Source organism: Nicotiana sylvestris, chromosome 11 (genome assembly GCF_000393655.2).
Source record: "Nicotiana sylvestris chromosome 11, ASM39365v2, whole genome shotgun sequence".
In the NCBI taxonomy this organism is placed as follows: domain Eukaryota; kingdom Viridiplantae; phylum Streptophyta; class Magnoliopsida; order Solanales; family Solanaceae; genus Nicotiana; species Nicotiana sylvestris.
This window is the reverse complement of record NC_091067.1, coordinates 157,743,784-157,815,872: the sequence shown is the minus strand read 5'-3', so window position 1 is coordinate 157,815,872 and position 72,089 is coordinate 157,743,784. Positions and strand designations below refer to the sequence as shown.

The 72,089-nt window shown below is 38.9% G+C and overlaps 2 protein-coding genes across 6 annotated transcripts; one reads left to right on the top strand and one right to left on the bottom strand.

Moving 5' to 3' along the window:
• Positions 1-35,987: 35,987 nt before the first annotated feature.
• Positions 35,988-60,875, top strand: LOC104228052 (transcription factor IIIB 60 kDa subunit-like). 5 transcript variants are annotated; one of them, XM_070162514.1, is made up of 20 exons: positions 35,988-36,142; positions 36,408-36,490; positions 36,576-36,657; positions 37,897-37,972; positions 42,342-42,427; positions 42,501-42,577; positions 43,616-43,672; positions 44,653-44,765; positions 45,490-45,569; positions 45,684-45,770; positions 46,280-46,360; positions 50,362-50,529; positions 50,611-50,733; positions 51,140-51,212; positions 51,300-51,421; positions 51,881-51,958; positions 52,330-52,467; positions 52,968-53,057; positions 59,915-59,968; positions 60,583-60,875. In XM_070162514.1, exons 1-20 carry the CDS (start codon positions 36,095-36,097, stop codon positions 60,649-60,651), a joined length of 1,785 nt encoding a protein of 594 aa, XP_070018615.1. In that variant the 5' UTR covers positions 35,988-36,094; the 3' UTR covers positions 60,652-60,875. The 5 variants fall into 5 exon arrangements, with proteins under 5 accessions (XP_070018615.1, XP_070018614.1, XP_070018613.1 ...); XM_070162513.1 differs by having other exon boundaries at positions 35,989-36,142; positions 36,417-36,490; positions 50,611-50,763; XM_070162512.1 differs by having other exon boundaries at positions 35,989-36,142; positions 50,611-50,763.
• Positions 60,876-62,196: 1,321 nt separating this feature from the next.
• Positions 62,197-64,161, bottom strand: LOC104232530 (UDP-glycosyltransferase 92A1-like). The gene has a single exon (XM_009785750.2). It carries the CDS (start codon positions 64,053-64,055, stop codon positions 62,568-62,570), a length of 1,488 nt encoding a protein of 495 aa, XP_009784052.1. The 5' UTR covers positions 64,056-64,161; the 3' UTR covers positions 62,197-62,567.
• Between the last annotated feature and the right edge of the window lie 7,928 nt (positions 64,162-72,089).

Here is a 72,089-nt window from a genome sequence, read left to right as displayed (position 1 = left end):
TACAATTATGGATGGAGGAACACCTTTGCCACCGTCCCGAATACTTGAATTGTGGTATGACTGACCTCGAGTGCATTGAAAAACATGAAAAGCGCGTAGAGGGTTATGAGTTCCCGGATGGTACGGAAGCATGGCATGCTCATTTGAGATCTTTGACTGCAAATAAGATCGAATGGACATTCGGGTGGCTCTCGGTCAGGGAAGTAATTTATATGTCAGCTGAGGTATGTTTTCTGTTGTTGAGGGGTCTTTGAAGTATCCAGCCTTATGCTCCGCGCCGAGTTCTACGTCAGTTAGGCCGATACCAGACTATCCCGCACGATGAGGATTTGAGTTGGCAGGTTATTGAGTTGGAACCAAAAGCCGCTTTTCTGGAAGAAAAAGTGCGTCGAATTTGGCACTAGTGCAGATTCTTAGAGTCTAGAACTCAAGTGCGAGATCTATCCAGAGGCGAGGTGGAGCCTAGTTACACTGCGTGGTATGGTACAAGATCCCGAGTTCATCAGGAGACCGAAAGGCCTAAAAAGAAACCCCATGTCCAACAATTTACCGACGGAGCATAGGTGCAATGGGACTGGTTGACCAAAGAAAATAAGTACCGAGCCACCATAAGCAGGCTGGAAAAGCAAGTCATGGACCTTCAGTTTGAGAATGGATTGTAAGCCGCCATAGATGAATGCGAGAAGAAGAAGTTAACTCAGGAAAATGAAGCCCTCAAAGCTCAAATCCGGAAGTTGAAAATAGCTACTAGAAACCCGGAAAGAAGCCGAGCGGATGAAAGGCTCATAAGCAGTCTGAAAAAGAAAGCCCTTGAGTGTCAGGATGACCTAGAAAAGTCTGAGGCCATTCTGGCGAAAGTCCGGGCTCAATTGGCGGAAAATGCGGAAGAGCAGGCACAGTTTGTGCAACAAATGAAAAGAAAGTATGAAGGGACAATCACTAGCCTGAAGGGAAAAATGACTATCCTCGAGAATGAGGTAGCCAAGCAGGCCAAGGACTTTAAAGCTGATAGGGAACACTATTATGATTTGATGGCTTGGATGGAGGAAGAAATGCAACAGTTGCAAAATCAGATAATGAGTGATTTGGAGTGGCTTTAAAGGGATCTTGCATATAGGCCCGTGGCGAGACCAAATGATGTCCCGTGGGCCTCAGGAGCATTTGAGGCATTAATGTATTCATGATTTTCATTGGAGTCTGTTAGTCTGTTTGCGAGTCTGTATTTTCTTTTGTTGGAGTATGTTAGTTGGTTTTCGAGTCTGTTATTTTCACCTTTCTGTCAGAGTCTGTTGGTCTTGTTTTGAGTCAAAGTCTGTTAATTTTCCTTTTCAAGTCTGTTAATTTTATAATTTGGTAGAATGAGTGGTTGTAATCAAAACTGTTTTATTTTATGGAAAAATTTGAAATCCCAAAAATGTTTTGTTATTTATTTTCTGCACTTATCTCCAAGAACTACGCTTGGTCTGATTCATGCGGGGTCATGATACGTAGGCAATATCCATAGGATTCGACCATAACCAAATGAAAAGAAAGGAAAAGAAGAAGAGAGGGAAAACAACAGGGAAAAAAAAAGAAAAGAGAGAGAAAATAAGGAACCGTGAGAAGGAGACAATGGAAAAATAAGAGAGAGAAATGAGAGAATAAAAAAAAGTGGCAAGAATAAAAAAGAGAGAAAAAGGGAAGTTGCAAATAAAAATAAGGAAAAGCCGGGATGATGCAAGCAGCCGATCAAATGCATAATAGAAACGGTTAACTGCTTAGGTGCATTCACTCCTCAAATGTGCGATTGCTTATCTGTTAAAGCCCTAATCGCTAACAAGCTTGTTATTGATGAAATTATAGTTCAGGCAGGTGGTTAGTTTAATTGGCATTCTGGCAACTCACTCCTACAACACCCGGTCCAAAAACAAGTTGAACATGGCCAACCAGGAACTTGAGGCAAGTATTGTCGATCCGTCAAAAAAGGTGGAAGAATCGGAGGTTAATCTAAAAGATGAGTTGTATAAGCTGAAGCAACAGATGGATGAAATGTACCAAGCATGGGCGAAAGTGCACCCACAGCCAGTTTACCCCGCCAACCCTGCTTTTATCTCGCCATTGGCTTAGCCCCAGGAACCTCCCACTGTGAACTCATCTCCGGCCTTTTCTCTCTACCAATAATACCACGGCACCACTTCTCATACATCACAAGCTCCACCACCCAAACAAATCTCGTACCCTCCTCCACCAGTCACTATTGTTTTTGTGGCACCCCCACCTACTGCATTACACTGATCCTCCAGTGAGCCTCTGTTCCAGACTCACGATAACTAGTATTACCCCCCCCGAAGCCCACTTTCAAGGTTCTAGAACCCTATTCCTACACTCCTCATTTTGACATCCCTACAGAAATCGAAAAACCATCTAAAAATCCCGAATAGGAGGAGATGTTCAGGAAAGTTAAAAGCCTGGAACAGTCATTCAGATACATGCGGGGGTTGGGAGGTCAAGTAAGTGTGGCTTACAAAGATCTATGTCTATTTCCAGATGTGCAATTGCCGGCAGGGTTTAAAATGACCAAGTTTGATTTGTATGATGGGCATGGTGATCCAGTGGCGTATTTGAGAGGTTTTTATAGCAAAATGAGGGAAGCTGGCGGGAAAGATGAGTTGCTAATGGCATATTTTAGTCAAAGTCTGAGTGGTTCGGCGCTAGAGTGGTACACTCGGCAGGATCACGGAAGATGGTACACATGGGATGATCTAGCCCAGGCATTTGCTTGCCACTTCCAGTACAATCTCAAGATTATTCCGGATCGTTTGTCCTTGACGAAACTTGAGGAAAAGCATAATGAGAGTTTTAGGGAGTATGGTTTTAGGTGGAGAGAACAGGCAGCAAGGGTTGACCCTCCAATGAAAGAAAGTGAAATGGTGGATTATTTTCTTCAGACCTTAGAACCTACTTATTACAGTCATCTGGTATCAGCTATAGGTAAGTCCTTCAATGAAGTGGTAAAAATGGGCGGTATGGTAGAAGAAGGGCTCAAGACAAACAAAATCATGAGTTATTCTACGATCAAGGCAACCACCCAGGCCATTCAAAGTGGAACTAGGGGAGCAATTGAAAAGAAGAAGAAAGAGGATGTCGCAACGATCGAGTCAGAAGATTGGTTCGGACCCAGGGGCCCATCACATTACTATAACCAGCCTCGAACCCACCACCAAACCTACCCTCATACCCCATATGGCCCACCACAACACTACTACCCACCACCAGATCCCTATTTTTCTATCCACCATGCCCAAACATACACTCAACCTCCTGCCCACGCGCAATGGCGTGCGCCAACCCCACAGAATACCTACCCAGCTCCATAAAATGCCTATCCACCCCCAAGATCCTACCGAAACCCTCCTGGATCAGGTTTCCAGCCCAACCAAGCATTTAAGAATAAGAGGTTGCAAAAGAAGAAAACTTTCACTCCATTAGGAAAATCCTATACCAGTTTGTTCTACAGATTGAGACAATTGGGTATGTTGAGTCTGATCGAGCCAAAACTGCCAAATCCTCCCCCGAGGAATCTTGATCACTCTGTGAGTTGCGAATATTGTTCCGGTGCTCCGGGGCACGATACAGAGAAATGCTCGCAATTGAAAATAGTTATGCAAGGGCTCATTAATACTAATCGGATTGAGGTCCAAGCTCCGGAGGTGCCCAATATCAACCAGAATCTGTTGTCGGCCCATCATGAGACAAATATGATCGAGAAAGTGCATAGGGGAGGGGGCCTAAGAAGCCTTCACAGACCGTCATGATGATTCGGTCCAGTGAAGTCAAGCCGGTTGAAGAGCCAACAAGTGAGAAATCAGTGATCAGGTTGAGTGGGGCAAACAGTGAACCATCTACAGTAGTCAAGAAGGGGACCCCAAGTGATGTGGTAGTAAAACAAGAAAGAGCAAAAGTGGTTGTGCCAGGAGTGGCGAACAAGCCTGTTGTAATTGTGGAGGGTGCCCGCACATATCCTATCATTATCAAGCCGGTAACTCAATTACCGATAGTCAACAGCAAGGCGGTCCAAAGGAATTATGAACGAGTGACAGTGACTTACAAGGGGAAAGAGGTTAAAGAAGAAGTTTGTGAGACCCACGGTTTGACTTGATCGGGGAGATGCATTGCCCCCGAAGAGTTGAGAAAAGCTAAGATCTCCAAAGATAACCCAGTGCTAGTGAAGAAAGCTGTGACCGAGGAAGAAGCAGAGGAATTCTTGAGAAAGATGAAAGTGCAGGACTATTCCATTGTAAAGCAGTTGAGGAAGACACCGACTCAGATTTCACTATTATCATTATTGATCCATTCAGACGAGCACCGTCGGGCTTTGATGAAGATCCTGAATGAGGCTCACGTTCCTGACAAAATCTCAGTAAACCACTTGGAAAATATAGCTAACAAGATATTTGAGGTAAACAGAGTCATTTTTTCTGATGATGAGTTGCCCGTGGAGGGTACTGAGCATAATAGAGCCCTCTATCTTACGGTAAAATGCAAAGATTTTGTGGTTACTCGGGTACTGGTCGACAATGGTTCTAGTGCGAACATTTGCCCTCTCTCTACTTTGGACAAGTTGAAGGTGGATGACGAAAGAATTCACAAGAACAGTATCTGCATTCGGGGATTCGACGGTGGAGGGAAAGATTCAGTCGGGGACATAGTGCTTGAGCTTATAATAGGGCTAGTGGAATTTATCACGGAGTTCCAGGTGCTTGATGTGGTTGTTTCTTACAATCTGCTATAGGGTCGACCCTGGATTTATGCTGCCAAAGCAGTCCCGTCTACTCTGCATCAAATGGTCAAGTTTGAATGGGATAGACAGGAAATTGTTGTGCACGGCGAAGATAATTTATGTGTTCCCAGCGATGCCATTGTTCCGTTCATAGAGTTTGAAGACGACAATGGGCCATGGGTTTATCAGGTTTTTGACACGGTATCGATAGAGAAAATTTCAGAAGGGAAGTGCGTTCCAACTCCGAGGGTAGCTGCTGCATCAGTCATGGTAGCCGTTGAAATGTTGAAAAATGGTTTTGTACCGGGCAAGGGTTTGGGTGCATCTCTGCAAGGTATCATACAGCCGGTGTCTCTCCCCAAAAACTTGGATACATTTGGTTTGGGGTTCAAGCCCACAGTTGCGAACGAGAAAAGAGCTAAAAAGTTGAAACAGAGGGCCTGGGTCCTCCCAAAGCCCATCCCACAGCTCTCCAAATCATTTGTCAGGCCTGGCACCAAAAAACGCCCAGTAACAACAGTTCCCAGTTCTGTGGTTGGTCCTGATAAAGAGTTGATTGAAAGGTTTGAGAAGTTATTCGATGATGTGAACATGGTGGAAGCTGGAGAGGGTTCTAGAAAGGCGAATGTGTAATTTGTTGGGCCCAGTGCAAAGATTAACAATTGGAAAGCTACTCCTCTCCCCACCAGGAAGGAGTTTTGGTAGTATTCTTTGATTTTCTTTCAGTTTATCTGGATTGATCCAGGGTTGTAATTCAGATTCTATGTTCCGTCTGTTTGGATGTATAAACCTTGTTATCTTTTAATTTCAATGAAATGCAATTTCCCTTTTTCCTCATTCCTGACAGTTTTATTTTTGTTTTCTTTTCTTTCTTATACAGTTCTTTTTATGCTGGTTTCAATAACAAGACATGCATGAGGAATCTTCGGCTCAGTCTTAAAAGCCAATCTAATTCTGAAATAGTAATTCAAGAAATAGAGTGTGATGATGAATCAGAATATGATGAGGATGAGGCCTTTGAAGAGATTAGTAAAGAATTAAGCCATTTTGAAGAAAAACCCAAGCCTAACCTGAGTGATACAGAAGCAATCAATTTAGGGGACCTAGATAATATCAGAGAAACTAAGATAAGTGTTCATCTTGAACCTCAACTCAGGGAGGAGATAATTAAAGCGTTACTTGAGTACAAAGACGTCTTGCATGGTCATATGACGACATGCCGGGTTTAAGCACTGACTTGGTGGTCCACAAATTGCCCACTGACCCGTCATTCCCTCCTGTCAAGCAGAAGTTGAGGAAGTTTAAAACAGACATGAGTGTAAAAATTAAAAAAGAGGTCACAAAGCAGTTTTAGGCAAAGGTCATTCGGGTCACTCGGTATCCCACTTGGTTAGCCAACATAGTACATGTGCCAAAGAAGGATGGCAAGACCAGGGTGTGTGTTGATTATCGTGATCTCAACAAGGCGAGTACCAATGACAACTTCCCACTAACAAATATCCACATTCTGATTGACAATTGCACCAAACATAAGCTTGGGTCTTTTGTGGACTGTTATGCGAGCTATCATCAGATCTTAATGGATGAGTAAGATGTGGAGAAGACGACATTCATCACACCATGGGGAACATACTACTGCAGGGTCATGCCTTTCAGTTTGAAAAATGCTGGGGCAACTTACATGAGGGCAATGACAACCATATTCCACGACATGATACACAAGGATATCGAGGTTTATGTGGATGATGTAATCATAAAGTCTAGAAAGCAGTCTGAACATGTCAGAGATTTGAGAAAATTCTTCCAAAGGCTTCACAGGTACAATTTTAAGCTCAATCCTGCAAAATGCGCATTTGGTGTGCCATCTGGAAAATTGTTGGGATTCATAGTCAGCCGTCGAGGTATTGAATTAGACCCGTCAAAGATCAAAACTATCCAAGAATTGCCACCCCCAAGGAACAAAACTGAGGTGATGAGTTTATTAGGGAGGTTGAATTACATCAACAGGTTCATTGCTCAGCTTAGGACAACTTGTGAGCCTATCTTCAAACTGTTGAAGGATACTGCTGTCAAATGGACAGATGAGTGTCAAGAAGCATTTGATAAGATAAATAGGTACTTGTCAAACCCACCTATGTTTGTGCCACCAGAACCGGGGATACCTTTGATTCTGTATTTGACGGTCCTGGACAATTCATTTGGTTGTGTGTTGGGTCAGTATGACATCACCGGCAGGAAGGAGCATGCCATTTATTATCTCAGCAAGAAGTTCACATCTTATAAGGTTAAGTACACTCACCTTGAGAGGACATGTTGCGCCCTAACTTGGGTAGCACAGAAGTTGAAGCACTATTTGTCATCTTACACTACTTACCTCATCTCTTGTTTGGATCCGTTAAAGTATATCTTTCAGAAGCCTATGCCTACAGGGAGGCTCGCAAAGTGGCAGATCTTGCTCACAGAATTTGACATCGTCTATGTGACCCGGACTGCGATGAAAGCCCAGGCATTGGCCGACCATTTGGCCGAGAATTCGGTGGATGAAGAATATGAGTCGTTGAAGACTTACTTTCCTGATGAAGAGGTAATGCACATTGATGAGATGGAACCAGTTGGAGAGTCAGGTTGGAAACTCTTCTTTGATGGAGCTGTCAACATGAAAGGCGTCGGGATAAGGGCTGTACTTATTTCTGAAACAGGGCATCACTACCCTGTTACGGCTCAGCTTCATTTCTATTGCACTAGCAACATGGCTGAGTACAAGGCATGTATTTTGGGTTTGAGGTTGGCTGCGGACATGGGTGTCCAGGAAGTCTTGGTCTTGGGAGACTCGGACCTTCTGGTGCACCAGATCCAAGGGGAATGGGAAACAAGGGATTTAAAACTTATACCGTACCAGCAATGTTTACATGATCTTTGTCAACGGTTTCAGGTAGTAGAGTTAAGGCATATTCCATGGATCCATAATGAGGTTGCTGATGCTTTAGCTACCTTGGCATCAATGTTACACTATCCAGATAAGGCCTATGTTGACCCGTTGCGTATTTAGGTCCACGATCAACATGCTTATTGCAATGTGGTAGAAGAAGAACTTGATGGTGAGCCTTAGTTTCACGATATTAAGGAATGTATCAGAATGGGGTATATCCGGTACAAGCCGTAGGTGATCAAAAGAGAACAATTCAGTATTTGGCAAGCGGATTTTTCTTCAGTGGAGGGGTTTTGTCAAAAGGACTCCGAAATCTTGGATTGTTGAGATGCATAGATGCTAGACAGGCCACAGCTATCATGACCGAGGTACATTCTAGAGTCTGTGGATCACATATGAGTGGATACGTACTGGTAAAGAAGATTCTCTGAGCAGGTTATTATTGGCTCACTATGGAACGAGATTGTATCAGTTTCGTGCGCAAGTGTCATCAGTGCTAGGTGCATGAAGATTTGATTCATTCTCCACCATCGGAATTGCACACAATGTCTGCACCGTGGCCTTTTGTCACATGGGGCATGGATTTCATTGAGCCAATTGAGCTGGCAACATCAAATGGGCACAGGTTCATTCTAGTGGCCATCGACTATTTCACCAAGTGGGTGAAGGCTAAAACGTTCAAGTCTGTAACTAAGAAAACGGTGGTTGATTTTCTGCACTCAAATATCATTTGTCGGTTTGGGATACCAAAGGTGATTATTACAGACAATGGGGCTAATCTCAATAGTCATTTGATGAAAGAGGTAGGTCAGCAGTTCAAGATTATACATCTCAATTCCACCCCTTACCGCCCCAAGGCAAACGGAGCAGTCGAGGCAGCCAACAAGAACATAAAGAAGATACTTCGGAAAATGGTGGAAGGGTCCAGGCAATGGCACGAAAAGCTGCCTTTTGCATTGTTGGGTTATCGCACTACTGTTTGTACTTCAGTAGGGGCGACTCCTTATTTGCTGGTGTATAGCACCGAAGTAGTGATACCCGCAAAAGTGGAAATCCCATCCCTTCGAATTGTCGCGGAGGCTGAAATCGATGATGATGAATGGGTCAAAACCCACCTGGAACAATTGAGCCTGATCGATGAGAAAAGATTGGTAGCAGTGTGTCATGGCCAGTTGTATCAACAAAGAATGGAAAGAGCATATAATAAAAAGATGCGTCCGCGGAAGTTTGAAGTGGTTCAGCAAGTGTTGAGATGTATCCTTCCACATCAGGCTGAAGCCAAAGGCAAGTTCGCCCCAAACTGGCAGGGGTCATTCATCGTAACTAGAGTGTTGTCAAAGGGTGCTTTGTATTTAACAAATATAGAAGGTAAGTGTGTAGAGATGGCCATTAATTCTGATGCGGTCAAGAGATATTATGTATGATTTTCTTTGGTTAAATTATATTTGTTTGTACTTGGCACATTTTAAAGATTGGAATGACGAAGGCATTTTGTTCTGCTATCTAAACATTTTATCCTTTGTTACCCCTTTTGAGCCTTATTTATTTCCTTTCATATCCCTCTTTTGGAATTAGTAGCAGAGATCAGAAACACAAGCGTGAAAGATAAGTAAAAGAAAAAAAAGAGAAAAGAAAAAAAATAAAAGGAAAAGAGAAAAAGAAAAAAAAAGACCAACAAAACAACAAAAAGAAAAAGAAAGAAAACGAGAGAAAGAAAAGAAAGAGATAAGAGAAAATCACAACAACAAAGCAATTTCTATGACATGAACTACGTTCGACCTGATTCCTTTTAAGGATACGTAGGCAGCCTCACGGTTCGGTCCCATCAAAATAAAATCCCAAAAGTTCCCAAGCAAAAAAATCGGGGCAGAAGTGTGGTTGTTGTAAGAAATCTGATTCCGAAAGTTGTAATTTTGAACCCATTTGAATTGTTTTGGGCCTTGATACCCTTTCTTTCTAACCCTATCCAAAAGCCCACATTATGGTCCAAAGAAAGACCTTTTGATCAGTCTTCGAGAGATGCTAAGTCGAGCAAGTATAAGTGATTCATATCAGGGGAAACACTCTTGTCCAAGCAGGAAAATAAAAAATGAGAGAGTCTTATTGGTGATAACCCTCACGGGCACCATAAGGCGACGGGAGCTGAGAGAAATCAAAAATTAGAGAGTCTTATTGGTGAAAACCCTCACGGGCACCATAAGGCGACGGGAGCTGAGAGAAATCAAAAATGAGAGAGTCTTATTGGTGAAAACTCTCACGGGCACCGTAAGGAGAAAGTGAGTTGAGAGATGAACAAATGAGATAGGCTTGTTGGTAAAAACCCTTCAGGGCACCGCAGGCCGAACAAGGTCAAGGTTTTGGTGAAGAAGTCAGGTTATGGAAACTCCGAGGCAACAAAGTATGGCAACTAAAAGTTGATTGGTTAGACAGATTGGGCCGATTAATCCAAAATGCATGTCATGATCATTGGTACCAGCTGTTCCACTCAGATAAGCCTCTTTCCTTTTTTTCCTTTTTAGCAAGTCATCCAGTTTTGAATTTTCTTTATCCTTAACTCTCAGGGTCATTGCATTTCAGTTCTTTTGGGTTTTGTTTCTCTAAGATGTTTCAATGTCAGTATTGGTCAAGCAAATAAGAAAGGATTTCAAAGCTCACTACCAACTTCAAAAATTGCAAAGCATAGTGTGGCCAGAACACACCAAAGATAGCATGATGTAAAGTGGGATATAAAGTGCCAGCGAAAGTTCCAACGGCAGAATGATTTAGTAATTGCATGGGAAATGCAGAGGTTTAGATAAAGGGGTCAGAGGTGTGAAACAATGGTTCGGGTATAGAACACTCGGGTCATCCGAGGTCATGTGGTTTGAAAGTCAGTCGGGAAGTCAAGCGATTCTTGGCAAGTTCAGGGGAAGTCAGTCAAAACAAAGCACAATAGCGGGGAGGCCACTTTCAGCAAGAATGCCACAAACTAACCACCACATTTTAAACTGATAAGATTTTTCTTTGATTGAAACAGGGGCAGAAAGTTTTCGATTGTTCGGGGAAACCATCCGTAGGGGAAAAGCAAGCACCAGACAGGTTTGGTTTTGATTCTCAGGACCCTCCTGGAAAATGGGACCTAGTCTAAAATTCAAAACAATCATGCGTAGCATAATCTAGCATAAATGTACCAGAGAGGAATATAAGTTGGTTTCAAAATTTGCATGTTTAAGATAGGATTCAATTAGGAGTTTTCAGGACCCTCCTAGATAATGAGACTTAGCTTTAAGACTTCCTTTAGATAACAAGATTTAGCATAGGCTCTGCTGTAGGGTAGTGTAATTCAGCCGTAAAAATTGTCACTCTTAGGATAATACTTGATTTTTGACTTTCAGGACCCTCCTGGATAATAGGATGTAGCTTTAATACTTTCTTAGATAACAAGATGTAGCGGAAGTAATACCTTCAGAAGATATAACTTAGATTTAAAGTTGGCGTTTAATTAAGAGTTGTCAGGACCCTCCTGGATAATGGGGAGTAGTTTAAGACTCTCTTAGATAACAAAATTTAGCAGAAGTCACACCTTTAGAAGATATAACTTAGATTTAAAATTATCATTTAATTAAGAGTTATCAGGACCCCCCCCCCGGATAATGGGACCTAGCTTTCAAATCATAGTAATATTTGGTAATATGATTCAGTTTAACACTCACATATGTGCCCAGCTACCAAACTGGGGCAGAAATTTTCTTTATTTTTGTTGAAATCAGGTACCCACTTAGAGAATAGGGATAAGCAATTCAAGTTCAGCAATCAGGCGCCTACCTGGAAAGCACGGGAATACAATTTAAATTCAGCAGTCAGGTGCCCACCTAGAGAGCACGGGAATACAATTCAAGTTCAGCAGTCAGGAGCCCACCTGGAGAGCACGAGAATACATTTCAAGTTTAGCAATCAGGCACCCACCTGGAGAGCACGGGAATACAATTCAAGTTCAGCAGTTAGGCGCCCACCTGGAGAGCATGGGAGTACAGTTCAAGTTCAGCCATCAGGCGCCCACCTGGAGAGCACAGGAATATAATTCAAGTTCAGCAGTCAGGCATCTACTTGGAGAAAGGGAAAGCATCTCAGAGTACAATTCGAGTTCAGCAATCAGGCGTCCACCTGGAGAAAAGGGAAAGCATCTCAAATTACAATTCAAGTCAGCAACAAAGGAATTTCACCTGGAGAATACAAGTCAACAAGGCAACAAGAACCACAAGATCAAGTTTGAAGATACAGATAAGATTTTTGTAATGCATAGATCATAGTTTAGTCTAGCTTCTTTTTATTTTGATATGGTGTAATAAGGAGTTTAGTAAGCAGTAGCAGCAGCAGTAGTAGTAGCAATAGTGAAATCACAGCTTCCTGGTAGTCCCAGCTACCGGAACTTTCCGAACTACACTGAACAGATTCCTTTATAGCCAAGGATATGTAGGCAACCTCGGAAGCAGGATGCAGTCAAATCTTTCAAAAATGCTTCCCACAGAGTATTCAAACGAGCAAAAATTGCTCGTATCCGCTCACTTTATCTTTGCACGAAAACTCTTCGTGTTTCCGAGCAAAGAGGGAAAGCTGTGAGCACATAATTTTTTTCCTATATGAATTACTCCCACATTTTAAACAAAATAATTTTTCCATTTGTTTGCAATTTCGTAGATTAATGTAGCTTTTTTGTTAAATTGTTTGCATTTGTCTGTGCACGTTTATTTTGTTTAATTCATGAAAAATATAAAATATGTTGCATTTGCATTTAAGATTTAATTTTACATTTTTTAATTAAGTAGTAAATTAGTTATTTAATAAGAATTGGAAAAATCACAAAAACAGTTATTTTTGCACTTTTAATTTTAATTTTTGAACTTTGGTAGTTTCTCCTTTAATTTGGTTCTTAATTATGTGTGGTAATTGTTATTTGAAGTTAGTTAATTTAATTTGATAGGGTAATTTGATTAGGGATTAATTTAGGGTTTTTTATTTTAATATTAATTTTAAAAAGAAATTAAAAAAAAAAAGTGAAAAGAAATTGAAAAGAGAAGGGAACTGAATTAGAATTTAGGTTTTCTTTAATTCCTAGCCCAAACCAAACACTCAAAACCCGTCCAAACTGAAGCCCAGAACCGTCCCCACCCGGTCCGTTTCTTTGGAAGATCAAACGACACCGTCGTTACCTAAACGGCCCCGCTTTACTTTGATCGAATCCCAGCCGTCAATTCCCATGCAATCCAACGGTGGGGAACTATGGGTAGGGGTAGTATAAAAATGTCAGAATCTCGTCACCCCCCTTCTCATCTCCAAAACCCCTCTCTTCAGAGACTCTTCTAGGAACCCTAGCCCGCCGCCCTAAATTCTCCCACCATCTCCACCGGCGACGCCGCCCCAATCACTCCCAAATTAACACCCTAAAATCCCCACGACCCCCTCATCCCAAATCTCCACTTAGTTTACTTCAAATAACCTTGGAACTCCTCAAATATTAAATCACAAGACGAACCCTAGAAAATCCAAATCGAATTCTGTGGGAATTTCAAGTCTAATTTGGTTTTGATCGTGTGTTCTTTATAAGAACATACGATTAATATCAGATTTGGCCGGAAAATTAGAAGATTTTAAGGCTCAAGCTTCACTCTCCACTATCCGAATATTAATAGGTATTTTCTTTTCTTTTCCTTTTTCTGTTATTATCTTCTCTCCAATTTTTCTTTCTTTTTCTACTTCTCTACTTCTTCTCCTCTTCTTGAATCCTTTTTATTTGTTCCGGAGTCATTTTTCATGTATGAGTAATTCAGAATCTTTTCCTTAATTAGTTAATTAGCTCGTTTGATTTAATAGCTTAGTTAATTCCCTTTATTTGTGCTAATTAAACAGTAATTTAGTTTAGATTTTTATTTGTGAAAATTATTTCAGTACTTGTGTTTTTCAGAGGTTTATAGAATTTAGTGGGTTTAATTTATTTCTTGGGCTTTAAGTTGTTGTCGACCCATTTTGCAAAATGTAGCCTGTTTAAATTGTTCTAAATCATTGGGTCAAATTGACCCGATTGGATTTCTGAAGTAATTTTCAGAGGTTTAAAGGGTAATGTGGGGAGTTTGGGTAAGGGGAATCTTTTGTAACTGCCTGGAAAGCTTCTAGGAAGTGGGATTGGGGTTTGTTTTGAAATTTTGAAAATTAATTAGGGGTATTTGAGCTAAAATAAAAATTGAAAAAGGTTTTAGGTGCAAAATTGATTCATTACGGGTGCCCTAAATGCCTTGCCTATAAAGGCACTCTACCTTGATATTCAAGGCTCGATTTTAAGAGAGATAGGTCCCAAAACTGAAACGACTGAGCTTTCTTATAAAAATTCTGAATTTCTGCATTATTAAAAACTAAAATTTTTGCTTCTGGTTTGGTATTTCTGATTCTTTGTGGCAAAGAACTCTTGGAAATTGATAGTCTTATTGCTAAAATAGAGAAATGGTTTAAGTAGCTGAACTGGTTTCAAGTTAGGTGTTGGGAGTCACTGTTTCATTGCATGTTTCACATTGGTTGTTTGCTGGTTTCTGTTCTGCTGTAGCTACTGCTCCTTCACCTTTTTCCCCTTTCCATTTCCAGGTAAATGTACTTGAAACTCATCTCAATGTGAAGTCCAAATGAGAAGATGAAATGAGAAACAGAACGTTGAAGCATGATTTTAAGTTTATTTTCCTTTATGCTTGCTATTTTTCTGATTTACCTTTAATGCATATGGTGTTGGTTGTTGACAACTTCCTCTAAGGAGTTGCATTCTATTTATTTTTAGTATAGAATGTAGTGTTCTATAAAATTTTGTAGCTGGGTGACATTTCAATTATTGAACTCTTATTTTTAATTTTGTCTCTGAATGGTTAAGGGGGTTTGAAGGATAACACATATGGTCGGATCAGTAATAAGTCATAGATCTTATTTCTCATGTTATTATAATATGCTTGTTGCTATGATTCACACAATTAAAGAGTTGAATGCTTTTTGAGTCTGGATTGTGTAAAATCATGCTAAGAGAAGGGGAATTGGCCTATGTTGCCTTGAAGGGTAAATACCTACGTTAATTTTCCTTTGGAAAACGTGTGAATTTGTTCCAAAGTAGAAATGATAGCTGTGTTTAAGAATACCCAGTATCTAATTTGGGATTTAATTAATGAAAAAGGCAAAAGTATTTTTAGTAATGTAATGTCTTGTCTTGTATAGTTTTGATAGGATTGTAATTTGTATTGATTTTGTGTCCTCAATTGGGTCTGAAATCTTGGTGTGATGACCCAGCCAGTCGTCTCATGATTTACCGCTCCATTTTCCCCATTTTAGCTTCTTTACGCTTCGTTATCCGTGTTTTATGTGATCGGGTTGATTAGTTCGAGTTCGGAGAGGATTTGGTAAGAAATGAGACACTTAGTCTCTTTTAAGAAGGCTTAAGTTGGAAAAGTCAACTGGATGTTGACTTATGTGTTAGATGGATCGGAAGTGAGTTCCGATGTTTCGGTTAGTTTCGGGAGGTGACTTGTGACTTAGGAGCACGATCGGAATGGGTTTAGGAGTTGTAGAGAAGATTTAGGCTTGAATTGGCGAAATTGATATTTTGGAAAATTCCGGTTGATAGGCGAGATTTTGATATAGGGGTCGGAATCGAGAGTTGCAATAGCTTCGTTGTGTCATTTGGGATGTGTGTGTAAAATTTCAGGTCATTTGGACGAGATTTGATAGACCTTTTGATCGAAAGCATAATTTAAGAGTTCTTGGAGTTCTTAGGCTTGAATCCTATGTTAAATTGGTGATTTGATGTTGCTGTAAGCGTTCTGAAGTGTTGAACAAGTTTGAACGATATCATGGGATGTGTTGGTACAATTAGTTTGAAGTTTCAGGGGTCCCGGGTAGGTTCCGGGATGTTTTGGGCCGAAAATCGTAGTTGTAGCAGGTCCAGGAGGGTTGCAGGCCCCAGAACTCACCCACGCGGTTCGCACAAAAATGAATGTGCCCGCGGTGAGTGCTGTGCGGACCGCACAAAAGCGGGCGCGGTAGGCGTCGCGCGGACCACACAAAAGTGGACGCGGCCGCGGTGAAGAACCTTCTCGCTGGTCCAACTTCGGAAGCTCATATCTTTTGATCTACAAGGAATTTTGAGGTGATTCAAAACCTAAAGTAGTAGACCTTCGTGTCTAGTTTCCAAAAAGGTAAAGATATTACAATTTGGACATCTGTAAAAAACGTTATGGGCAAAATACTAAAGCCTGTCACTGTAGAGAAGGCCTGTGCGGCCGCGGTTGTTTTTGAAATGGACCACATTGGCTTTTGCAGACCGCGGTCGATTTGGTGCGGCCCGCGGTAGCTGAAATCTGAGGGGTACCTATAAATATGAGGTTTTGAGTTTTATTTAATAGTTTGACCTAGAGAGCTCGGATTTTGGCGATTTTTCAAAGGTTTTTCAAGAAATTCATCGGGGTAAGTGATTTTAACTCAGATTTGGCTAGAATACATGAATCTATCACTGCATTCATCATTTAATTCGTGATTTGGGATGGAATTTGGAAAAAAAATTGTAAAACCTTTCAAAAATGTAAAATGATGATTTGAAGGATCAAATGGTATCGAAATTGAATAATTTTGGTATGGTTAGACTCGTGAGGGTATGAGGATTCTGAAAATGTAAATTTTACCTGATTCCGAGACGTGAGCCCGGGGCTCGAGTTTTGCTAATTTCGAGATTTTTGAAATTTTTCGAATTTTTTTGCTTGGGCTTTGTTTCCTTAGCATATTGTGACGTATTCGTTCTGATTTTAGATAGATTTGACGCGCGTAGAGGCCAATTCGAGGGGCAAAGGCGTCGCGAGCTAGAGAATTAGCCAGTTCGAGGTGAGTAATGGCTGTAAATGATGTCCCAAGGGTTTGAAACCCCGGATTGCACATCGTAGTGCTATATTGAGGCAAGATACGTGTTGGATGATAAGCGTGTGGTCTTTCACTACTGGGGATTGTCACTTGGTCCATCCCGATTGATGATTTTACCGCATATTTAACTGAAATTCATTTGTTATCATCATGATTTGGGCTGATTGCCATATTTGGGCTTCGTGCCAAATATTTGAACCCTTCGGAGATCTTTATCACTGTTTCCTCACTGCTTGACTTATTATTTGAACTCAGTCCTGTTGATATCTACTGTTTTAAAAACTCAGCCACTTTTACTCAGATTTGAAACTTAAATGATATTTCTACATCATGTTTTGGGCTGAGAACTACTGTTTTACTAATGCCCAAAGGGCTTGTGATGATTTTTGGACTGAGTGAGGCCGAGGGCCATATATGAGGATATGCTGAGTGATATGAGGCCGAGGGCCTGAGATACTTTATATGCCACGAGGTGGCTTGAGTGATGTGAGGCCGAGTGATTTTTTGGCCGAGGGCCTGAGATACTTTATATGCCACGCGGTGGCTTGAGTGATGTGAGGATATGCTGAGTGATGATGCCATGAGGTGGCTTGATATAGCGCTTGGGCCGTAAGGGGCCCCTCCGGAGTCTGCACACCCACAATGAGCGCGGGTACCCATTGTTCTAAGTGATTGATGCTATGCCTGAGGGGCTGATATGAGTGATTGTGAGGTAGCCCGAGGGGCTGATACTATTCTGAAAGTGAGCCTGAGGGGCTGATACTGTTCTGAGTGATTGATACTGAGCCCGAGGGGCTGATACTGTACTGAGAGTGAGCCTGAGGGGCTGATACTATGCTGAGCGATTGATACTGTGCCTGAGGGGCGGATTTATACTTGTTATTTACCTGTTAAATTACCGATTTTATTTATTTTAAAAGGAATATCATTTGATTTCTTCATTGATTTACTGCTTTAAGTGATTTTTACTGGTTGATATGGAATTGCTTTGTGCCTTTACGTGTTTTCATACTTTCAGCCATTATTTATAATTATTACTCACTAAGTCGGAGTACTCATATTACTCCCTGCACTGTGTGTGCAGATTCAGGTATAGCAGAGTCTGCACCTGAGCACTGATACCGTCTAGGCTAGGCAGTGATTTGGAGTTACGAGGTAGCTATTGACGTCCGCAGCCCCTTGTCTCTCTTATCCTCTATCATTTATGTTTTCTTCAGACTGTTGTATCGGATTCCGTACTTTGTAAACCTATAGCAGATCCTGTAGTAGCTCATGACTTGTGATACCCTGGTTTGGGCTGTGCCGGGATGGTTCTTGCGGTTGTTATCGTTAAATTCTACAATTTATGAGTATTATATTATATGTTATTACTGTTTATGATGATTAACTATTTAAAAGAGGTGTTCCGTTTTGGTCTGGCTGGATTTGTCTTCACCAGAGGCGCCATCACAACCGGGTTTGGGGGTTGGGTCGTGACAAGTTGGTATCAAAGCGTAGGTTACATAGGTCTCATGAGTCATGAGCAGGTTTAGTAGAGTCTCGCAGATCGGTACGGAGATGTCTGTATTTATCCTCGAGAGGCTGCAGAACCTTTAGGAAAAACTTCATATTCTTGAAAATCCTGTCGTGCAAACTTGTTGATCCGAATTCTAAACTTCTATTATTCGATTCTCTCGCAGATGGCGAGGACTCGCGCTACCGGACGAGGTGGACGACCACTAGTGCCACTCACTGAGGCCACCAGAGGCCGTGGACGCGGTCGTGGACGTGGCAGAGGCAGAGCAGCACCTGTTGATCCACCAGCTGCCCCGGCTCCGGATCAGGCTCCAGCTATGGATGCTCCAGCAGCACTAGTTCAGGCACCAGCTGTACCTATCGTGGTTTCGGGTCTTCAGGAGGCCTTGGCACAGATCTTATCAGTTTGCACTGGCCTGGCTTAGGCAGTTTCAGCCACTACAGCAGCAGCTACTTCACAGGTCGGGGGAGGCAATCAGACCCCCACTGCTTGCACACCTGAGCAGGTAGTGCAGGGACTACAGATACCGGGGGCACCTCCAGCTTAGCTGGTTGCACCAGTTTAGGAGTTTGTTGTGCCAGTTATGCCGGATGATGAGCAGCGTCATCTTGAGAGGTTTGGTAGAGTCCGGCCTCCGTCATTCAGTGGTGCTGAGGGCGAGGATGCCCAAGGTTTTCTTGATAAGTGTCAGCGGATGCTCCGTACAGCAGGGATTCTTGAGACTAGTGGTGTGGCATTTACCACCTTTCAGTTTACTAGGGCTGCCTTCACATGGTGGGAGGCGTATGAGAGGCATAGGCCGGTTGGAGCAGCGCCCCTTATTGGCAGCAATTCTCCACTCTCTTCTTGGAGAAGTATGTGCTGCAGTCCCGTAGAGAGGAGCTGCGTAGACAATTTGAGTGGTTGCGATAGGGGGATATGACTGTATCATAGTATGAGTCGAGATTTTCTGAGTTGGCTCGTCATGCCATTTGGATGGTTCCGACAGATCATGAGAGGATCAGGAGATTTGTTGATGGCCTTAACTATCACCTCCGTATTCTTATAACCCAAGAGAGGGTGTTGGGTGCTACGTTCGAGGAGGTGGTCGATATCGCTCGCGAGATTGAGACGGTTTGCCGTCAGGATCGAGAGGAGAGGGAGGTCAAGAAGCCTCGAGGATCTGGCAGTTATAGTGGTGCTTCTTCGATGGGCCAGTTTCAGCATGGTAGAGGCCGTTCTTTCAGGCCTTCTCAGTCAGCCCTCCTAGAGTATCACAGAGCATCTTCGGGTTATGGTCATCATGGATCTCAGCGGGGCCAGTCATCGCTCAATGCCCTTCCAGCCCAGAGTTCATCTCGTGCCCTGTCAGCTCAGGGTTCTTCTATGCCGAGTGCATCAGCTGGTCACTCCGGTGCGAGGGGTTCCCTTCAGTCCCCTTCTCCAGCAGCTGGGAGTTGTTTTGAGTGTGGAGAGTTTGGACATGTGTGGAGGTAGTGTCCTCGTCGTGTTGCTAGTTCGTCCCAGCAGAGGGGCCAACCCTCGACTTCTGCTCCAGTTACTTCACCACCCGCCCAACCAGCTAGGGGTGGAGGTCAGGTAGCCAGGGGTCGCCCCAGAGAGGGAGGTCGATCAGGGGGCGGTCAGGCCCGTTTCTATGCACTTTCGGGCAGACCCGGCGTCATTGTTTCGGATGTTGTCATTACAGGTATTGTTTCAGTCTTCCACAGAGATTCCTCTGTATTATTTGATCCCGGTTCCACCTTTTCTTATGTGTCATCATACTTTGCTCGTTATTTGGGTACGCCCCGTGAGTTTCTTGCTTTACCTGTTCATATATCTACCCCGGTAGGCGATACTGTTGTTGTAGACCGTGTGTACCGGTCATATGTGGTGACTATTGGGGGTCTGGAGACCCGAGTAGATCTATTACTATTGAGCATGGTGGATTTTGATGTCATTTTGGGCATGGATTGGCTATCTCCGTATTGTGCTATTCTAGACTGTCATGCTAAGACAGTCACTTTGGCTATGCCGGGTGTACCGCGAATTGAGTGGTGTGGTATTACTGATTATGTTCCTAGTACAGTGATATCCTTCTTAAAGGCCCAACGTATGGTTGGGAAGGGTTGCCTTTCATATCTAGCGTTTGTGAGGGATGTTGGAGCTGAGACTCCTAGTATTGATTATGTTCCAGTTGTGAGGGATTTTCTCGATGTTTTTCGTGCAGACCTGTCGAGCATGCCACCGGACAGGGATATTGATTTTGGTATTGACCTAGTGTCGGGCACTCAGCCCATTTCTATTCCGCAGTATCGTATAGCACCAGCAGAGTTGAAGGAATTGAAAGAGCAGCTTCATGAACTCCTAGATAAGTGGTTCATTTGGCCTAGTGTGTCACCTTGGGGTGCGCTCGTTCTGTTTGTGAATAAGAAGGATGGCACAATGAGAATGTGCATCGATTATAGGCAATTGAACAAAGTAACAATTAAGAACAAGTATCCTTTGCCTCGCATTGATGATTTATTTGATCAGCTTTAGGGAGCGAGAGTGTTCTCCAAGATTGATCTCCGTTTGGGCTATCACCAGTTGAAGATCAGGGATTCAGATATTCTTAATACTGCTTTCAGGACCAGATATGGTCATTATGAGTTTCTTGTTATGTCTTTCGGGCTAACCAATGCCCCAGCAGCATTTATGCATTTGATGAACAACGTATTCTGGCCTTATCTTGATTCGTTCGTTATATTATTCATTGATGATATCCTGGTGTACTCGCGTAGTTAGGAGGAGCACGCAGAGCATTTGAGAGTTGTGTTGCAGAGATTGAGGGAGGAGAAGTTTTATGCAAAGTTCTCCAAGTGTGAGTTTTGGCTCAGTACAGTGGCTTTATTGGGACACGTGGTGTCCAGCGAGGGTATTCAGGTTGACCTAAAGAAGATAGAGGCAGTTCAGAGTTGGCCTAGACCGTCCTCAGCCACAGAGATTCGTAGCTTTCTTGGGTTAGCAGGCTATTATCGCCGGTTTGTTCAGGGATTTTCATCCATTGCATCGCCCTTGACCAAGTTGACTCAGAAGGGTGCTCCATTTGTATGGTCGGACGAGTGTGAGGAGAGCTTTCAGAAGCTCAAGACAGCCTTGACCACAGCTCCAGTATTGGTTTTGCTGTCAGCTTAAGGTTCATATACTGTGTATTGTGATGCTTCGAGAGTTGGGATTGGTTGTGTCTTGATGCAAGAGGGTAGAGTTATTGCTTATGCTTCTCGTCAATTGAAGCCCCATAAGAAGAACTACCCCGTTCATGATTTGGAGTTGGCTGCCATAGTTCATGCATTGAAGATTTGGAGGCATTACATGTATGACGTATCTTGTGAGGTGTTCACTGATCATCGCAGTCTTCAGCATTTGTTCAAGCAAAAGGATCTTAATTTGAGGCAACGGAGATGGTTGGAGTTGCTTAAGGATTATGATATCACTATATTATACCATCCGGGAAAGGCCAATGTGGTGGACGATGCGTTGAGCCGAAAGGCAGTGAGCATGGGGAGTTTGGCATATATTCCAGTTGGGGAGAGACCCCTTGCAGTTGATGTTCAGGCCTTGGCCAATCGGTCCGTGAGAGTGGATATTTCGGAGCCCAGTCGGGTGTTGGCATGTGTGGTTTCTCGGTCTTCCTTCTATGATCGCATCAAAGAGCGCCGGTATAATGATCCGCATTTGCTTGTCTTTAAAGACAGAGTTCAGCATGGTGATGCCAGAGATGTGACCATCGGTGATGATGGTGTGTTGAGGATGAAGGGCCGGATTTGTGTGCCCAATGTGGATGGGCTTAGAGCGTTGATTCTGGAAGAGGCCCATAGCCTGCAGTATTCTATCCATCCGGGTGCCGCAAAGATGTATCAGGATTTGAGGCAGCACTATTGGTGGAGAAGAATGAAGAAAGATATCATGGGATTTGTAGCTCGGTGTCTCAATTGTCAGCAGGTAAAATATGAGCATCAGAGACCGGGTGGCTTGCTTCAGTAGATGGATCTTCCCGAGTGGAAGTGGGAGAGAGTCACCATGGATTTTGTGAGTGGTCTTCCTCGGACTTTGAAGAAGTTCGATGCTATTTGGGTGATTGTGGATCGGCTGACCAAGTCCACACACTTCATCCTTATGTGTACTACCTATTCTTCAGAGCAGTTGGTAGGGATTTATATCCGGGAGATTGTTCGGTTGCATGGTGTTCCGGTCTCCATCATCTCAGATAGAGGTACTCAGTTTACTTCCCAGTTTTGGAAATCTGTTTAGCAAGAGTTGGGTACTCAAGTGGAGTTGAGCACAACTTTTCATCCTCAGACGGACGAACAGTCCGAGCGTACGATTCAGATATTAGAGGACATATTGCGTGCTTGTGTTATTGACTTTGGAGGTTCATGGGATGAATTATTACCGCTTGCAGAGTTTGCTTACAATAACAGCTACCAATCGAGTATTCAGATGGCTCCGTATGAGGCTTGTACGGGAGGTGGTGTAGATCTCCGATTGGTTGGTTCGAGCCCGGCGAGGCTAGACTATTGGGGACAGATTTGGTTCAAGATGCCTTAGAGAAGGTGAAGGTGATTCAGGAGAGGCTTTGTACAGCGCAATCACGTCAGAAGAGTTATGCGGACCGGAAGGTTCGAGATGTGTCTTATATGGTTGGTGAGAAGGTCTTGCTGAATTTTTTGCCCATGAAGGGTGTTATGAGGTTTGGGAAGAAAGGCGAGTTGAGTCCGCAGTTCATTGGGCCTTTTGAGGTACTTCGGAGGATTGGGGAGGTGGCTTATGAGCTTGCTTTGCCACCCAGCCTGTCGAGTGTGCATCTAGTATTTCATGTTTCTATGCTTCGAAAGTATATTGGGGATCCGTCTCATGTTTTGGACTTCAACACGGTTTAGTTGGATGATGATTTGACCTTTGATGTGGAGCTAGTAGCTATTGTGGGTCGCCAGGTTCGGAAGTTGAGGTCAAAGGATATAACTTCAGTGAAAGTGCAGTAGAGAGGTCAGCCCGTTGAGGAGGCTACCTGGGAGACCGAGCGGGAGATACGGAACAGATATCCTCATCTGTTTGAGGCTTCAGGTATGTTTCTTGACTCGTTCAAGGACGAACGTTTGTTTAAGTTGGGGAGGATGTGACGACCCGGTCAGTCGTCTCATAAGTTACCGCTCTGTTTCCCTCATTTCAGCTTCTTTACGCTTCGTTATCCGTGTTTTATGTGATCAGGTTGATTAGTTCGAGTTCGGAGAGGATTTGGTAAGAAATGAGACACTTAGTCTCTTTTAAGAAGGTTTAAGTTGGAAAAGTCAACCGGATGTTGACTTATGTGTTAGAAGGCTCGGAAGTGAGTTCCGATATTTTGGGTAGCTTCGGGAGGTAATTTGTGACTTAGGAGCGCGATCGAAATGGGTTTTGGCGTTGTAGAGAAGATTTAGGCTTGAATTGGCGAAATTGATATTTTGGCAAATTCCGGTTGATAGGCGAGATTTTGATATATGGGTCGGAATGGAATTTCGAGATTTGCAGTAGCTTCGTTGTGTCATTTGGGATGTGTGTGTAAAATTTCAAGTCATTCGGACGAGATTTGATAGACATTTTGATCGAAAGTATAATTTAAGAGTTCTTGGAGTTCTTAGGCTTGAATCCTATGTTAAATTGGTGATTTGATGTTGTTGTAAGCATTCTGAAGTGTTGAACAAGTTTGAACGATGTCATGGGATGTGTTAGTACAATTAGTTTGAAGTTTCAGGGGTCCCGGGTAGGTTCCGGGATGTTTTGGGCCGAAAATCATAGCTGTAGCAGGTCCAGGAGGGTAGCAGGCCCCGGAACTCACCCACGCGGTCCGCACAAAAATGAGTGCGCCCGCGGTGAGTGCTGTGCGGACCGCACAAAAGTGTGCGCGGCCGTGGTAGGCGTCACGTGAACCGCACAAAAGTGGGCGCGGCCGTGGTGAAGAACCTTCCCGCTGGTCCAACTTCGGAAGCTCATATCTTTTGATCTACAAGAAATTTTGAGGTGATTCAAAAACTAAAATTGTAGCCTTTTGTGTCTAGTTTCCATAAAGGTAAAGATATTGCAATTTGGACATCTGTAGAAAAAGTTATAGCCAAAATACTAAAGCTTGTCACTGTAGATGAAGGCCTGTGCGGCCGCGGTTGATTTTGCGCGGACCGCACTGGCTTGTGCGGACCGCAGTTGATTTGGTGTGGCTCGCAGTAGCTGAAATCTGAGGGGTACCCATAAATACGAGGTTTTGGGTTTTATTTAATATTTTGACCTAGAGAGCTCGGATTTTGGCGATTTTCCGAAGGTTTTTCAAGAAATTCATCGGGGTAAGTGATTTTAACTCAGATTTGGCTAGAATACATGAATCTATCACTGAATTCATCATTTAATTCGTGAGTTGGGATGGAATTTGAGGAAAAAATTGTGAAACCTTTCAAAAATGTAAAATGATGATTTGAAGGACCAAATGATATCGAAATTGAATAATTTTGGTATGGTTAGACTCGTGAGGGTATGAGGATTCTGAAAATGTAAATTTTACCCGATTCCGAGACGTGGGCCCGGGGCTCGAGTTTTGCTAATTTCGGGATTTTTGAAAATTTTCGAATGTTTTCGCTTGGGTTTTGTTCCCTTAGCATATTGTGACGTATTCGTTCTGATTTTGGATAGATTCGACGCGCGTGGATGCCAATTCGAGGGGCAAAGGCATCGCGAGCTAGAGAATTAGCTAGTTCGAGGTGAGTAATGGCTGTAAATGATGTCCTGAGGGTTTGAAATCCCGGATTGCACATCATAGTGCTATATTGAGGCAAGATACGCGTTGGATGATGAGCGTGAGGTCTTTCAATACTGGGGATTGTGACTTGGTCCATCCCGATTGATGATTTTACCGCATATTTGACTGAAATTCATTTGTTATCATCATGATTTGGGCTGATTACCATATTTGGGCTTCGTGCCAATTATTTGAACCCTTCAGGGATCTTTATCACTGTTTCCTCACTGCTTGACATATTATTTGAACTCAGTCCTGTTGATATCTACTGTATTACAAACTCAGCCACTTTTACTCAGATTTGAAACTTAAATGATATTTCTACATCATGTTTTACTAATGCCCAAGGGGCTTGTGATGAATTTCGTACTGTAATACTGTTGTATTGGATTTCGTACTTTGTAGACCTATAGCAGATCCTGTAGTAGCTCATGACTTGTGACACCCCGGTTTGGGCTGTGTCGGGATGGTTCTTGCGGTTGTTATCGTTAAATTCCGCAATTTATGAGTATTATATTATATGTTATTACTGTTTATGATGATTAACTATTTAAAAGAGGTGTTCCGTTTTGGTCTGGCTGGCCTTGTCTTCACGAGAGGCACCATCACGACCGGGTTCGGGGGTTGGGTCGTGACACTTGGGCTATACATTGGCCCAGATGAAGAGTGTGCCTTCTCACTACTCGTTTGTGAGCTTGAGCCTCTGAACTTCCATTATTCACTAAGACTTGGGCTCGTTCAGGCCCAAGCTTAAGGCTTGATGATTGTATGCTTTATTGGTAGTTAGCTGGGCTAAATGCTAACCTCGTTCTTCAACATTGCTGATACGGAATGCATGCCAAGAGACTCAAACTCGAGTCTCCCCCTTGTTCTCTTCTTAACTCTTAATTAATTTGGGCCATGAGGCTGCATAGAGCAAAGACGCATGCCTCTCGTGTTGGGCCTGTTCCTTTCAGCCTTCAGATTATTCGATTTTGACACGAACCATTCATTTTTTATATATCTAAACTTGTTTCCATTTTCAATGCAAAGTTTCTTCCGGTAAAGATATACTGAACATGGGATTTAAAAACAAGAGGGGGTAGATTCTCAATTCACCTAATGTTGTTAGTTGGACTTCGTTAATAATTGAGTTGGGCTTCAGTAAACAACTTGATTAGCCACTGGTCCCAATACCTTGAATAAGTTGAGGTGTGCCATATTTAGCAAATACAGTTATGGCCCTTAAGAGTTTGATTTTGAATTTCATTTAAAAATTGGATTTGAGGTGCACCATGCCGAGTAAAATCTTAAAATGCATGGCCCTCACTTAATTAGTATTTTAATCCTTAGAATTCGAGGCGCCCCATTTAGCGAATCTTGCATGGCCCTCGCAAAGTTGAAAATGCGTAGTTGCTTTAGGAGCGTAATTTAAAATTACCTTGCTAAATTCAGGTGTGCATTTCATGTGACCCAAATTCAAATCTTAACAACGTTAAATAAAATGTGTCTCAGATTGCGGGTGCATTTCATGTGGCGTGGTCCAAAGACATATTTTAGATGACGCCGACCTCCTTAAAATAATTAAAAGTGGTTGAAGTAAAATGCACATAGGTTTAAAAGTATTTTTTAAAATCAGATAATTAGGCCAATATAAAACAGTTGAGCGACCGTGCTAGAACCACGGAACTCGAGAATGTCTAACACCTTCTCCCGGGTTAACAGAATTCCTTACCCGAATTTTTGTGTTCGCGGACTGTAGAACAGAGTCAATCTTTCCTCGATTCGGGATTTGAACCGGTGACTTGGGACACAGTAAAATTATCCCAAGTGACGACTCTGAATTTTTAATAAAATAATCTTGTTTCGATTGTCACTTAAATTGAAAAAAACTCCCTTATATACCCTTCTCGAGGGTGTAGGTAAAAAGGAGGTGTGACAATAATGAAATTATTTTCTTATTTCCTTTCAAACCTCCCTCTAGAGGTGAATGTGGTATATATACTACCACTAGCACGTTCATATTCTTCCAAGAATGAATATGTATTCATAAATCAGATGTTGTCACATTCACATCATGAATGGACTATAATCATCTATATATGCTTTACAAATCTCATGTCAAATCGATGACAAATATTACTTTTACAAAGTGAAGGATTATTTTGAGAATCTTTATTGTTCTCGTTACCACAATGATGCCGATTATAATTTCGTCTATTGTTACGTCCACGTCCATTGATACATTCATAGTAATAATTGTGTCTTCTTTCAGACTTATCACATATTGCTATCACATTTTCTTAAGGGAATGAGAATGGAGCAAATTCAATGGGACGAGTTTTTACTTCTTGTGCTCACGATCATACATGACTTTGATCATGACAAGACATGAAAATTTTACCACTTTGGGTGGTTATAATTTCTTTTAAACTCCATTCGAGTTACAATCAAAATTTATTGTCTTTGCTTGTATTTAAAATCAGATTATAGAATAAAAGAAAAAAATACGGTAGAATACATACCTTAAATCCAGAATTTAATCATGAAGTAAGTTCATGGAACAATTGACAATCATTATGCTCAATCCCAAAGCTTCTACTCATTGGTTAGACTCTCGTGCTGATAACGTGTTATAAAATAATAAAAAAAGAAGAAGAGTATTGCAGAGAAAAATAGAGAGAAGAGAATTCTTATTGATATGGGATGAATTACAATGGAATAGAACCCTCTATTTATAGGGAGAGAGTGACTTAGCCACCAAGTAGTAAACCCTAGAATCTTTCTAAATATAGACATTCACCATAAATAAAATTCTATTTATAACAGTAACAAATTTATATAAATCATTATTGCTTATTGGAAATATTTTTGTGCAAGCGAAGGAAGACTCACGTGGAGCGTGTGATTGAGACTCAGTGCCAATTAGATCGGATTTTAAAGGCAAGTCTTTTTTTGAATTTTATTTCTCATTTATATTGTTTCTATTTTTGTTGTTAAGATTTTTATTACTTGTTTGTACATATTATATTATATGTTCAAGTTAATACTTCTCTGCCATAACCATACTCATAAGAAAAAAAATCGAGATCTGTTTGCAAAATTAGCTACTGTTTCGGTTTGATTTAATTTTTTATAATATATGTATCATAGTTTTCAAGTATATGGAATAGAGTCTAATACTATTACACATGGTTACAAAACTACAAATACGGACTTCAAAATTCAAACTTGTAGGAAAAAAATGTTTAGGGTTTGAAGTTAACTAATATTATTGATAGAATCTATATATAGATATAAGGGTGAAAATGAAAGAGCTGAGGTGACATCTCTCTTTGGTCAGCAATAGTATTTTTTTAATTCTGTTTTTTTTTTTGGCTTCTCACATTATTTTTAATAAGAAATTCTACATATTCATGAGTTTATAATAGAATTTAATGTGTAATTATAACTGTAAAATAAATATCCATAAAGATTTATGAAGGCAATAAAGAAGTGCGGTAAATTAGGATGGTCAGACTTTCAACAATTTTGTCTCTTTTTTCCCCTTCTTCTATTCAATTACCTTTCCTTTAAATCCCTTACATAAGGTTTCAATTCTAAAATTAATTCTCACCATTTAGAGTTAATTTTCAGTTACAACTTTATATACGCATGCAACAGTTATAACTGTAGAATTTAAAAGGTGTCTTCACCACTAAATTCTAAACACCTATATAAATAGAATACCATATGCATTCACCATCTCACTTTTCCACAAATTAAATCCAAATCTTGAAGTGTGCATTAGCAAAAATGGGTGAGATATAAGGATGAGTGAAGTGAAGGAACCAAGGCATTAACAATCCAAGGTCATTTGTAATTTCAAAGAATCATCAAAACTCTTACTATATTGACCTTCGCTTGAATCATCACCACACCATAATAGAGATTGTTTACTCCAAGATTGATGAATTATCATGATAGCTTGAAGCAGATTGAAAATATTATACGAATCACTCTTTCTTCACTTTTCAAGTCACCAAAAAGAGGAATTAGAAGGCTTTTGGTGAGGGGTTTAAAATATCATATCATAAGGAGAAGCAAAAAGAAGAAAAGAAGCTAGAGTTAGAAGTTCAAATAAAAAATTATGGTCAATTGATATATTTTTGTAACATAGAGTCTCGTGAGAATGTAATTTTTGTCTTGCTATTTCTCCTTCTTTTTTTTTCCGTTGAAGCACAACTCAAATTTATAGGAGATAATAATGAGAGTATTTTAAGGAAAAACTGATTATTGGGAATTTTGCATAAATTAAGGAAGAGATTAAGGGGAGAAAAAGGAAAAGGAAAATGAAAACAAAACAATTGGAAAAGGAAAGAGAAACAGAAAAGTTACAAGAAAAAGAAAGGAAAGAAAATATTCGGCCGAATCAAAGCTTTATTTCAAAATAATATTTCATTTACTTTGTTTCATATATATGGTAGGTTTTAATTACTTTATTTATCCTTTCTCTTTTACTACTTCATGCTTTGTTTAAAAAAAAATTATAAAAAATACTAATAACTATCTAAGAAAATTTAAATGTACAAATAAAATATTATTCCCTTCATTCAATTTATGTGAACTTTTTCGAGTATGAGGGACAAACTAACTAATTTCCCATGTGAATTTGGACATAGAATTTTAAAAAATTTAAAAATAACTTTACATATATTAGAAACTAAATTACTATAAATTAAAATAGTTAGTAACTCAAGATATTTAAGAAGTATTTTTTAAAAATGTGCTCAAAAATAACTTTATTGAATTTTCAAAAAGTAATAGTTTCACATAAAATGGAACAGAGGAAGTAAACATTAAAATACATAAGATCTATTTATATATGCAAACACATTTATAGAAGTGAAATTACTCTCTATTTTAAGTAGGAATATGACAAATATCTCTTCTGTAATATAACAAAAATCATTTCAAAAGGATTATCACTATAGTCTAATTAAAAAATTTGGACCCAAAAAATAAATTTTAAAACCGTGCGGTCAAATGCACTAGTTTTCTAAATAGGAAGCACGCTTGAACAAATACACTGCATAGCTCAATGATTAATATATGTTTTCATTCTGATTTCAAGCCCTGAAATAAATAAAATATTCCATAAAAAATAAATAGTAGGAACAATATAATATTATTTTTTTGTTATTGAGTTTACTAAATAGAATCAATATCCATCATTTTAAGGATTTAAACTACTTTTTTAAACATTTATTTCATAACTCAAGTAGACAATTTTTAATAATATCTATGTAATTTTTTAAAATCTATTACTTATTCATAATTGGTTGCGCGTAAAATTGACTACTAAAAGTGTAATTTTTGAAATTTTTAAATGTGCCCAGTAAGTCTTTGGCACATTTAAATTACATTTTAAATTTGAATTTTCTTTGGCGGTAAGAATACATGTGCCAAGTAAGTCTGCATTTTAAAAATTACACTTTTGAGCAATTGGGCCTTCCACTGTATGATAGTAGCTTTAATTGCATGGCACACAGTTTGTATGTCTTTCTCAACAAGTGGGTTAAGTGTATTGGATATTCATATATGGAACAAAACTGCACTATGTAAACTATTATGGACTGTTAGTGCAAAGAAAGATACCCTATGGATACAATGGATACATAACTACTACATCAAAGGGCAAGATATCATGATAACAGATACTCCTAAACAAGCATGCTGGCTTGTTAGGAGGATTTTGATATCAGATATTGGTTTATGGAAAAGCATACAAGTACTGAGTTGCACAGGTACTATAGAAATGACAAATTTAGCATAAAAAAACTATATATTGCTATGAGACCTCAATTTCAAAAAAGTTTGTGGAAGAAAATATTAACTGGATCTAAAGCAATACCAAAACACATATTCATTCTATGGTTAACATTACACAGGAAATTGGCTACAATTGATCGACTAGGGAGATGGGGAATAACAGTAACAAAGGAATATGTACTATGTGCAACAAAAGAAGAGGAGTCAATGGAGCATATATGGTTTGTATGTGAGTATGCCAGAACAATATGAGCTCTACTGTTACAATGGCCGAATGAAAAACATCATATTGGTAGCTGAGAAGAGGAGATTGAATGGTTGAAAAGAAGAACTGCTAGCAAAGCTCAAGGTAAAATATTGATATTCCTGTTCACATCAATGATATACCATATCTAGGCAGAGAGAAACAAAAGAAGATTTTAAGGGAAAATAGTTGCTTGTAATCAGAAGATCAAAGACATTGCAATGGAGCTGCATATTATGCTGTATTTTGTCCCGGGCCCGGGCCTTAGTGGACCTAACGGGCCGGGCCTCGCGGTCCCGGGCTTCGTGGTCCCGGGCTCTGGCGGTCCCGGGCCTGGCGGTCCCGGTCTTCGTGGGCCTAATGGGTGGAACCGGCCCGTGACGGGCCTAAGCCCACATGGTCCTGTGCTTAACGGGCCGGGCTCGTGGGCTTCGCGGGCCTAGCGGGCTTTTTTTTTTTTTTTTTTAAGACAATTTCTTGTAGTATCATGGCTATATTAATATGTAGTATATATGTATATCTAATTATTAAAGTGCTTGACGAAAAAGAAAATAACAAAACAATAGTAAAACACTAAATTGTCATGCATAAATATCACTTCTTGAAGTATATTATATTGTATCTTATGTATATATATTCTCTTATATATTTTCTTTTAGTATATGTATTGTATCTTATGTATATATATTCGCATAATAATATATTTTCTTGTAGTATATATATTGTATATTATGTATATATTGTAGCATAATATATTTTCTTGTAGTATATTATATTGTATCTTATGTATATATATTCTCTTATATATTTTCTTGTAGTATATATATTGTATCTTATGTATATATATTCGCATAATATATTTTCTTGTAGTATATATATTGTATCTTATGTATATATTGTAGCATAATATATTTTCTTGTAGTATATTATATTGTATCTTATGTATATATATTCTCTTATATATTTTCTTGTAGTATATATATTGTATCTTATGTATATATTGTAGCTTATAAATATATTTTCTTGTAGTATATATATTGTATATTATGTATATATTGTAGCATAATATATTTGCTTGTAGTATATTATATTGTATCTTATGTATATATATTCTCTTATATATTTGCTTGTAGTATATTATATTGTATCTTATGTATATATATTCTCTTATATATTTTCTTGTAGTATATATATTGTATCTTATGTATATATTGTAGCTTATAAATATATTTTCTTGTAGTATATATATTGTATATTATGTATATATTGTAGCATATAAATAATTCTAAGTATAGACAAAGAAATATTGCGAAAAGAAGCTCATGGGTAGAAGCAATAAATTTTATTACCAAAAAATGACATATCTTTCTTAGTCATCCTTCCCCCAATGGAATGAGCACAACAAGGTACTAATACCACCATTAGAAGGAAAAAAACTAAGGAAGATGTGCCAAAATACAAGTTACATATTATTCTATGTATTATCTCTAACAAATCTCATAAATCCTTCAAGGTTCGGAGGAGGTTGCGTTGGTGGTGGTGGAAAAGAAGCTTGTTCATCACCACTTCCGGGCGAAGCCGAATCCTCCGTAAGTTCCGCTATCATTTCTTCATAAGCTTCATCTATCGCCGGTTGTGCTTCTGCAATTCCAAAGTTTCTTCTTTCCGAGCGGATCCAATCTCTAAACAATACTGATTTTTCCAAGCTATCCCTCATAGACGCTCTATGATCACCTATTTGCAGTCTTGCTTGACTGAAAGCGCTCTCTGATGCAACAGTTGAAGCTTGAATTGATAAAATATCCCGAGCCATCCTTGCAAGAACAGGAAAATGTTTTTCCCTTGCCTTCCACCATTCCAAAAGATCAAAAGAGCCGTCTGGATTCTCCTTTTCAAGTCCCTGAGACAAATAAACTTGAAGCTCATTTAGATGTGAAGTTTCATCATAATTTTCACCTTGAGACCCCCTGAACTCCGTCCAAGATTTAAGAGCTTTTAAGCCCGCAACTCTTTTAGAGGATTGTGAGCTAGACGAAGTAGGGGTTGGAATAGTTGGCCTAGCATGCTCTAAGGCAAGTTGATAAGCATTATAAACTGTTTGAGCGTTAATCTTAATTGAAGCTTTTGCATCTGCAAGTGTCGCAATTTCCTCATTTGAAAGATCTAAAGCCTTATAAATATTTGAATACCAAAAATGAGGACCTCCCAATTTCATTGTAGGATTTAGCATTGCAGCAAGACCATAAATAGGAGGGATAGGAAAAAAATATTTTTTAAACTTTTGTTTCATTTCATTTATAGCAAGTTCATAAATATCCCCACCCTCACTAAATTCAACAAACAAATCAGATAGTGCTGCAATATAAACTAAACAGTTTGAAATAGTAGGATAATATTGCCCAGAAAATGCATTTGTTGCAATTTGAAAATGTTCTAAAAAATCTAAAAGAATTTTAACATTAGTCCAATCTTGAGTGGTAAGCATTTCATCATCATCTTCACCACCTACCCGAGAATTAAACGTTGCATTAATTGGGTTTCTATATTCATATGCTACTACTAAACTTTCGTACATACAATTCCATCTAGTCGGGCAAGGTTTAGGAACCTTTCTTTCTCTAAGGCCATATTCATCACATTTTTTAAAATACTCTCTAAGTCTACTTCTACGGTTTGAATAAAAAAGCCAATTAAGAGCCATTCTAACCTTTTCAATTTCTATGTTTAATATTCGCATACCATCACCGACAATTAAATGATAAATATGACAAATACATCTAACATGGAAAATATTAGTAAATGCAGGATTTAGTGTTGTTGTAAGCATGCCTATAGCACTGGTGTTACTAGAAGCATTATCCATTGAAATTGCCATTATTTTATCGCTAAAGCAAAAATATCTACAAATATCTGCAACAGTGTTAGCTATAAATTTACCTGTGTGACGCGAATTAATTATTCTATATGCAATTATGCGTTTTTGCATTATCCATTCTTCATCTATCCAATGACTTGTAACAGTTAGGTAATCACAATCATTACCACTTCTACCAATATCAGTAGTAATAGAAATCCGATTAGGTATATGAGTAAATAAATAACGCAAATATTGTTCATATTCATGTTTGAATTTATAAATATCACTCTTAACTGTTGCGCGAGGCCAACCTTTATAAGTAGGATTAAACACTCTTCTAATATAATGAACCCAATTAGGATTAGAAGCAAAAGTATAAGGTAAGCACATAACAGTAATCATCTTTGCTAATTCTTCACGATCTCTATTTGGATCGTAATATAAAATACCTCCAGTGACAGTGTTAATTCCTGGTTGAACTAGATTTGAACCTGTACTAGGGTTAATCGCAGAATCTACACTTGTCCCCTCTAGATGCGCTTTCATTTGAAAAAATCTAGCCTTATCTCTAGGGTGTGTTTTTATGTGCCTAGTCAAACTACCTGTGCCGCTACGGTCTCCTACATATTTATGCGACATTAATTTCCCACAAGTTTTACACTTAGCCTTATTTTTTTCTCTTACTTGAGTAAAAAAATTCCAAACTAATGATGTTTCTAAGCGTTTAGCAGGTTCTCTATTAAAAGTAGGAGTTTCTACAGGTGGGTCGACCGGTGCATCACTTGGGTTATTAAGAGGACTAGTAGGTGTATCATCTAAATCCGGTGCTTGAGTTTCATCATCATCCTCATTTTCCTCATTATTTTCTAAGATGGTTTCATTAGGATAAAGAGCATTCATAATTTCATCATCTAATCTATCACCTGGTGCAACATTATGATAAAATTCACTATCGGTAAATTGAAAACAAGGGTGATCACTATCAAGAATTACGGAAGGAGGAGGACGTCTAGGTTGGCGACTACTTTCAACTTGCTTATCTTTTCTAGGTCGGGGAGCCGGGGGAAGGGTAGTTGGTTGGCCACTACTTTCACCGGTTTTATCTTTTCCTTTACCAAACATTTTTTTCAAAGTAAATGCCATATTAATTATAATTATGCAAACTAAACCACACAAAAATATATTCTAAAAACGTAAGAGTTGAAACGAGTTTACCGGATTGCCGAACAACTTCTTGAAAATTGAAAATCGTTGAACACTTGAAAACTTCAATTCAACAACTTCACAATTTTTCACGAAATTTCAACAATAAATTAAGTAATTGTAGTAGAGAGATTGAGAGATATTGAGAGATATTGATGAATTGGTGAATAAAAATGAAAGAATGAGGGGGTATTTATAGTTGAGAAATGGGGAAAAGTGTAATTATATAAAGTTTGGGGTTAAAATAAAGTTTGGGGCCAAATGGCCATTTTTTTAACTTAAAAAACGGTCATATTTTCAGCCCAAACGGCTAGATTTTAAATATGGCCGTTTGATTTTTTTTTTTTTTTTTTTTTTTTTTTTTGAAAAATAGCCGTTGGGCCCGCCAGGCCCGCCAGGACCGGCCCAGGCCCGCCTGCCGGTCCCGGGCCAAACGGTCCCGGGCTCGTGGGCTCAACCATGGAGACCAGCCCGTGACGGGCTCAGAGGCCCACCAAGACCGGCCCACCCAGGACCGGCCCACCAGGCCCACCAGGCCCGTTAGGACCGCGGGCCCGGTCCGGTCCGGTTCAGGCCCGGCCCACCGAGCAGCATTAGCTGCATATCACAGGGCAAAGTGAAGCAAAGTGGCTGGAAAGATTGAAGAATTTTTCTAATTAATATAGTTCAATGTAATTGTTATAGGAAGTTTTGTTAACTAATTAGTCAAATAGTTCTATAGATAGGTCTAGTTCTGGAGTCCAAAAGAATTAGCGGATATAAATATTCTTACTTCGTTAAAAAAAAGTTTAAAAGTTTGACCAAAAAAATTGACTACTAAAAAGTTAAAAAGTCAAACTGTCAAACTTTTATTTTATTTTATTCTTAGCCCTACTTTTTATTTTATTTTTTAAATTCGTTCTTTTTTGTCTTCTACCCAAAGCTTCTCTTCAAAGTTCAAACAACCAAGTAAAAAAGCTTTCTCCTCTTCTGAACAGGTTTCTTCTTCCTATTTTTTTTTTTTTTGTATTCTTTTCAGTTTAGTTTAAAACACTGTACTTAATATTACTTTTTCAAGTTCCTTGCTTCGATTTCTCTCTTTTTAAAGTATAAGAATATGTGGTTAATCGGTGTGTGTATATATGCTGGTTTGAGTTTCGGCAAAGTGGGTTCTCTGTTTTTATTATTCTCTGATTTGAGTATTTTTTATTTCTGGGTTTGCATGGTGATCGACGAAAAAAAGAATTTTTCTGTAAAATTTTGTTTTTCTATTCCTTTGGTATATTTTATTGATGTCATATTCCAAGTTAAAACTGAAATTAATTGGTTAACTTAAGAACCCAATATTTACCAGCATTATTATTTCTCTTTTTTTGAGTTGATTTTGTTGGTCGTTTCAACAAATTTTCACAAGATGGTATTTCGTTTAGTCGATTCAGGTAATTCTGAACATGGTATATTGCGTATATTGTGCAAAGAACATCAGTCGACCCGACTCTGTGGATGGCAAAATGTGAGCTTCATCTCCCAATGTTGTTCTTTTTCTACATTATAATACTCCTAAACTTATGAAGATGCTTCGTTTCGTTACGTTATAGATGTTGTCCCTCATGTGGAAGAGTTGTTGATGAAGATAATTTTTCAAGTGAGCCCACTTTTGTTAAGAATGCTACTGGACAGGTTTGTTCTTTATTTCATATTCTTGTCATGGGGTTGATATATCTTATGCAGTTCTGTTTTTTTTCTTTTTTCAAATTCAATTATATGTAATTTGAATGGATTGATATCCTGTAGTTTGGACAGTGTGCTTAATCAGGATTAATGTCATATTTATTATTTGTTAAAAGGAGTTTTTAAGGTGTAATGCAAGAAGTGGTTAGAAAGTTAATAAAATTTCATAAAAAGGTGAGGTGTAGCGGTCAATAGAGTGGGTAAAAACCATGTTAGACCAGGGTTCATATCCCAGGGTAGATAAAAAAATGCTCGGTGATTTGTTCCCTAGTCCTAAGCCTTGGTGGATGGAGTTTTCAGTATCTGTGCTGGTGGTGGAAGGTAATAGGTACACGGTAAATTAGACGAGATTGCACAAGCTTGCCGAACATCACCATTATAAAAAGTTAAAAAACAAAATGTTATCGTCAAATACCTAAGATATCTTTTGAGCTGAAAGTATATATAGGATTCTAGAAACTAGACAATACAAGAAACCTTTTTTCCTCACGGCCTTTCTTGTGTCTTGGCCAATTTAAATTCTTACTCGGTAGGTTAAAAATGCTAACTTTAGTTGTTGAAAATTTGTGTCTCATCATGTGATTGGTGGAGCTCGAAGAAGATGCATGTGGTGGAAATAAGTTTTATACTTGATGTAGAATTCGTTATTAATATTACTGTGATGTGACAAGGGAGTGATAGCCTAGTAAAAGGCCAATCACCTCCAACCATGAGGTTGGGTTTGAGTTACTAAGAGAGCAAATTGGAAAAAACCACTATGTGGCTCCTGGGTAGGATGTTTTGTGGCATGGTTTACATATCAAAAAAGAAAATAAAAGCTACATCTAAGACTCTTCAGTTGGGCGGCAAATGGATCCTCATCCCAAACATATGTTTGTGGGCGGGGAGAAGTTGGAAGATGGAGTCAACTTGCATGCTTTTGTACATGTGTGCATCTTGTAGCCTGATGAATGACCTTGCTTTTAATATTAATGTAGTTCCTTTTAATTTTAATATTAATACCTTTATCAATAATTTTATATTTTAAATATAAGCTCAAATGAGGAGATAAATGATACTAAAATGCAACTGAGGAACAAAACAAGCTTAGGTTTAAGGTGCAATCATTGAACAAGTTCTATATGTGCTGTCTTGTAAAGTATAGTATTCAATTTGTTTTCTATCGAGTCTAACTTAAATCATCTGCAGAGTCAATTGGCAGGTAACTTCGTGAGGACTGTTCAAAGTGTCTATTCAGCTTCACGGGAAAGAACACTAAATGAAGGTATCTTATGTACCTTTGATTGTTGTGTTTTCAGAATGACTGATGATCACGGGTGGAGGGTTCAAACTTCATCAGTAGCGCAACATTTCCTTCCCCTTTCACCCTTCCTTGGTGCAATAAAAGACTTTATGCTCGTTGTTACCTATTTATATAATTTCTATCATTCTTTTTCCTTTATATGGAAATGTTCTATCATTCTATTTTTAGCTGAATGATTGATTAGATGTTTGTTCTAGTTCTCAATTTTCAATAGAACTTGTTATGTCTTTCTACAGTACGGTTGAATTTGAATGTTCTTTCACAATGGTCCTCATTTCAATTCATGTTTATTATTCAAAGGAAAAGGTTATTTTAAGTTTTAGAATATGTGGCTTGAACATGAAGGATTCACTGATTTGGTTAAAAATTGGTGGGATTCTTATGTGGTGGAAGTGGAAGCTGACACAATTCTAGCAAATAAGTTGAAGCTATTGAAGGAAGATCTGAAAACGTGGTTTAAGTAGACTTTTGGAAAGTTAGAAGACAGAAAGAATAAAGCTTTGGCAAGATTGGAGGAGCTGGATATGGTGCATGTTTTTTTTTGCCTTATTGGTCTCCAATGGGCTTACACAGTCGATGATGCTTATAAGAGCTGGAGTTTATGGAGAGTTGATAAAGCCATCATGAAAATCTGGTCAATGGGCTTGTATTTTTTGGTGCATTTGGACTGAGAGAAACATGAGGTGTTTTGATGGAAACTCAACTCCTATAGGTTCTTTAAAAGCTCTGTGTATTTCCAATTTGTTTTGCTGGTCAGGTCTAGACCGTACCCTGTCAACAATATTGATCATCTTTTGGATTTTATTAGTTCTTTAGCTTTGGCTTAGTCAATTATGTATAGGAGCCATGCTTATCTTTTGTAAGCTCAAATGCCAAATCATGTACTTCTTGCATCTTCTTGATGCAGTCTACTGAAATCACTTACTTTATCAAAAAAAAAAAAAAAATTAATTGGAGGAGCTGGATCATAATAGGGTGAATGTTACCACAGAGCAGCACGCAAAATTTATGGCAGAAAGAATTTCCTTTAAGAAACAGCTAGAAGAAGTGGCAAAGGTTGAAGAAATCTCTTGGAGACATAAGTCTAGATGTTTGTTGATGGAACATGGAGACAAAAATACAAAATTCTTTCATAAGCAGGCAAATGCTCGAAAAAGATTAACAATATCGATAAACTGGTGATTGGGAATGATTTAGTGGAAGATGACCAAGTTATTGAAGCTCACTTTATTGATTTTTATAAGAATCTATTATATGAACCTGAGCAATGGAGGCCTAAATGGGAGGATGATGAAATTGAGAAGATGTCAGATGAAGAAAAGGAGTGGGTGGAAAGGCCTTTCATAATGGAGGAACTGGAAGAGGTGATTAAATCTTTCAAAGGAGACAAGGCTTCTGGTCCTGATGGTTTCAGTTTATAATTTTTTTTTTCAAATATGTTGGAGTATAGTAAAAATGGACATTTGGAATGTTATGGGTACATTTTACAATAAGGGCTCTCTTGTTAAAAGACTTAATGCCACTTCTATTGCTCTAATCCCTAAAAAGAAAGGAGTAATGAAGGCGAATGATTTCAGACCTGAGAGTCTATTAGGGAGTGATTACAAAATTATTTGAAAGACTCAAGGAAGTAATAAGCAAGTTGGTCTCCCCTAATCAGAATGCTTTTATCAAAGGAAGGAAAGTCACAGATGTGTTATGATAGCTAATGAAAACCTAGACAATTTGTCGTGGAGAAAGGAAAAAAAAAGGGTGGCATGTAAACTTGATTTAGAGAAGGCATATGATCATGCTCATTGGCAATGTTTAGTTGACATAATGAGGCTGATGAATTTTGGTGAGAAATGAATAAAATTCTGCATTTCGACAGCGAAATTCTATATTCTAATTTATGGTAGTCCTTATGGGTTTTTCAGTTCTCACAAAGGTATCAGACAAGGAGATCCCTTGACACCTTATTTGTTTGTCCTGGTAATGGAAATTCTGAGCGTCATTTTGAGGAAAGCAGAAGTCATGGGTTGGATTAGGGGTCTCAAATAGGTAGGAATGACCAGCAAAGTATGATTCTTAATCATATCCTGTATGCTAATGACTCTTTGTTATTTTGTGAAGCTGATAGAGTCCAAATCCTGTATTTGAGAGGGGTTCTTCTATGCTTTGAAGTCGTTACTGGGCTAAGAGGCAACCTAGCAAAACCAGCATCATTTTCTGCATAATTGTTAATGAATATGTAGAGGAGTTGGCAGACATTCTGGGCTGTAAAGTAGAAAAATTCCCTACAATCTGCTTGAGATTGCCTTTAGGGGTGAAAAGAAAAGATAAGAATATTTGGGGGCAGGCTGACACTAATTAATAGTGTCTTGGATGGCATACCTACTTATACTATGTCTTTATTCAGTATGCCCAAAGCAGTTGGAAGGAAACTAGATTCTATAAGAACTTTCTGTGGGTCGGAAATTCAGATAAGAAAAAGACACACTTAGTCAAGTGGCAAATAGTTATTGAAGATAAGAAAAAAAGGGTATTAGGAGTGAGCAACCTGTGTTTACACAATAAAAGTCTTCTTTTCAAGTGGCTATGGAGATACAACAATGGGAGGAAGAAGACTTCGCAGAATATGATAGATGCTTGTGGTGCTAAGATTGGGTGGAACAAAATCCTTCACAGTTGAAAAGTTGTGGGGGAATTTGGAAGATGATAAGCGGAGGGTTGGATGAATTCCTATTGCATTCTATACTGGAGGTAGCAAATAATGGCATGATAAAATTCTGGCTGGATACCTTGTGTGGAGATGAGAATTTCAGAAGCAGGTTCTCAGAGCTATTTAATTGTGTTGTGAATAAGGAAGGTAGTTATTGTAGGCTTTAATTCAGTCTCGAACTGAATTCATGCTCACTGGATCAGAACAAAGTAGATAGGCTTGTTTGGGTTAACAACAAGGATTCACAGTGAATCACTGTTATAAAATGTTGATAGAGGAAAATAGTCAGGGAACATCTGAATTGGCCTTGGAAGATGATCTGGAGAACTAAAACACTAGTGAAAGCAGCATTTTTTGGTTGGCTAGCAGCTTGGGATGCTTGTCTAACTCAACGCAAGTTGCAGAGAAGAGGTTTCTACTTGAGTAGCAGATGTTATCTTTGTAATTCAGAAGAGGAGACAGTTGAGCACCTTTTCTTGCACTGTATATTCTCAAGGCAATGCTTGGAACTTTTCTTGAGAATAATGGGCATATATTTGGTGTTACCACAGAAGATATGCAACTTGTTGGAAATATGGCAATCACAGAAGATCAAAAGAAGCTTAAAGCAAATATGCAGGACCATTCCAAATTGCATTCTGTGGACCATATGGTTGGGAAGGAACAAGGCATGCTTTGAAGGAAAGAGGCTGCAGATTCCCAGAGTTGAAATAAATCCCTGAAAAAAACTTGTACTTCTTGTGTTATAGTAGTACTGTAGATAAGATGGACCAGTATTTGGATTTTTGCACTTACTTGGGGGGCACTATGTAGGATGAACTAATTAAGACCTGCAACTATCTTGTAATTTCTTCTGTACTATCTTGGCACCAGTTAAATAAAATCTTTACTTATCACAAAAAAAAATAAGAATAAAAGAAAAAATAACCCCAAATGATGACAATGATAGACTATGTAAATTGTTAGATTTTTCCACATTGGTTGAGAGAATGAGTTGTTGTCTCTTATATGGTCACGGATAATCCTCACCTCATGAACTAATTTTTGAGGTTGAGTTAGGCTCGAGGGCCATTTCTTTACATCGTATTAGAGCCAACCCAATTATCTTCTTGGTTTACCGAATGATGGTCCCCATGTTATATTGTCCACTCCCCAATTGACTAGGCATGTGCATGCGAGAGATGATGAGAGAATGAACTGTTGTCTCTTTATATGATTTTTTTGCAATTCTCACCCCTGAGCTAGCTTCTGGAGTTGAGTGAGGTACAAGGAATTTTCTTAACATAAATAAAGTAACCAATTAAAAAATAAAAGAAGATGCAAATGAAATAATATTTTTTGTTCTTGTTGATTGGTGACAACTATATCCAGATATGTTTGTCAAGGAAGAGGTTTTGTTGAAGGACCAAGTATAACACTGCAGTTAGAGTTGCGTTATTCATGGAGCTATTATAGCTTGTTGGATAGATTAATGTTGTTAAGAATTCATAGAGGTGCACAAGCTATGTAGCTATGTGCCTATGTAGCACCAATTTGGTTTGAGAATACATTAGATCGGCCTTTGATATCAATATAATTCTTAAGTATGGAGTTCTTTCTGATACATTTATTTACTCCCCCTTCCTGCAGCATATAATGGTATAGAGAGTATGATTTATGCATTAGGAATTGATGGTGGTGATTCAATAGCTCGTCCAGCTTTGAACCTCTATACAGTATGATTCTTTATGGCTTATGCACACCTCTACTAGCATGATATCATTCTATGGCTGAATATGTTACTTCCAGATAGCAGTTGAGAGGAATTTCACAAGGGGGCGTAGGAAAGAGCAAGTTGAGGCTGCTTGTGTTTACATTATATGTAGGTGAGACATTGTGTTTATGATATATTCTTTTCAACCTATTTATGTTCCCTAAGGGAAAGGAAGAAGTGGGATAATGATGATAATAATATTAGAAGTTCTGTAACAAGTCTAAAACCTACTCCCACTAGTTGATATCACCTAGATAGATCTTTTACTTCTATTCCGTCATATCTTTAGCTAAGTCTGTATTAATTCCAGAGATTTGTAGGTCTCTCGAGACAACTTTCTTCCATGTGCTTTTAGGTCTACGCTATCCCATTTTAACACCTTTACTCACTATAGTTTCACATCCTTGACCTACAAACCAAAATTCTACAGAAGCAGCCCAAGAAGTATAATTGCCACTATGATCTAACTTACTGTGGTAATCGTAGGTGATGATGTGGAAGAAAAAATTTAGTTTGCAACCATCTGATTTTCAGGTTTATTGTTATCACCCTTTTTAACTGACCTTTATAAAAAGGAAGGATAGAGCAAAAAGCAAAGATGTGCAGAAACAGGGAAGAAACAGAGAAGAGGACAGAGAACTTAAGAAAAAAATTAAATATTAGAGAAAGAAGATATGAGACGAAAACCTTAGCTATGACACCATGTGAAAAATATGAAGAGAAGAAGAGAATTCAGGAATAACTTGCTTGATTATTTCTTCAAGCTTTGGGGTTTAAATAACCTTTACAAGAAATACAAATAATAATGAAAATAAAGACAATAATTACATTCCTACAAAATTTTCTAATATCCTAATTAAGGGGATTTGAGAATCTTCCATATTTACGTAGTATATGGTTTTGCCATATTTAACAGGGATAAACTAAAAGATTATAAATCTTGACCTGGTTAATTGTGGATGAAACTACTAACTATATTATGCAGCACATAGGGATAACATAGCAACAAAAGTTTTGTCATTAGGACATACATTGACAGAGTAATTAGGACAGATATAGTTTTGATTCAAGCTTTTATTGTAATTTTTGTTGGTCCGAACTACTTTACCAGTGACAAATTGGTGTGTCTTTATGTTTATTTTTCTTGCAGGGAAGTCAACAAGCCATTCCTACTCATTGACTTTTCTGATTACTTGAGGATAAATGTGTATGTGAGCTTACTTCTACAAAAGTCTTAGTAGTCTTTTTCTTTCATTCTTCTTTTGATAAACACTTTGGATCGATAATCTTGAGCAAGAACTTAATGATCCCCTTTAGGTCAGGAGTTCTTATCATCCTGTCCAGTATGATGATATTCTTTTTACCCCTTAGATCCTTCTTGTAGTTATATTGTCAACCAGATCTTATGTGTGAAACTTGTGTGATTAGAGTAAATTAGACGAATCTTGCTTCGTGTTTGGCTAGAAATGAAAGCAGCCTTATGTGAAGTAGTATTCAATGTTGGATTTGAGAAAGATAAAGGAGTTATAGGGTGTGTTTGGTATGAAGGAAGGAAACATGGGGACTTGGAGAAAGGGGGGTGAGGAGAGTAGCACTAAAAAAATATTTTTTGCTCTCTAACCAAACACTAGAAGATATTTTCCGGAAAAAGTTTTCTACTCACCAACCAAACAAGGGAAAATAAGTGATAAAACCACTCATTTTCCATGAAAACATTTTCTAGGAAAACATTTTCCTTCATACCAAACACACCCATAATATCTTCTTTTGTGTGGGAAGGAAATTTAGGACAGATGAAAAGATGATTTTTGAGGAAGTTACTGGGTAATATGCTTATTTAGTATATTCTGGCTTTTGTATTTGAGCACAGTTTTTTCTTTACTGCAGTACCTCTTCTCTCTAACCTCAACAAGTTCCTTTTTCCTATCAGAAAAATCTAGGTGACCTGTCGCACATTATTGACTTCATAAATTGTTAATCTTGATTTGCAGATTCTGGAGGTTTCTTAGTACATAGCCTCCTTACAACTCTAGAACAATATCCTAGTCTAGGCAGGTCTTATTGTATTTTTGTCATACATGAAGGGTTATACCTAAAGTTGGACAGTTTGGGAAAACATTTACCTAATCACTATCTTTAATATGGTAATTGAAGCCTGTTCAACCTTTTTTCTCTTTTGAAATGCAGGTATATTTTAGGTGCTGTGTTCTTACAGCTTTGCAAATTTCTAAGCCTTGAAAATCGCCCGTTTGTTCAAAAACCTGTGGATCCTAGCCTTTTCATTCATCGATTCACTGATCGTAAGTACTTATCCAGATCTGATTTGCTGGTTAATTTTAATCTTAGCTTCTTTCTTGACCACCTTGCCCCAGGTACCAACATTGTGGCAATAGTTTATATATTTTTTAATTTCCACTTTGCATTCTTGATTACATTTTGGATTTTCGTTGTGAGATGTTTAAAGATCTTGAATAATAAGGATTTTATTCCAAGCATGATTTTTCTGCCCGTTGCTCTGGCAAGTTATTTTAATGTGGATGCTTATTAGTTGGAATCTGGTTGCATCTTTTTTCCCCTTATTTTGAGCCAATGATATAGCATACAACTTGCATATATTGTACAACTTCATTATTATGTGCTTCCCATATCCCATCAAGTAAAATAAATCATGAACCAACTCTTGGTATCAAGTAATCCCAAATTATTGGACGAAGGCAATTATATTTTCATCCCTCTCGTGTTCTTCTGATCTGTTATCTTATTTTCATATATAAAGTACATGTTACCTCAATTTTCCTGCACAGTAATGCACATCTCTTGATTGGTATGTGCAAAAGATTTTTTTTTTATCCTGTTCCATCCAGAAACTTGTTGTACCTGTGGGGTATCTTCGCGATTACACCTTACTTACTATGTTGCCTTTAGCTCTATTTTCCTTTCCTTTCTGTACTTATTCTTTTTCAGATACAAGATTGCTGTTAGCTTGTCAGAGTCCACTAGTGAAGCTATCAATTTTTAATGTAGGTTTATTTGGGGGAAGGAAGCCAAATATTTCTAGAACTGCACTTCACATTGTGGCCAGCATGAAGCGTGATTGGATGCAGGTTCTACATGATTTTTCTTTGCGTATAATTTAGTGTGTGAAAGTTACTGGATTAATTCTATGGAACTAGATTAGATCTCTTACATTTTTGCACTAATCCATAAATTGTCTATAGACAGGGAGAAAGCCAAGTGGGGTATGCGGAGCTGCACTGTACATTGCTGCTCTTTCGCATGGACTGAGTTGTTCTAAATCAGAAATTGTAAGTGGTCTTTCCAGATTTCTTTTATATTGATGGTCAGAATTGAGATTTTTTTCTAGATATCCTTTATATTGATGGTCAGAATTCAGATTTCTGTATAGACAGGCTTCATGTTGTAAGCTTTATTCCGCTTTCAACTTAAGTATATCTGAAAAGTAATATAATGTGTGTGAAAGTAAGATTTCCTGGTCTTTTGTGCAATCTGAGCTGACCAAATCTCTCTTTTGTAAGCTTTGCATCTGCTTGATGCCTTTTAATGAAAACATCTTACCTCATTAGAAAAAGTTTTATTCTGCTCTGTGAAACTCTTCGTGTTTTAGCTAGTTTTCAAGGACTTGTTCTTGGTCATTCTCGTTATTGGACTTGACAACTGTTTTCATTTTACATTCTTGACTTATTCCTATGTAGCATAAACACTGGCTCGACTCCCACATTTATTGTTTATGGTGACATAGCACAAGAAACATGATATTTCCTTTTCTCATTTTCTTTATTCATTTGGTGAACAGATCAAAGTCGTACACATTTGTGAAACAACATTGACCAAGCGTTTGATTGAATTTGAAAACACAGAATCTGGGAGCTTAACGGTATGTACCATCAAAGCTGGTAGGATGAACACCGCTGATACTTTAATATTCTCTGTTTGAAAAGCTTAAGGTGCATGTATTTTGTTAGATAGTTATGTGTAAATAGTCCTAGTCCTATATATAGTAGGAATAAAATATGTCATAGTCCCACATGTAACAGGAGTAGAATATGTCCTAATCCCATGTGTAGTAGGAGTAGAAGGTGTATTATATATAGGACTCATTGTATCATTGTTAATAATAGATTTTTCTCTCGTGCATTCTCACCTGGTATCAGAGCTTCAGTGAGAAAATTATTGTTGTGCGTCATTCCAACGACATCCGGGAAGAAAGATCTCATCACCGTGCAATTTTCCGGCAACTTCGTCTTGTTCCCAGGGTTTATCACTGCTACAGTGGTACTATGCATGTATCAGTACCACTATCAGATCCAAAACCCTCGTGCGATCAAACCCCAAAAATTCCAGTCCCATTTGAACAGAAAAGTCAGTCACCGTGCGTCTTTCCGGTTGACGACTTAAGATTGATTTGCGTTATCTCCTCATCCGTAAGTGTTGTGCGAAAACCAACATTACCATCTTGTTCGGAAAAGTTAGGCGACAAAACCTTAGTCAATCGCTCTGGCAGAAAGCACGTGCTTCCACGCGCCGCCAGAACAAGGGTTCCGACGAGCTACAATAACTTTTCTTTCCGGGCACGTTTTGACAAAATTTCTTCAGAACAACTTGCTCGTCCAGTTATTCCGAGCCTACCCATATAAATTACATCAAATTCTAACAATTATTTTTTCTGGCGTGAACAGTGATTTCTGCTGTGAACAGTAATTTCATAAAAGTTTCTATTTTCTTGTGGTGTTTTAAAACCGATTTTTTTAGTGTGGAATTCAGCTTAGTCTCACTATTTTCAAATTTTCCTGACGACCTTTTGACCAACTTCTGCTTATCAACAACCACTTAGTTTTGTTGCTCGGGGATCTAGTGGCCTTGTATTAGTACATATGTAACAAGCTCGGTACATATGATTTTTATGCACCGGCTTGAAGGGGAGTGTTAGATAGTTATGTGTAAATAGTCCTAGTCCTATATATAGTAGGAATAGAATATGTCATAGTCCCACATGTAACAGGAGTAGAATATGTCCTAATCCCATGTGTAGTAGGAGTAGAAGGTGTATTATATATAGGACTCATTGTATCATTGTTAATAATAGATTTTTCTCTCGTGCATTCTCACCTGGTATCAGAGCTTCAGTGAGAAAATTATTGTTGTGCGTCATTCCAACGACATCCGGGAAGAAAGATCTCATCGCCGTGCAATTTTCCGGCAACTTCGTCTTGTTCCCAGGGTTTATCACTGCTACAATGGTACTATGCATATATCAGTACCACCATTAGATCCAAAACCCTCGTGCGATCAAACCCCAAAAATTCCAGTCCCATCTGAACAGAAAAGTCAGTCACCATGCGTCTTTCCGGTTGACGACTTAAGATTGATTTGTGTTATCTCCTCATCCATAAGTGTTGTGCGAAAACCAACATTACCATCTTGTTCGGAAAAGTTAGGCGACAAAACCTCAGTCAATCGCTCTGGCAGAAAGCACGTACTTCCACGCGCCGCCAGAACTATGGTTCCGACGAGCTACAATAACTTTTCTGACGCGTGTGTACCATTCCGGGCACTTTTTGACAAAATTTCTTCAGGACAACTTGCTTGTCCAGTTATTCCGAGCCTACCCATATAAATTACATCAAATTCTGACAACTTTTATTTTTTCTGGCGTGAACAATGATTTCCGCTGTGAACAGTAATTTCATAAAAGTTTATGTTTTCTTGTGGTGTTTTAAAACCTATTTTTTAGTGTGGAATTCGGCTTAGTCTCACTATTTTCAAATTTTCCCGACGACCTTTTGGCCAACTTCTGCTTATTAGCAACCATTTGGTTTTGTTGCTCGGGGGATCTAGTGGCCTTGTATTAGTACATATGTAACAAGCTCGGTACATATGATTTTTATGCACCGGCTTGAGGGGGAGTGTTAAATAGTTATGTGTAAATAGTCCTAGTCCTATATATAGTAGGAATAGAATATGTCATAGTCCCACATGTAACAGGAGTAGAATATGTCCTAATCCCATGTGTAGTAGGAGTAGAAGGTGTATTATATATAAGACTCATTGTATCATTGTTAATAATAGATTTTTCTCCCGTGCATTCTCACATGGTATCGGAGCTTCAGTGAGAAAATTATTGTTGTGCGTCATCCCAACGACATCCGGGAAGAAAGATCTCATCGCCGTGCAATTTTCCGGCAACTTCGTCTTGTTCCCAGGGTTTATCACTGCTTTAGTGGTACTATGCATATATCAGTACCACCATCAGATCCAAAACCCTTGTGCGATCAAACCCCAAAAATTCCAGTCCCATCTGAAAAGAAAAGTTAGTCACCGTGCGTCTTTCCGGTTGACGACTTAAGATTGATTTGCGTTATCTCCTCATCCGTAAGTGTTGTGCGAAAACCAGCATTAGCATCTTGTTCGGAAAAGTTAGGTGACAAAACCTCAGTCAATCGCTCTGGCAGAAAGCACGTGCTTCCACGCGCTGCCAGAACTAAGGTATCGACGAGCTACAATAACTTTTCTGACGCGTGTGTACCATTCCGGGCACTTTTTGACAAAATTTCTTCAGGACAACTTGCTCGTCCAGTTATTCCGAGCCTACCCATATAAATTACATCAAATTCTGACAACTTTTTTTTTTCTGGCGTGAACTGTGATTTCCGCTGTGAACAGTAATTTCATAAAAGTTTCTGTTTTCTTGTGTTTTAAAACCTAATTTTTAGTGTGGAATTCGGCTTAATCTCACTATTTTCAAATTTTTCCGACGACCTTTTGGCCAACTTCTGCTTATCAGTAACCACTTGGTTTTGTTGCTCGGGGGATCTAGTGGCCTTGTATTAGTACATATGTAACAAGCTCGGTACATATGATTTTTATGCACTGGCTTGAGGGGGAGTGTTAGATAGTTATGTGTAAATAGTCCTAGTCCTATATATAGTAGGAATAGAATATGTCATAGTCCCACATGTAACAGGAGTAGAATATGTCCTAATCCCATATGTAGTAGGAGTAGAAGATGTATTATATATAGGACTCATTGTATCATTGTTAATAATAGACTTTTCTCCCGTGCATTCTCACATATTTAAGCATGTCTGCAGGTCCTTTTGTTTTTATTGGGAAGGGGCCCAGCTATTAAATTAGAGTCTTAAAAAGCAATGTAGTATAGTGAGATGCTTCTGTCATGCTCAAATTTTGAGTTATCTTTGAGTTGGATATCTCGTGAACACTGAAAACACAAGGAAGAAAGGCATGCATCTCAAGGGGGAACAAGCATAATGGGCTTTGGGATTCTTATCTTAAAGTTGGCATGGACAAGGTGTATAACTTAATTTGTTACCAATGCTGGAACCAATATAGTAAAACTTGTGTTTGCGTACACATCAAGTACAGGGAGATGTTTGCTGATGTCATTGAGTGCGAGATTGACAACTTTGCCTCTACTAATGAGTATTTATGTTTCTTAATGCTCTTCTTGATGCTGTCACAGTGTCACCAGATTCTGGTATGTCATGAAGCCACCCAATACCTGCACTTAGGAAAAGATTTTAATTTTCACCTGCCTTTGACTTCTTCCTTCTTTTTCCCCCCTCTTGTTCTACTAGCGGAGTCTAAAAAGAACTCGTCCATGGGCTGGGCGCCTCAGGCTTTAGGTCAATTTGATGCTCATGTCCAGGAGAACTCATCACCTAGTGATGGGCTATTTTTTATGAGCCTGATGTGCTTGATGACATAAATATTATTGTTGACAGTCAAAACAAAATTTTGATTCCGTCTTTTTTTCTTGACACATTAATGTTGGAGTTGCAAATTGCATCCGTGGTAGTGGCTTGTTATACAAAATTTTCCTTTCCTAGTTTCATACTATTACTTCTTACTTGAAACTAGATTGAAGAGTTCAATACAAGAGCTGAGGAGCTTGAGAAAGAAGAGAAGCTGGCCCCGCAACTTTCTTCGGGGTCAAAAGGATCTGGGATCATGGAAGTGCTATGTGAACACAAGGGAAGTGTGAAGCTGCCCTTTGCCCATGGTCTCTGTGAAAGCTGTTACAGTGATGTAATTGCTTGGTACCCTTACCTTTTTAAGTTTTCAGTAGTATTGCTAAATCATATATAATGCTCATGCATGTGTTTGCAGTTTGTAAAACTTTCAGGTGGGCTTGATGGAGGATCTGAACCTCCAGCCTTTCAACGTGCTGAGAGGGAAAGATTAGTGGCAAAAGAAGCTCCTGCGGGTCCAAATTTTTCCATGTCCAATCAGGTGAAGAATAATGGCGCTGAGTATTTGGAGGTACTCATTGAAGCTGCTACTTATCAAAAGCATTATTACCTTGTATTTGGGAAGTAGAATTTTATGCTTACAAGAAAGCTTTTGACTGGTGGAAAAGACACAAGTCAGTTTCTGAAAATTTTCAATTGACTGTTTTTGGATCTGCTACATTTGCTCCCACTGATATCAAGCTCTTAATTTTAGATGGTATTTAAGAAAGTTTCCAGCCTTCCATGTGATTTCTTTTTGAGAAATCTTTCCATAGGCACTGCCATATTACCACTAGTACCAAATTCTTGAATCTAGTTGGTGGTTACTGGAAATATGCAGGCATTTTCTAGCTTTCTGAATAGTGCCTTATGTATTCTCTTTGTGTTCTCTTTTGGTTGATCATCAGCCTGAAAAGGGAGGAAACACTCAGAGTGTGACCGGGAGTAAAAATGTGCAGATATCAGGGTCTGATCAAATAGGTAAATGTTTATTTTCTTCCAGAGTTAGAATGTTGGCACAGAGTTCTGATCAGGACCGTAGAATGACTTATTTTCTCTCAAATGCAGGGGCAATCTCAGGGGCTAAAGCTGTGCATAATGTGACTCTTGATACATTACATGGCACGGATTGTATGGGTCCTGATGGTCATGATGAATCAGGGAACTTTTTCGATATCGATGATGTAGAGGTGTGCTGCTTCTTGTATATTGGTTTTCATTTAGTAGTGGATGGTCACAATCCTTGTAAGTTTTATTTATAAACCTATGGCAGCATAGATGCAAAAGCTATGATTTTTGACGGATTTCATCCTGCCAGACCTCATCGCATGATACTTAGCAAATGATAGTATGATGACTTCATCCTGCCAGACCTCTTCACATGATACTTAGCAAATGATAGTATGATACTAACTGACCCTACTTTTCATCCTTTGCTTAGAAAGCATCATCCCATGATAGGCGAACTCTGTGTTATAACAGTTTGTTAGCAAATTATATGAAAAACTATGCTGCTTCAACGGAATGTGCTGCAACGTGTTCTATGATTTGAAGTTTACCCAACTGGATTTAGTTGCTCATTTGTGGGCATGTATTTCCTGGTTCACTAACTTGTCGTGGCTGTTACTCTGTACCTGCATTACTGTCAGGTAAACGGTTATCTTTTCAATGAGGAGGAGAAGCGCTACGTGAAGATAATTTGGGAAAAACTGAACCCGGAATATGAGGTGATTCAGTTAATTATGTGCATATACACCATGTAAAGTTGGAATGTAGATCACAAGGTCCTATAGTGGTCGTAGGATTTATAAACACATTAAGAAGTACAATGAATATACTGTCGGTTCTTGATATAACTATTAGCAATTATAATAGAACTCTTGTTATGCTAGATCAATTCGGTTTAGTTTTTCTTATGGATTTTTCGTGATTCTTTGGTCTCTTCTACCAAGTTCGTCGTGGTTAAGCAAAGAGTGTTTTGCTCCCTTTGGTCCATCTTCACGACGATTTTCTCATCACAAAACAGTAGTCCGTACTCACTTCCTCACCTGCCTTTCCGTTCCTTATTCTGAGTGAGTTTGCTGATCAATATTTATAGGAACAAGCAGCTAAGCAAGCAGCTGCATTAGCTGCAAAGAAGGCAGACGAGTCCATTTTAGCGAACTGTTCGGAGGATGTGCAAGCTGCACTGAAGCTTTCTGCTGCTGCTAATAATAATGTTGCAAAATCAAGAAAGGTTGTATTCTGAACTTATCTTGAGTTTGTTTCCTGGTGAAAATTGATTCTCTATGTGTCATATTGAGGAACTAAGAAACTATAGAGAAGGGTAACTTTGTTGATGTCAATGGTTGTTAAGAAGTTGATATTTGTTCCTTATATATTTGTTAAGTGATATATGCAAACACAATAAATATTTGAAAAATGTCTTGTGGGTTTCTCTTATATTTCTAAGGACTCGAGGCTTGGGTACAATAATCTAAAGTTAGACAAAAACATTCAATCTCTTTTAATGGTCAAACTCTTGAGATTGTTTCCGTGTTCCTTTCATGAGGAAGAAGGGATATTTTTAGTTTCTTAGTGTTGTATAAGCTAGTCTTGTTATAAAATATTATAATGCTCAAAGAGGATGGAAGCTCTAGAGAAATAGAATATGCATGTGAAATTTCTCATACACAATAGTTGCTCTAGAGATCTCATGAAATTAGCTTACACTTTGCTTTATGATATCATCTGCAGGAAAAACGACAGAAAAGGGCTGCAGAACTGAAAAATTCTGGTCCTGCTCAAACCCCTGCAGAAGCAACGAAGCAAATGTTAACTAGAAAGGTATATATCAGTATGATAGAGGAAAAGGAATTTGCAATCTTCAGAGATTTGTCTAAAAACAATTTTGGGAAAATGGGCGCGATTTGATGGACAATTTTTTGTATATCTAATTATTTCTCTCTCTACTTTCTTAAGCTCTCAGGCACACTCCCCGAGGAGCCTGAGAACAAGGTTTTCTGAGTTTACACAAACACCATTAGCACGCCAGCTAAATTCCGACCAACCCTCTGAAAATAGCTCCGACAAATTACCCCTCACGCGCCCCCACGCGCAGCTCGTCTCCGGCGAGACAAATGCCACGCGCCGGCGCGTGAGCAAGATCCTGACCTCTTTTCAAAAATTTCTTTTTGGACAGCATGCTCACTGGGTATTTCCGACCAAACTCATACAATCCTTTCTGAATTCCGACAACGTTTATTTTTCCGGTGGCGGGAATCCTTCTGTCCAGATTTCTGGTTCCCGTTTCCTTTTTTCTTTCACACTTTTTAGCTCACTGCGAAAACTTTCCTCTAAATTTCAAAAACTGAGCAGCTGGATAGTATAATATGGGAGACAACAGGATATATTTCAACGCAAGATTCAAATCTTTCGACATCACCAGATGGAACTCCAACAAAGACACATGGTTTGAATGGGTTGAGAGAAGTCGCAACATGATGAGAAGATCATCCGTGGGCAGAAAGGCAATGGAATGGATTTGCTTTGCACTTAAAGAAGCATCGACAGATCAAAACAATCTAGTGAAGAGATGGAAGTACAAGGAGCAAATGATAGAACATTTCTGTACTAGGAAATTTAACGCTCATGGAAGATATATGAGTATTCTGTCACTGAAGGGAGAAGGGAGGTCTGTAATAATAATCCCCGAGTTAACTTTGAATTCCGGCTGGAAAGACATAGCAGCTAAGATAGAAAGATTCATTTATCAGAACACCAGGCTGAATTCCATAGTACCACCCAGAAACACTGTGGAAAATCTTCCTTATGCCCAAGCAGTTAAGGAGAGTAAATGGCAATCCAATACCCTTCGAGAGGCAAGGGTCAACACGAGCAATGGGGAAATCTCTGTTTTGGAACCTACTGGAGGAGAGGACACAGGTCTCCTAAAAAGATGCATTATCGGGTTTTTTGGGAAAGAAATCAATGAGAGACCCACTTTAGCAGACATAAGGCGATGGGCTAGTGCTTCATGGAACAAAGCATATGGAGTAAACATATACGAAATGACAGGCAACATGTTTCTTTTTGAATTTCCAAACAGATTCATGGCGGAGCAGATTGTGCAAGGGGAATGGAGATGGAAAAAGTTCAAGCTTCATCTGGAATGGTGGAATCATACTGCTGGATGCATTCCAAACTCACAAATTGAGGAAACATGCTGGATTAGAGCCATGAGAATTCCTTTACATCTATGGTTACAAAAGATCTTCAAAGAAATAGGAGATCTATGTGGGGATGGTTAGCTACAGAAGAAGAAATTGATCTCAAAAATCATCTTAAGTGGGCAAGAATCAAAATTGCTGGTGATGGCAGAAAGACTCCCAATGAGGTTGGGATTGAAAGAGACGGTACCAAATTTTTCATCCCAATCTGGGCTGAAAGAAAGACACGGTATGAACTAAGCACTGATAAAGGAAAGGAAAGTGGGCAACTTACACAAGGTTCAACTTCGATGAATCAGAGCAGTAAAGTGTCAAAAATCGAGCTGAAATCCCATGACCCCGATTTGGCTGCACAAGTCATTTTTAATGACCTCTCGTGTGAGTTTTCTGTTGATACTGGGCTGAAGCCTTATATCGAGGAAATGGGAGGACCTTCTTACTTGGGGGCAAAAGAGTCCTCTCCAGGGGAGCCAACCCCCAATGTAAATCATGAAAGTATGCAAAAGGCAACACTTATCAGTTGCAGTCAGCCAAAAGGTGGAGTAGAGTTAGCAAGATTGGAACATAAGGCAGGGGAGCAAAGTACAAACACAAAGAAGGGGAATGATCGTGTGGGAAGTGCTTTGGATCATCTGAAGCAATCTAGCTCTATCCAAGAGTGGGAAATCGAGGAGGTGAACCCTATAGCAGTTCAGCAACACAATCCATTATTGGAGAAAGACATGGATGCAACAATATGGGTCCATCAAAATATGATCAAATTGGGGAAAATGTTTGGAGTAGATTTTCAAGGCCATGAAGAAGAAGCACTGGAGTTGTTAATGCAAATTGACAGCTGCAGACAGGTAAGAAGGGTGGAGACAGAGTTGGAGGTGAAGAAACAAAGATTCAAAGGATCGCTGGAATTAAAAGGGTTAACTTCTTTTGATGTCAAATTCAAGAGTGACGGGAAAAGGAGTAGGGAAGAGATCTATCAATCATTTCAATATGAAGATCAAAGTAATTTCCTGGAATGTAAGGGGATTAAACGATAAGAAGAAAAGGGAGATCATAAAAAGTCAAGTGCAGAATTGGAGGGCAGACATTATATGCATGCAAGAGACAAAAGTCGAGGGGGATATCGAGGAAATAGTCAGGCAAACATGGGGTGGTAGATGGGTGAGGTATGCAAGTTTAGAAGCTAGCGGCACGAGAGGGGGGATTTTGTTGTTATGGGATTGCAGAGTATGGAAAGGGGAGGTGTTACAGACTGGTGCATACACTTTGACGTGCAAGTTTGACGCTCTTTTACAGAATTTTCAATGTCACATAACAGGAGTGTACGCTCCAAATTGTAGAATAGAAAGGAAAAAAGTGTGGAGAGAAATTGGTGCAGTGAGGGGATTGATGGAAGGTCCTTGGGCGGTTTGTGGCGATTTTAACGTTACAAGGTACCCTTCTGAAAAACGGGAATGTCCAAGGAGGTCCAGAGCGATGGTGGAGTTCTCGGATTTTATAGAAGATATGGAGTTGATAGATCTTCGACTTGAAGGAGGAAATTATACTTGGTTCAAAGGGGACAATCATACAGCGGCTTCAAGAATTGATAGATTTCTTATTTCAGAAGAATGGGATGTAAGCTTCAGAAACATCAAGCAAACTATCCAACAAAGGTTGATTTCGGACCATTCACCTGTGGCTCTATACTGTGGTGCGTGGGAACAAGCTAAATCATACTTTAAGTTTGAAAATTGGTGGCTGAACGTGGAAGGTTTTGATGACAGAATTAGAGAGTGGTGGGGATCTTTTGAATTCTCAGGAAGACCTGATTACATTTTAGCTTGCAAGTTAAAAGCTCTCAAGGGCAAGCTAAAAGGATGGAGCAGAAGTTACGAAGGCAATTTGGGACTGCAAAAATCAAAATTGCTAAGTAAACTAGCAGATTTTGAGACAACACAACAACAAAGAGCGTTGACAGAGGAGGAATCAGTGAGGAAAGCAGCTACTCTAATGGAGATTGAGGAGCAACTCAAGAATGAAGAAATTGCATGGAGACAAAAATCAAGAGCTCTGTGGCTCAAAGAAGGGGATAGGAATACAAAATTTTTCCATCGGACTGCAAATGCATGCAAGAGAAACAACAACATTGACCAAATAATGATTCGACATGAAGTAGTCGAGGATCCAGAAAGAATAGAGAATGAGATCATTGAATTCTACAAGGAGCTATACACAGAACCTGAACAGTGGAGACCAACAGTCAATTTCGAAAATAGTTCAAGCATTTCTGAATCAGAAAGGGAGTCTCTACAGAGGAACTTTGAGGAACAAGAAGTGCTGAGCAGTCTGAAGATGTGCGCAAGTGACAAGGCTCCAGGTCCAGATGGATACACAATGGGTTTTTTCAGAAAGTGTTGGGACATTTTGAAGGAAGATATCATGGCGGCCTTTAACAACTTCCATTCACAGGAGATGTTTGAGAAAAGCTTCAATGCAACATATATAACTTTGATTCCAAAGAAGACAGGTGCGAAAGAATTGAGAGACTTCAGACCGATCAGTTTGATAGGGAGCTTCTACAAATTGCTCTCAAAAGTCTTAACTGAAAGACTTAAGAGGGTGGTTGGGAAAATTGTCGATGCTCAACAAATGGCGTTCATCAAAGGAAGGCAAATAATTGATGCAGTGTTGATTGCTAATGAAGCTGTGGACTCAAGAATAAAAAGGAAAGAACCTGGAATCTTATGCAAATTGGATATCGAGAAGGCCTATGATCATGTGAACTGGAGCATCCTACTAAGAATGTTAGAACAAATGGGTTTTGGGCAAAAATGGATTAGATGGATGAAATTTTGCATTTCTAATGTGAAATTCTCCATTCTCATAAATGGATGTCCTAAAGGTTATTTTCACTCACACAGAGGTCTCAGACAAGGTGATCCTTTATCACCCTTTCTATTCATCATTGCCATGGAAGGTTTGAACAACATGATCAAAACGGCTAAAGTCAGTGGATGGGTTAAAGGCTTCGAGGTAAACAGGAGTGGGGCTAACAATCTAGAGATCACACATCTCCAATATGCTGATGATACTCTAGTCTTCTGTGATGCTGAAAAAGACCAACTTAGATTCTTAAGGATCATTTTGGTTTTATTTGAGGGAGTATCAGGATTACACATTAACTGGAGAAAAAACAATATTTTTCCCATTAATGAAGTTAACAACATGGGGGAACTGACACAGATATTGGGAGGAGAAGTTGGATCCCTACCAACTGTTTACCTTGGGATGCCTATTGGTGCAAGATCCAAATCAAAAGAAATCTGGAATTCAGTCATAGAAAAATGCGAGACGAAGTTGTCAAGATGGAAATCGCAATACCTATCATTGGGGGGTAGGCTAGTTCTAATCAACTCATTATTAGACTCTCTACCTACTTACATGATGTCTTTGTTCCCAATTCCAGCAGGCATTCTACAGAGATTGGACAAACTTCGAAGATCATTCCTTTGGCAAGGCAATAAGGAGAAAAAGGTCTTCCATTTAGTCAAATGGAAGACACTAACAATGGATAAAAAACAAGGTGGATTGGGGATAAGGAATTTGAAGAACCAAAGCAAGGCTCTTAGAATTAAATGGTTATGGAAGTACTCTAAAGAACCCCAATCTTTATGGGGCAAAGTGATCAAAGCAAAGTATGGTGAAGAAAACAACTGGGTGTCAAAAAAAGTCAGTACATCATATGGAGTAAGTGTGTGGAAATCCATCAGAGAACTTTGGCCTATAATGGAGAATCACTCCTCCATAAGAGGGAACAACGGAAAGAACACATCATTTTGGAATGATAATTGGTTAGGAATTGGAAGCTTAAAGGAAAGATACCCAGATATGTTCGGTTTAGCACAAAACCAGCATAGGACAGTAGCTGATATGAGGAGTCGTCAAGGATGGGAAATAGCTATAAGAAGACGGCTGAATGACTGGGAGATAACAAGACTAGCTGACCTTTACAAAGAGCTGGAGGCATTTACATGATTACAGGAAGGGCTGGATTCAATATGGTGGAAGAGGCACAACAGAGGGGTTTTCCGAGTGAAGGATGCATACAAGATTTTGAATCATAATAATCAACAGGTAGACACATGGTCTTGGAAACATATATGGAAAACAAAGATTCCATACAAAGTAGCTTGCTTCACATGGCTACTAGCGAAGGAGGCGGTCTTAACCCAGGATAATCTCATAAAAAGGGGAATTTCTCTGTGTTCAAGATGTTTTCTGTGTGGGGAAAATGCAGAAACTGTCAACCATTTGTTTCTTCATTGCAAGATTACAGACCAACTATGGAAAATCTTTATTAGTCTTAGGGGTATTTCATGGTCAATGCCATACAGGATTAAAGATGTCCGTTATAGCTGGGAAGAAGCTGGAGCTGAAGCAACTAGCAGAGATAGATGGAGGACTGTTCCGGCTTGTATTTGGTGGACAGTCTGGAGGGAAAGGAACACTAGATGTTTTGAAGACAGAAGCAATCCTGTGCAGAAGATCAAACTCAATTGTATTCTTCTTTTTTGTTTTTGGTGCAAACAGATGTACACAGAAGATACATTGACAATCATAGACATACTAGGATCTTGCTAGGTCCCAAATTAGAACATCTACAAATTCTCTCAATGTAAATTTGGTTTTCAGTGCAACCTAAGTACTGATATTTATAATATTTACAATAGTTACCAATTCAAAAAAAAAAAAAAATCTTCAGAGATTTGTAGTAGTTGAGGAGACAGGCTAGAGTACTTTCTGGATGCTTGCAAATAATCTTTTAGTGTTTCCTGGTTTTGTAGTTGCTGTAATCACTCCATTTGCTATTACAGATTTGTCATCTTGCCTATAGCTGTATGTTTTTTGACTTCTCATTGTTAGCATAAGTTTCCTGGACTTCAGCTTTGCCGATACAGCAAACTTGCATCATGTTCCAGTTTTTCTATCCCAAGTTGCCTCCCCCCTCCTCTGAGGCCGATCACATCCACTTTTGGAGCCCCTCTCCTCTGAGGCCGTGCAGACGTGAAAGCTCTATCAATAGAAAGATTCTAGCTTCTTTTTATTTAGAGAGGAATGATTCCCTCGTCTGAGAACCGCCATTCACATACTATTCCTCCCCTCTAAAAAGAGCGATTGAGAATCTCGAGAACCTAAACAAAAATGCTGAAGTGAGCGTACCCTAAGGCTTTCCTCTCTCCCCCTTTCTCGTATATGGCAATACTAGATTGGCGAGATAAGAGAGAAAGCTTAGAAAGTAGCAAGGGCTTGCCTTACAGGTAGTCTTGTTGAGTGTTGGTTTTGTTCAATTTCAACATATCTTAATCATTTCTTTTTACTCTTTGTCATATGTTTGCATTGCATGGTATATCTTCCTCTTTTTCATGAAACAATATATATCAGATTTATCGGTTGTGTTGTTTGTACCTTACCTTAGCTTTATGTCATTTGATGCAGAGGCTGAGATCTAAGATCAACTTTGATGTGCTAGAAAAGCTTTTTGACGATTCTGTATGTGCTTCTCCTACTCCAAAATTTCTACAGAATTCCATTATACCTGCTTTTAATTTTCAATTTTACTCAGATGTCAATTCCTTTAGCAAAGTATCTTTTCTTTATTGGAAAAAATCTTCGGTTTTTGCCCTTACTGGAAAGAACATAAGCAGAATGTTCGGTATTGGTGGTGGATGGAGGTCACTGGCGTTTGAGATGCTATTATGCGTAATATTTGGATATTCAAGAAATGGGAGGAAATTAAATAATGAAAACTAAATATTGCAGCATCAAAATATTGTAGATTTATCAGACTTTTCCTTTGTCACTGTTGCTGATCTTATGATCTCTACTATTAAAGTTCTTGGAGATGCATTTAACAACTTGCTATACACTCACAATTATCTTACTTCAGCTTGAGATACTTGAGCTTAAAGAAAGAAGTGAGGACTCATATCACATATCCCAACTTATTTGGGATTGAGGCATAGTTGTTGTAGCTTGAGATATGAGAATCTATCCCGAGATATAAATTGTTCGTTTGTTCATCTATGGACAAATAACACAAATCGAAAATATTTCTTGCTCTCATCTCCATAAATATGTTTAACTTGATCATGTTATTTATACAGGCAATTCGAGAGAGCAAAATTGATCACAAAGTAGACGAGACGTACGAAGAACCATATGCGTTACGATGAGGATGTTGGAGGATAAGAGTATGATCAACACTATGATTATGATGAATGTTGAATTTAATCTGCATTCCTTATTATTAACTTAATGATTTCCCCTTACAAAAAGAGTATATGAGGAGTCAGGTAACACATTTTCCTTCACCTATATATTAGGAATGTCAAAGTTGGTATGTTTTAATTATCACTTTTATTAATTTATTTCCTGGGAACACCTCCCTGTACTGAAATGTGAGATCTTATTCCATTCTTTCCTACTTATAACTGAAGTTTGCATATGATTGGAATTAAAATACTTCCCTTTCCCTGAACGAGAAGAGATGTAAATAAACTGTGTAGCAATATCTTCCACAAGCAAACAAAATAGAGTTTTTTTTTTCACCAAAAAAGAAATGCAATCACAACTAAGAAAAAGAAACTGGTGAGATCCTTTTTTCTTTTTTCGTAATAGATTGGTTCAGATTCAGTATACATGTAGTCGTTTAGTCTTTTATTTTTCCTTCCAATTCTAGGAAAATTACTATCATCTTGAATTGGCTAGTTTTACGTCAATTGTCATTCTATCATAAACTTCCTTTATTTGAGCTTGAGATCAGCAATATAAGCAAGGACGCGCATGTGGAGTTAACTAAAATTGAGGCATAGTAATTATTGTTCTACTATAATCTCGAATGTCACAAAAAAAATTGATTCAAAATGCGTAGACATAAGGTGTGTTTGGTATAATGGAAAATGTGTTTTACGTGGAAAATGTTTTTCAAGAAAATATTTTCTTGGAAAACAAGTAGTAATCTTATTCGTTTTCCGGCATTTGGTACGCAAATTAAGGAAAATAACTTCTCAATTTAGATACAATAAACATGAAGCCATAAACGTTTGAACCAACAACCTTCCGAACACACAAATTTCATAAACTTCCGAACCGCTAAACTTTTGAACCCGTAAACTTTCAAATATATAAACCTCCGAACTCATAACTTTGGAACTTGTAAATTTTTGAACTTGTAAACTGAAAAATGAAAAAACTAGAACTAAAAATATTTTTAAAAAAATTATTTTATTTGGGGGGGGGGGGGGATGAAAAAAAAAAAAGGGGAGGGGGGTAGCAAGGTGGGTGGTGACGGAAAAGAAAAAAAACTGAAATTTGAAAAAGAAAAAAAAACCTTTTTGGAGAGGGGGTGGGAGAGGTGGGGTAGGGGAGAGAAGGGGTTGGGGTTGGGGTTAGATGTGAGAGTAGGTGGAGTTTTTGGAAAATGTTTTCGTAATTTTTTTTAGGGAAATCATTTTCATCCAATTTCAGAAAAATATGATATCTCGGAAAATATTTTTCAAACTATTTTGTACAACCAAACAATGGAAAATGAAAAAATATTTTTCGTCATGCCAAACACACCCATAGTGTTATATATTACCTCGAGCAATTTTTTTAAATTTTTAAGAAATCCAAGGAAATAATCTCAATAATTGTAGATAAAAGTTTTCCCAAAAATAGGAGTACAAATCTACTTAGACAACAAAAATGAGGAAGGTTTTTAAAAAGTGCAAGAAGTGTTCAAAACAATGAGAACCTAAAAATAAACTCAATATTTTGTTACAAGCTCAATTCCAACTCACTCTTAAAACTAATTACAAGTCATCTCCTTATCCACAATCTTATTTTTTGTATAAAGTTTCTTTTTCATCCTATATCATAATGGACATTTCTTTTTCAAAAAACAAAATCTTGTCACGAGTTCAAATCGTAAAAGCAGCCACTAATGTTTGTATTAGAATAAATTGTTTACACCATATCTCTTGAAGTACGGTCCTTCCTCGAATCCTGTGTCAATGCATAATGCTTTGTGCATCGGACTATCTTTTTTAAACAGAAAGAGGTTGAACTTTTCTTCTTGATTTCTCTATCTTTAACCAAAAACACTCAATTATTGTGAGCCAATCTCTATCCTTTCTTTCATCAGCAAAACAGCATTAAAAAATTCATCCATAGCTCTAACAGAAGATCCTTTGTAATCATCCTCATCTCTAGCAGCATCTTTAATCATTTCTTTAATTTCACAAGCTTTACCTCTTAATCTTTTCCCCTTTTCACTTTCACCCATAACTAACTCAATCTTTTCAATTAAGTCCCCATATCTCACATCAAAAGTTGTCCCTCTAGCCATTTCAACACAAACACCAATTTCTTCTTCCAATAACTTAGCATTAAAAAATTGATCAGCTGCCATTGGCCATCCAATTAATGGAACTCCATTAATAAGTGATTCAAAAACTGAATTCCAACCACAATTACTTAAAAATCCACCTATTGATTCATGTGCCAAGATTTCAACTTGAGGTGCCCAATTTAACACTATTAATCCTCTTTTTTCATTTTCTTGAACTGTTTGAATAAACCCTTCTGGTAACCATTCTTCTGGTTTAAATTCAGTATTTATATCAAACCCTAAAGGTGGTCTAATTACCCAAATAAAATTTATTTCAAGACCATCTAATGCTTTTGCTAATTGCATTATTTGAGATGCGGAGATTGTATTTTGTGCACCAAAACATATGTAAAGAACTGATTTTTTCTCCTTTTTATCCAACCATTCTTTGCATATATCCAAGGAAATTCCTAGTTCTTTCCTAGGACTTAGTCTTACTCTATCATTTTCTTGCAAATTTATTGGTCCTATTGCCCAAATTGGTATACATAACTTCCTTCTAAAATACATTAATCCATTTTTGTCAAACTCTTCAACTGTATTGAAAAGAACCCCATCTGAATTTTTCCAAGTTGGAAGATTTTTCAACTGAAAAATTGAATAAGGATCATTTCCATCTGCTATTGCTAGACTAGGTGACAATTGTGTAACATGAAATTTTCCAGCTTCTTGAAAATCAGGTAGTATAAACTCAAGTTTATCAGTATATCTATGAGGTAAATTTAACCACATAGAGTAATAACAAGCTAACCCAAATCCACTAGTACCACAAAAAATAGCATGGAAAATACCAAATTCATGAGTTACCTTAGCTGACCATCCAAAAAAGAAATCTGCTATAACACAAATTGGTTTCTTGAAAAATCCAATCTTTTCATCCACAAGATCACTTAGAATTTTCTTGAAATTAGGTTCAAGTGTAGGGGATATTTCAAGAAGCTTGAAAACAAGATTATAAGGGAGAGAATCATTGATTTCAGCATCTAGTGGAAGACCATGTTTAGTACTGTCAAAGGGTATTTCAAGAAAGTGAATTGAAGATTTTGTAGGGAGTGATGATTTGAGTTTTTTGATGTTTAGTGGTGTGTTTATGAAAGTGATTTGATATCCCTTTTGTTCAAGTTTGAAAGCTAAGGCTAAGAAAGGGATTATATGGCCTTGTGCCATGAAAGGGAAGAGGATTATGTTACCTTTTTTTCCTTCCATAGTTTGTAGGATGGAAAGAAGAAGATGGAAAATAGGAGGAAAAAGAAGAATGAATTTTCTAAATAAGAAATGAAAGCTGTCCTTGAAATCGTCTAGTTGGAAAGGAAAGGTTTATCCTTGTTGGATTATTAATTGAGTTCCTATAGAGGTTTTTGACTTTTCATGTATTTCACCAATGGACTATCAAATATTACTCATACGACGTAGTTTGGCTCTGCATAAATTTAAGAAAAAAAATAGATTTTTGAAATTTATGGTTTTAAAATCTTAAGAGGTAAAAACTTTGTGGAATCATGATATTTTTGTGGTTATAAAAGTTTCTCAATAATGGATAAAATGAAAAGTTTAAAGTTGAATTATTTCAAAATTTAAAAATGTGTCATTTATTTAGGAATAGACTAAAAAGAAAAGTACCTCATCTAATTTAAAACGGAAGGAGTATGAGAGTTTTTCATCCAATATAATAGTTGTATATTGAAGGAGAACCTTGATGTAACTGATAAAGTTGATGTCATGTGATTAAGAGGTCATGAGTTGAAGAGGTGGAAACAACCTCTTGAAAAAATGCAGAATAAGGTTGTGTGTAATAGACCCTTGTGGTCCGTCCCTTTCTGGACCCCGTACATAACAGGAGCTTAGTGCATCAGGCTAGTCTTTTTTTATAACGGATGTAGATTCATTTTTTATTGTCCCTTTTCTCCTTTTCATTTCCAATGTCCTCTATGCAATTAGATATTAAAAAAATAAAAGAAAAAAAAGTGTCATTAGAGATAGAAGAGGACCTTAGAATAGAGAAACTTTTTTCCCATTGTTGTAAATTTGGTGAAAGGTCATGTTAATGATTAATCTAGACTTCTCCTAATAGATAATAGTAAAAGATATCTACATCATTAATTTATAAAGCATTATTGATCCATATTATAAATATTCAAACCAGTAATTTTGGACCTTTTCTCATTTCATTTTCACCCTACAATAACTACGCATGAATTTCAAATTTACATAATATAATTTTAAAGAAGGAGATTCAATTATTGTATTATCTAATTTTTGTTGTTATAAACTTGCATATATTTTGTAAATATATGTATTTCATTATTTATAACGTTTTAATATCTTACCATTAACAAGTCATTATTAGACCCTGCATGTCATAAGACAATAGACAAAGCGTAATTTCTTTTTATAAACAATAAGGTCAACATTTTCCCACATTTAGATCCACATCCGTTTAAATACAATTTGACCAATATTCGTGCTTAATCAAAGCAAAATAATTAAATTGACACCGCAGAAAAACTTGTATACTACCACTGTAAACAATCTCACAAATGATAATTACATATAACTAAAAAATAAATTTACTAAAAAATAAGACAAACAATTTACTACTAACATGTTAAATTATACAGACAGTACAAAAACTCTTACTACTAGGGATAGCAAACGGGCGGCCCTGGTCGGATATGAGCGAGTCGAAAACGGGTAATAAAAAAACGGATAAATTATTCAACCCAACCCATTTTTAATACGGATAAAGATGATTTAACCGTTAGATAATATGAATATCCGTTATTTGGGAGAATTCCTAGTCTCCCAAACTCGAGTAACCTCCAATTTGAGGCTTTACAAATGTAATAGTTGACCCATTGGTTATCCTTTGGTTTATCCATTTTCTAAGTGGATAATATGCTTTTGATGGGTTATCCGATTCTCAGATTTTCGTATGCTATAGCCCACACCATCTGCATGCATCCGGGCTACCAGACCCGAATCGCCTAAAATTTTGTCGAACTATCAAAAACGTCATAGAGAACAATAGTCATCGCTTTGCCATGAACGTTCCTCGTTTTTTGGCATTTTAGGGCAAAAAAATTGGAATTCCACCCGATTCCCAGATTTTTGTGTGTTATAGCTCATGCCATCTGCATGCATCAATCAGGGCGACTGGACCGGAATCGCCTAAAACTTTACTGGACCATAAAAAATAACCTAAGGAACAATATTCTTCGCTTCGCGATGACCGTTCCTCATTTTTAGGCATCTTAGGGCCAAAAAAATAAAATTCTGCCTGATTCCCAGATTTTCGTGTGCTATAGCCCACGCCATCTACATGGGTCCAGGCGCTCGAACTCGAAACGCCTAAAACTTTGATGGCCCATAAAAACGACCTAAGAAGCAATAGTCATCGCTTCGCCATGACCGTTCCTCGATTTTTGGCGTTTTAGGGCTATAAAATTGAAATTTCGCTGATTCCTAGATTTTCGTGTGTTATAGCCCACGTCATCCGGATGGGAATGGGCACCCAGACCCGAATCGCCAAAAAAATTTCCAGACCATAAAATATGACCTAAGGAACATTAGTTGCCGCCTCGCCATGAATGTTCCTCATTTTTGGGGTTTTAGGGCAAAAACAATGGAATTTTGCACGATTCCCGGATTTTTGTGTGCTATATAAGCCATGCCATTTGCATGCATCTAGGTGACAAGACCCGAATCGACGAAAATTTTACCGGCCCATAAAAAACGACTTAAGGAACAATAGTCATCGCTTCTCCATGACAATTCCTCGTTTTTGGCATTTTATGGCCAAAAAACTAGAATTCTGTCCGATTTCTAGATTTTCGTTTGCTATAGCCCACGCCTTTTGTATGCATCCGGGCGACCGGACTTAAGCCGCTTAATATTTTGTCGGTCCATAAAAAATAAACTAAGGAATAATACTCATCGCTTCGCCGTGACTGTTCCTCTTTTTTGGCATTTTAAGGCAAAAAATTAGAATTTCGCCCGATTTCCATATTTTCGTATGCTAGAGCCCATATCATCTGCATGCATCCAGACGACCATAACCGAATCATCTAAAAAATTTCTGGCCATAAGAAAATGACCTAAGGAACAATAGTCATCGTTTCGCCATGACCATTTCTCATTTTGTAGCATTTTAGGGCTAAAAAATTAAAATTCTGCCCGATTCCCAAATTTTCGTATATAATAGCCCACGCCATCTATATGGGTCCAAGCGCCCAGACTCGAATAGCTTAAAAATTTGCCGACCCACCAAAAATCACCTAAGGAACAGTAGTCATTACCTCGCTATGACTGTTCCTCGCTTTTGGAGTTTTAGGGTCATAAAGTTAGAATTTCGTCCGATTCCCAAATTTTCGTGTGCTACAGCCATGCCATCCGCATGGGTCTGGGCGGCCGGACCCAAATTGCCAAAAATGGGATGGCCCATCAAAAACGACTTAAGAAATATTAGTCATCGCCTTGCCATGACCATTTTATTGGCATTTTAGGACTACAAAGCTAGAATTTCGCCTGATTCCCAAATTTTCGTATATTATAACACACGCCATCCGCATGAGTCCAGGCGTGTCACGACCCGGAATTCCCACCCTCGGGAGTCGTGATGACGCCTACTAAAGTGAGCTAAGCAAGCCAACCCTTAACTATATACTACCTTTTTCATATTACTCCTATTAAAACAAACATAGGGCGACAATATAAATAAAGCGGAAGATAGGAAATAGGCGGAAGTCAACATTTATAAAGCTTAGAGCTACGTCTAATTACTACTTTTAAACTTCAATACCCCAAAATCTGGTGTCACAGTACCACAGACTGTCTAAGAGTCACTACATACAAAGTCTGAAGAAAACGTATAGTATTGTTCCTGACAAGGATAAAGGAAACAAGAAATAGAGATAGAGGGAGATGCCAGGGCCCGCGAACGTCTGCAAGTCTACCTTGGGTCTCCGAATGGACTGAAGAAGCCCTCCCACTACTGTCCGAAAGCTGCTACGGGATCTGCACACAGTGCAGAGTATAGTATCAGCACAACCAACCCCATGTGCTGGTAAGTGCCTGGCCTAACCCCGGCGAAGTAGTGACGAGGCTAGGACCAAACTCTAGATAAACCTGTACAGTTATATAATATATGGCAGAAAAGTAAACAGATAATAAGAAATTAAAGCTGGGGAAGGGGAACATGCCTCGGGGATAGCTGATAAAGCAAAAATAGCTAGGAATAAATAAGGAAGCTAACAATATAACTTCTAACAAATATAAAGAAAAGTAGAGACAACTTTCACTTTCAGTTCCCATCTTGTTGCAGACGTGCAACCCGATCCCATTTCTTATATCTTGTGGTAGGTGTACCACCTACTCCCATTTCATAATATCTTGTGGTAGGCGTACCACCCGCTCCCATTTCACAATATCTTGTGGTAGACGTACCACCCGCTTCCATTTCATAATATCTTGTGGTAGGCGTACCACCCGCTCCCACTTCATAATATCTCACAATTTCAATAAATCCCGACAAGGGAGAATAATCAATAAAATAACTTCCCGGCAAGGGAACACAACAATGTAATAATTTCCTAGCAAGGGAACAACAATATTGAAATAGTCATCGCCGCAATGGAGAATCAACTATAACCAATCTCAACTTAGCTTGTACTCAGTTCAATTATTGAAAATGCACAATCTTAGAAGATCATTAAGTAAATCACCCAAGTGTCATTTAAGAACACAACAACTTTAAATTTAAGACTCACGGTCATGCTTGACACCATCATATAAATACTCGTCACCATGCCTATACATCGTACTCAACAAGAAGCAAGTAGCAAATATGACTCAACTCCTAATCCGTCAAGCTAGGGTTAGACCAGACACTTACCTCAATGCCTTGAACACCACTCAAGTCTCAATTATAGATTTACCCCTCGATTCCACCACCAATCCGCTCGAATCTAGTCACAGGTTACTTAATTACATCAATAAGTGCTAAATGAATCAACCCCAATTCATGAAAAATGAGTTTTCCAAAGTTTTACCCAAAAGTCAAAAATCACCCCCAGGCCCACGTGGTCGAAACCCGAGGTTCGGACCAAAACCTGGTTACCCATTACCCCACGAACCCAAATATATAATTTATTTTGAAATCGAACCTCAAATTGAGGTCCTAATCCCCAATTTTAGAAAAACTTAGGTTCTATCCAAAACACCCAATTTTCCCCATGAAAATCTTTGATTTGGAGTTGAAATCACGTTAAAAGATGTTAAGGAGTGAAGAAAATGAGTTAGAAATAACTTACCAACGTTTTGGAGAAGAAAGGTTGTTTGAGAAAATCGCCTCTTATGTTTTTGGGGTTTTGAAATGTGAAAAATAACTGAAATTCCCGTATATTTATACCCCTCTCAGACCCCCTGTGCGGACCGCATCAAATGGACCGCGGCCGCACTAGCGTACCTGAAGACCTGCAGTTCAGCACCTTGTGCGGAATGCACAAGGCCGACTGCGGACTGCACAAGGTCGACTGCAGCCGCACAGCCTCCACCGCGGACCGCACAAAGGCGACCGCAGTCGCACACGATTTCTCGCGGACCGCACTAGCGGGTTCAGAGACATGCAACTTCCTGAACCTGCAACATCTGATTTCTAAGCCTAAGGTATCCCGGAACCTATTCGAAACTCACCCGAGCCCTCGAAACTCCAACCCAAGTGTACACACAACCTCAAAAACATCCTACGGACATATTCGTGTAATCAAATCACCAAAATAACATCATGAACATCAAATTAAACCTCAAGATCAATGAAATTTCTAAAAACTCTTTTAAACATCAAATTTCCCCAATTAAGGTCCAGATCACGTCAAACGTTGTCCGTTTTAACCAAATTTCATAGGAATGACTCAAATCATATATAAGACCTGTACCGGGCACCGAAACCAAAATATAGGCCCGATACCATCACCTTCTAATCAGTTTTCATTTCGAATTTCCTTAAACAATTTCACTTAAAAATTCATTTCTCGGGCTTGGGACCTCGGAATTCGATTCCGGGCATACCCCCAAGTCCCATAGCGTCCCATATTTTCCTACGGACCATCCGGGACCGTCAAACCATGGGTCCGGGTTCGTTTACCCAAAATGTTGACCGAAGTCAAATTAACTCCTTTTAAAGTCAGACTTAACATTTTCCACAGAATTTCATATTTAAGCTTTCCGGCTAAGCACCAGGACTGTTCACGCAAATCGAGGCTACTCTAAATGAGGTTTCCAGGGCCTCGGAGACACAGAATTCAATTAAAAACAGGTGATGACCTCTTTGGGTCGTCACATTCTCCATCTCTAAAACAATCGTTCGTCCTCGAACGGACATAAGAAGGAAGTACCTGAGTCGGGGAAAAGATGAGGTTAACAGCTACGCATATCGGACTCGAACTCCCAGGTCGACGCCTCAGGAGGCTGACCTCTCCATTGAACACGAACCGAAGGAAAACTCTTCGATCTCAACTGACGGACCTGCCGGTCTAGAATAGCCATCGACTCCTCCTCATAAGACAAGTCCTTGTCCAACTGGACATTGCTGAAATCAAACATGTGGGATGGATCACCGTGATACTTCTGAAGCATGGACACATGAAATACTAGATGTACGGTTGATAATCTAGGCGGCAACGCAAGTCTATAAGCCACCTCTCCCACTCGATCAAGAATCTCAAATGGGCCAATGAACCTAGGGATAAGCTTGCCTTTCTTCCCGAATCTCATCACGCCCTTCATAGGCGACACTCGGAGCAATACCCGCTCACCAACCATAAAAGCCACAACTCGAACCTTGTGGTCTGCATAACTCTTTTGCCTGGATTGAGCCATACGAAGCCTATCCTGAATGATCCTGACCTTGTCCAAGGCCTCCTGAACCAGGTCCGTACCCAACAACTGAGCCTCTCCCAGCTCAAACCATCTAGCCGGAGATCGACACCGCCTACCATATAAAGCCTTATAAGAAGCCATCTGGATACTCGACTGGTAGCTGTTGTTGTAGGCAAAAACTGATCCCATGAACCTCCAAAGTCAATGACACAAGCTCAGAGCATATCCTCGAAAATCTGAATAGTCCGCTCGGACTGCCCGTCCGTCTGAGGATGAAATGCTATACTCAACTCAACCTGGGTGCCCAACTCTCGCTGAACTGCTCTCCAGAAACGCGAGGTAAACTGCGTACCTCGGTCCGAAATGATAGATACAGGCACGCCATGAAGACGAACAATCTCTCGGATATAGATCTTAGCTAACCTCTCGAATAAATAGGAGACTGCCATAGAATGAAATGCGCTGACTTGGTCAGCCTATCAATAATGACCCAAATTGCATCGAACTTCTTCCGGGTCAGCGGAAGTCCAGTAACGAAGTCCATAGTGATCCGCTCCCACTTCCACTCGGGAAGTTCAATCCTCTAAACAATCCACCAGGCCTCTGATGCTCATACTTAACCTGCTGACAATTCAAATATCGAGCCACATATGCAACAATATCCTTCTTCATTCTATGCCACCAATAATGCTGCCGCAAATCCTGATACATCTTCACGACGCCCGGATGAATAGAGTACTGGGAACTATGGGCCTCCTCTAAAATCAACTCTCAAAGCCCATCCACATTAGGCACACAAACTTGCCCCTACAATCTCAAAACTCCATAATCACCTAAGGTAACCTGTTTGGCACCTCCACGTTGCACCGTGTCTCTAAGGACACACAATGGGGATCATCAAACTGCCGATCACGGATACACTCCTATAATGAAGATCGAGCGACCATGCAAGCTAATATTCGACTAGGATCAGAAATATCCAACCTCACAAACCAATTGGCCAAAGCCTGAACATCCAAATCAAGCGGCCTATCACCAACCGGAATATAAGCAAGACTGCCCATACTGGCTAACTTTCTACTCAAAGCATCAGCCACCACATTGGCCTTTCCCAGGTGATATAAGATAGTGATATCATAATCTTTCAACAACTCCAACTATCTCCTCTGCCTCAAATTTAACTCCTTTTGCTTGAGCAAATACTGAAGACTCTTGTGATCAGTGAACACCTCACATGCCACGCCATACAGATAATGCCTTCAAATCTTCAATGCGTGAACAATGGCTGCCAACTCTAAATCATGGACCGGATAGTTCTTCTCATGAATCTTCAACTGCCTCAAAGCATAGGCAATGACCTTGCCA

What these genes read in the sequence shown, in the direction of transcription:
- LOC104228052 (XM_070162512.1), top strand. Translation starts at nt 36,095, where the DNA reads ATGTGGTTAATCGGTGTGTGTATATATGCTGGTTTGAGTTTCGGCAAA. An exon ending in GGAAAGAACACTAAATGAAG is followed by an intron (nt 37,973 to 42,341) that starts GTATCTTATGTA and finishes CCCTTCCTGCAG; the next exon opens with CATATAATGGTATAGAGAGT. An exon ending in GATTACTTGAGGATAAATGT is followed by an intron (nt 43,673 to 44,652) that starts GTATGTGAGCTT and finishes TTTGAAATGCAG; the next exon opens with GTATATTTTAGGTGCTGTGT.
- LOC104232530 (XM_009785750.2), bottom strand. Translation starts at nt 64,055, where the DNA reads ATGGAAGGAAAAAAAGGTAACATAATCCTCTTCCCTTTCATGGCACAA.